At 45.1% G+C, this 71170-nt stretch overlaps 1 protein-coding gene across 3 annotated transcripts; it reads left to right on the plus strand.

Annotated features, from left to right (window-relative positions):
- Positions 1-1495: 1495 nt before the first annotated feature.
- Positions 1496-37982, plus strand: EDEM1 (ER degradation enhancing alpha-mannosidase like protein 1). Of its 3 annotated transcripts, none has more exons than XM_072941753.1 (13): positions 1496-2206; positions 7463-7535; positions 10457-10560; positions 11780-11951; positions 12951-13134; positions 14535-14709; positions 15975-16095; positions 16538-16708; positions 18475-18548; positions 19417-19513; positions 21559-21762; positions 34914-35026; positions 37783-37982. In XM_072941753.1, exons 1-13 carry the CDS (start codon positions 1698-1700, stop codon positions 37790-37792), a joined length of 2007 nt encoding a protein of 668 aa, XP_072797854.1. In that variant the 5' UTR covers positions 1496-1697; the 3' UTR covers positions 37793-37982. The 3 variants fall into 3 exon arrangements, with proteins under 3 accessions (XP_072797854.1, XP_015092547.2, XP_072797855.1); XM_072941754.1 differs by lacking the exon at positions 1496-2206 and adding an exon at positions 5216-7254 and having other exon boundaries at positions 37783-37981; XM_015237061.3 differs by lacking the exons at positions 34914-35026; positions 37783-37982 and adding an exon at positions 22492-22794 and having other exon boundaries at positions 1499-2206.
- Positions 37983-71170: the final 33188 nt, after the last annotated feature.

The following is a 71170-nucleotide window of genomic DNA, read 5'->3' on the forward strand; positions in this document are numbered from 1 at the left end:
TGGGATCAAGCACTGGTACTGGACTTCCAGCAGGGTCCCCACTTGCCTTTCACAGACGAGGAAAAGAAACTGTGTAGGCAAAAGACCCTGGCTCAGAGTCTTTTTATGCTCTTTTCAATTCCTGAGGAGGCATCTTAGAATTTTGGACAGGAAGAAGGCTCAACCAACAAAAAGGGCCTTACTATGTGCCAGCTACCTTGGTTTATAATCAAATGTTTCTTTGGGCTCCTTCTCAGTCCCAATTATACCTCCTCTCTATTGCAAAAAGTCCTCTGACCCTGACTCATCTAATGATGAATGTGCCACATGACAACCTTACCATCCTATTAATCACTTCCTTGGTCACTCAGCCAGTCTCGGTTTTGAGCCACCCATCAGGCCTTGCTTCCCAAGCTTTTCAGGGACCTGGGTATAACAGGTACATGGTCTCAACTTACGGAGAGCAAACCTTAGCGGGCATTTCCAAATGCAGCAAACAAAAAGAAAACCTCTAAACCGTTGAGGCATTACATGAAAGCAATAGCCCTTCACAGCTAGCGTTTGCAACTTACTAATTATTGGAAGTAGATACAGAGGGGTAAAGTGATTTGACCAGGAATCTATTCTACAGATCAAAGGTTAGGTCAGTGCACAGGAGAGGTGATGGAAGTGGGAGGGACAAGAGGTGACATGGTTAATAGATTTGGTAAAAACAATTTGGTGTTGGCAGCGGCAGCCTTGACTCCCCCCCCCCTTTTTTTTTTTTAAAGATCCTGTTTCTGAGACAAAGGCAGTATAACGTAGCTCAGTATTTCCTGAAATTACCAGATGCTAAGTATTGCCCAAGACCACTTATACGCACATTCTCTGGACCTTCCATTGGAGTTCGATAGGTCTAAGGCAGGACCTGGAAATGTGTGTTTTACAATCACCGTGAGCGACTGTTAAAAATTGGGATGTTTGAATAAAGAGTTCAAATAAAAAGTTAAAAAGAGTACAAGTTAGGGTGTTTTAATACAAAAAACTCAGGATACCGTTTTGTGCAGTCTTAAGCTAAAAGGTAGTACCCTACCCCACCATATAACAAATTAAAAACCCTGCCAAAGTAGCTCCTTTTATACAGAAATGTCCCCTTTCCTCCCCGTTCCTTACGTGTTTTAACTGCCTAACATAGGGCTGGAGTTGCCTGCCCCAGCTCGGCCAGAGACACGCTCTACCTGGGGCCGGGCGGGTTCGGGGCCACGTCCCTGTCCGGCGTCCGGCGGCTGCTCCCGTGCCGCGCTCCGATTGGCTGGAAGTTCCCGGTCCGGAGCCCGAGCGGCCCCTGCCCGCCACGCCAGCCCGTCCGACTCGGGACCGCCCAAGGGGCGGGACCGGACTCCGGGGCGGGGCCCGGAGGGCGGGGCGTGAGAGCGGGGCGGGGCCTCGCGGCGCGGAGGACGTCCGGGCGGCCTATGGCGCGGGAGGGCGTCCCGGGCCGCGCCCCGCGATGCCGGGCCGGGGCCGGGCCAATCCCGGCGACTTGGGCGGGCGAACGCGGGGCCTGGCTGGCCGGGCCCGAGGTGCCGTGGGTGGGGGACAATGGGCCAGTTCCTGGTGCGTCACGAGGGAGTTCCTTAAAGGGAAAGTGAGCGGGGCTACGGGGCGGACGTGGGTGCGGTGGTCGGCGGGGAAGGCCCCGCGCGCTTTAAAATAATGCCCGCGGCGCCCGCGCGACCATGCAATGGCGAGCGCTCGTCCTGGGGCTGGTGCTCCTCCGGCTTGGCCTCCACGGGGTGCTGTGGCTCGTCTTCGGGCTGGGGCCCAGCATGGGCTTCTACCAGCGCTTCCCGCTCAGCTTCGGCTTCCAGCGCCTGAGGGGCCTCGACGGCTCGGCGTCTCCCGCCTCGGGCCCTGCGGGCCGGCCCGGGGGGCCGTCGGGGCCGTCGTGGATGCAGCCGCCCGTCCCCGGGGCGGCGGCGGGGCGGCGGCGGGCTCCGCGGCGGCCCGGGCCGGGCGTATGCGGCCCGGCGCACTGGGGCTACGTGCTGGGCGGCCGGGGCCGCGGCCCGGACGAGTACGAGAAGCGCTACAGCGGCGCCTTCCCGCCGAAGCTACGCGCCCAGATGCGCGACCTGGCGCGGGGCATGTTCGTCTTCGGCTACGACAACTACATGGCGCACGCCTTCCCCGAGGACGAGCTCAACCCCATCCACTGCCGCGGCCGAGGGCCCGACCGCGGGGACCCGTGAGTAGCCCGCGCGCCCCGCGCGCTTCCTTCTGTCCTCTGCGCTCCCCACCCCCAGGGCTGCCAGGGCGTTTGGGGTCCTGGGGGCCTCTGCCGGCCCTTTGAGGTCCTGGGGGTGCGTGGAGGGGCCGGTGGCTGTCCTCTGTCTGGATTCTCCCGGAATCTCAGAATAACTGGACAGCTGTCAGCGCAGCTCTTTCACAGATGAGGGAACTGAGACCCAGAGACCAGAGGGGACAGTGGCAGTACCGAGGGTGGCTTAGGGGGCCTTCGACTCCTATCTCCAGCCCCTTCTCCAGATAAACATAAAATCAAAATGATATCCCTTGTAAACGGAGCTCAAAGCAAGCCCGTATCTCCCCTTAGCTAGCCAACTTCCAACTTTTCTATATACAGGTATAAAAATTCAGGAGTTGATCCCGGGACGGGACTTCTCGAGCCGTCCAGTGAGTCTGAGGCAGAGCCAGGGCTACACCTTTATCCTTCTTCACAGAGGCTGCTTCCTAGGCTGAGGGTGGTTAGGTTTGAGGAAGGCTGTCTGGCCCAGACGTGGGGCCCTGAGAACCCGGATGAGACTCCTTGCCCTGAAGGACCTGTCCCATAAATTCCTCGATTCTGGCGGCAGGGCTGTCAGAGAAGATCAGCCAGTCCCCTTCCACCAGCCTTGTTTGCAGAAGGTGAGCTTCAAGGGTCACTGTTGTTGACATCAGAGTCCAAGAGGACAGCATACCCAGCTAAGGACCTCCTAGCTGGAGGGAGCCGGTCGGTGTGCTTTGACAGGGACCCTGTTAGGCTGGATAGGTGACTCCCTTCCTCTGGGTCTCTCCTCTCAGGTGGGAGTGGAGGAACTGAGCTGCCACGAGGCCTGCATTTTCCTCCACCTGGCGAAGAGCAGCAAAGTCCAGTCCCTAGGTTCTAAAAAGGAAGCCTGTACACTAAAGGGGCTGAAGAGTTTTAAAAAAGGTCTGATAATCCACAAATTCACGTCTTAAATTGCAGTTGGGAAGCATGATTTTTAGTGAAGCAACAGGCATATCCCAGGTTAACTTAAAAGGACTGGGCCTTCCTAAAATCGTAGGAAACCGATGAGTTATTTTTCTTGTTTCGCTGTATCAGGCTTTATACATATTAATGTATTTTCTGTCTCAAATTTTTTGGGGGGAGAATTTTTATTAAATTTTGAAAAGAATTACTGGGCCTTTCCAGATTGTAGGAAATTGAGTTGTTTCACTTAATTAGTTTAACTATACCAGACTTTATACCCATATGTTTTCTTTTGAACTCAATTTTTTGAGGGAAAAAACCATTAAAATTAAAAAAAAAGCCTGAAATCCCACCAGACAGTTATTTTTATTTTATCTTTCTTGCCAGCTCCTGCCCATATGCCTCCACATTCTTAACATAGTTGAAATCAAAGTGTGTGTACATATTTTGGATCTTAATTGTGTTTCCTCACCCATGGTCATGGTATTTCAAGAAGGGAGGGAACACTTTGAGTAAGTGCCCTTCCTTCTTCTCCCTCACCGACTTTTTCTCAGATTTCCTTTGATGGTGTAGACCTAAGAAAAACAGCTTAATGAGACTTGTGGTAACACCCACGATGGTCTGGAGAGTGAGTTGGCATTTTAAGGCTTTCCCTAATGAACCTTAAGAACCCTCTGGAAAATTGGAACCCCTCTCCAGAAGGGTGAGGTGGCCTTGGTTAGCTTGCTAGTCCCCATAGTCGTTCCTGGCGGCACAGGCCTTTGCTTCAGAATGACGTCTGCTGATGAGTGGTTTGGTTTGACTGTTCACTGACAGTCTGGGTAAGCTGAGGTCAGGTTGCTTTGGGACAGACCTGTTGCTGTTGGAAAGATGGAGTTAGAAACATTGAGGGGATGCCATGTGGGAAGGGCTGTGCCCAGAGGGTAAGAGTAAACCTTCTGGTGGGTAAACCTTGGTGTCTTTGAGGAGGTGAAGGAGCTCTGAGATTTTGGTGGCCCTGAGCAGACCCTCACACTAGCCACTTAAAAAGCGTGGAAAGGTTAATTTTTCTTCAGCCTCTTCCTTTAACATAACTCCTCTCAGACTTTAGTGTTTTCAAGAAAAGTTTAGAACCAGAGCTTTGTTACTGTGGCTCTGAAACAAGAGGGCACATTTACATCCCCGAAATAAATAACTGGTAATAAAAATCTTGCAGGTATTTATTTTAACCAAATGTATCCTCAAAATTGTTGTCGAGTGTATTCTAATGATTTATTTTAAAAAGTAGGGTAGCTGTTAGAATATTATGTAGAAAGTACAGGAACAAAATAGGAATGCTAAACATATGTGTCTTCCTTTTTAGTCACATTTACTTGAGGCTTACCTTGCCTGCTTGGTTTGACGGGAGGTGGAGTGAGGAGTGTTTACATGAAGTAAATAAAACCTGAGCCCTTTTTAAAAATAGTAGGTCTTTCTGTCCAGCTACAGGTCACTGTGCAAAGTCAGTTCCTCTCACATCCCCAGTTTGGGCTGGAGGATCCAAATTCAAAAGTTTCTCCAAGTCAATTTGGTTATTAAAATTTTGCAATCTCGTGAATCATAATGTTCGTTCAGGCCTTGGGCACATGACCCTTCTTTGCTTTCTCCTTAGCCACACTGCTATTCAAACAAAAAAAAGCAAATCTCAAATTAACAGATCAAACAGATACTGGCCCCTAAATGAACTCATTCCTAGGCACGCCTAGTTGAAGGTGGCCTCCTCCGTCCTCCCCTTTCTTTCTGAAACCCTGGCCTCCTTCAGAGTCAGGAGCAGGTCTTTTTCCATGACGCCACTGAACTGTTTGAAGATGATTGTCTTTAATTTCCTCGGTTCTCCTTTTGGTTCCTTTCCTTGGAGCTGCTGTTCCACATTTTAACGTCGTGTGCGAATCGGGTACTGCTGTGTGTTCACCTTCCTTTACTTTGTCTTGTCTCCCCAGATTATCAATCCCTTGAACACAAGGACTGTTTCTTATGTTACCTCTGTGCCTATACAGTACCAGGTAGATTTCTGAGCAGCTGTCACAGGTTAAGTATATGTGGGATTTTTTTTTCGCACATACATTTAATTTTGAACATGTCTTATTAGCATTATGTTTGCTGCATAATCAAAAATTTTCCATCAAGACCGTAGATGTCTCCACCTTCTCTGTTTTGGAGTGATAAGAACCTTCAGGTCAGTCTGGCCATGGATCAAGGAGATCTACGCGGGCAAATACAGTCTCACCTGCATAATTTGGGGCCATCAGGCCAAGAGGGTTTTATGGAGTCTACTTTTTCCTTCCTTCCTCTCCCCATTTTTCTTTTTTCTATTTTGGCATATTTTTGGAAGAGTATATAACAATTATCTGGTAGCAAAGAATTAAAAGTCTTTTCACGAACACCTTAAATCTTTGGCTCTGTCTGACCGAGTGAAGTGAAGGAACCACGACAGTTATTACAGATACGCTTTTTCCCGCGGCATCTCTTGTAATTGTTCATTGTTGGTGACTGCTTGGACATTCTGTTGAGAAGTATTTTAAAACCGGATCCATTTTAATTGTAGCCCCAAAGGAAAAGCACAATAAAACATAGGATGGAGGGCAGTGACCCACATTAGTCACCCCTTCCAGGGGCCAGTGCTGGTGGAGGTAAATACGTAAGCCCAGCAGAAGGTTCCTGAGTTGGCCGAATTGCGCACGAGGATCTCCCGGTCTGCTTTGACCCTCTCCTGCAACTCTCAACACTCCTCCTCTCCTTTCTGGCTGGCACTACCCTTGAAGTGCTTATTTTAACCCACAGCTCTCACCTTTAGAGGACCTTCTGCAATCGTATAAATGTGTTTAGGGAGAGTCGACGCCAAGAAGAAGCAGGTACAGGCTTGCAGCCGTGCGCTGCGCTGGCTTCCTGGCTTGTGGGAGACCAGATAGCCCTGGTTCCTATACAGCCCCTCTGCACAGCTTGTTCCAAACAATGAATCTAAAGTTTTGCTATACATTCTTTGTCCTCGTTTAAGTGGCATAACCAGCATACAGCAAAGGCTCATGTAAAGTCAGGAGTGAAACATTGGAGCTGTTTATGCCGGCTTCACGTAGGGCCCATTTCCCCGCCTGAGCACCTAGGAGGCCTTTCAGAGAGCAGAGCAAGACGTGAAGAACACAGGAGAGGCCGCCCGCAGGGAAGTGAGGTGGGGCTCAACAGAGAGACCCAGGGAGTATGTGAAGTGGTCCCGGGGTTTGAGGGAAGACATCATAATATTGGCGAGTCCATTGCTGAAGATTAAACTAGGGCTCTGTCACTGTGGTCTTTCATTAAACGTAATCTTTAAACGGTTATCCTCTTTCTTTCCTTACTTGCATCTTTTTCATTTCTCCTCTTTGAAATCTTTTCAAGCCCCTGCAGTTGCTTTCTGGATCTGTGGGAATGGGACGGGATAGAACTGAGCTGCCTAGAACCTGTCACGCTGTACTGTATTTCTGTCACGGCTTCTCCATCCCTGTCTTTCCCAGCTGTGTTAGTGTCATCTTTGTCGTTTCTAATGTTATAAAGAACTGTCATTGGCCCTCATTGCAGTCCTAAGGTTCGTGTCTTGGGATTGTTTCAAAATGGGAAATTGGTGTTGATTGTGGGTAGGGGGTGTGTGGCAGAAACATTAATGCAGCTCCTGTTGGGAGCAGTCCTGCTTTGGTGTGTGGTACAAGCCATCTCCTCCTGAGAACTGATGAAGGTAGAGTTCTCTGGGGGAGAGATTAGTGAAGAAATGTTATAAAGAAGTTGATCTGTTCCCCCAGACACAGGACAGATGAGTGATACTGAAACTGAAAGTGAGGTCTTTATTTGCTTCTTTTTGTGTGTAATCTGCTGGAGTCTCTGATTTCTGTATTAAAGTCTTCTTTGCAGGTCATATGACAAGACCTCTCCTTTTTCATTCCTGATGATTTCAAAATCAGAGCTTTCTGAAGCTGGACAGAGAGATCATTTGCAATGATAAAACTGTATCTCAGAGAGGGCAACAACTCTTGTTCCCCGTCTTCTGACGTTCTGTTCCGTGCTCTTTCCACCACGGTGTAAGTGTGTGTGTCTCTGCTGTTCTGTGACACTATAGAAACTGTCACCTGTGCGGTAGAAGGACCATTGCCGTCCTGATCCACCCACAGCAGTCCCTGAGTAAATAACAGTTTCCAGCAATTTTAGTTTCTGATGAGTGTTTAGTTTTATTGTCTTCTTTCTCTTCTAAAGTACCTTTGTTTAATTCAGATTTTATTTCTTTTTCAGTTCAAATCTGAACATCAATGATGTCCTAGGGAATTACTCATTGACTCTTGTTGATGCGTTGGATACACTTGCAGTAAGTGTTCAGCCTTATTATTAATTTTTTTTAACTAATTAAGATAAGATATTTTGGAGTTAATTATCCTTCGTTTCCCTCAGGGATGAGAATTCCAGGAAACCCGGTACTCAAACTGTATTCATAGCTCTGATCGCTGTTGTTTATTTTAATGAGCTTAATGCTGAGAGCAAGAAAAGCACTGAAGGTTAGATGAGGGGGAGGTGATTACCCTTAAGAAAATGGAGAAGAAAGTAGGATTGTTTTGGGGAAAACTTTTTCTCCCAGTTTCCCACTCTTTTGTTCCTTGAAGAAACAGTTTACAGTTACTGGAGTTACGATTTCAGAAGTCAAAGACGAGATCTCAGGATCTCAAGATCTTCAGGGGACAGGATCCCCTGAAATGCTACCCAGCTCCTGGCTCCCCAAGAGTGAGTCTCAGCCCTGGCCCCAGCCCCTGTGCAGAGACTTTCTCTCTAAACACGCCACTTTTGTTTGCTTTCCATGTTTTGTGGACACTACCCCCTGTGGGTTTGGGCTCCCAGCTCGAGGGCTGCCTGCACCTCCTCATCCCTAGGTTTCCCTTGAGGGAGCTGGAGGCCTTTGCACAGCCTTGCAGACGGCACCGTGGCCCGGTACTTACTTAGTGCGCTGCGCCTGCGTCACCACCTTCTGCTGTAGAACACAGCGGGGGACTGTATTTCATCCTAGCGTTCACAAATTTCCCATGTAAACATGATTTTACTACCTCTTTGCTCCACTTAGTTGTCCAGCAAGCCTTTACCACTGGAAAATTCTTACTGTGGTCGATTCTGGATCCTGCATTTGAACTTGCTTTAGAAAGAGTTTAAAGCTGTCAGGAGTTGGGTAATGCTCGCTAAGTTTGCATTACAGCTGGCCAGGATCTTGCTACTTCTAGAACTACAGGAACTTGGGCAGAGCTTGAGAGGTCGTGCTCCATCCTCCTAGGCTCACGGTCTGTTAGGAAACCCGGGGTTTCACTCTGCCAGGCTGAAGCTGCAGAGCCATTGAGTCGCCCAGTATCTCCTTCTGAAGTTGTTGCCACTCCACCTCAGCCCCCTGCCATCGCTGATCTAACTGTGCCCGGACAAGTATGTTCATCCTCATTAGAGTTAACTTGTTGAATTATCCCAGAGGCAGACTCAGCCTGCAAGTCCTGCTTCCAAAAAAAGTCCCAAGACTCATATATGGCTTACAAAAGCCCACCTTTTCTCCCCGAGCTCTCGCTTTTTGCCTCACTGTGTCTTTCTATCCCCCTGCCATGCGCATTAAATACAGAGACATCATCTCTATTACTCAGCTCACTCTCTCCACGCCTACTGGTGTCTGAAACATAGTAGGAGTGCAAATATGTGTTAAGAAAATGAATTTCTACCAACCTGGCATTCCCCAGTCCAGATTCCTAGGGTATGCTCCCTGAAAGAATTCCTTCCTCAAATGAACTTGAAAAATTCTCTAAGTCTGTCCCTCTGTTGGAGAGCTGCAGTGCCCACCAGCATTTTAAAGACTCTGAGAAGGCCTTTAGTGAAGAAACCTATTTAACCCCAATATCCAGTCCAGCTTTTCTTGATGCCGAATGAATGAATTCATAGACTTGTTACTCTGTTACTCTGTTCTGTGGCTAAAATGGTAAGTTACAATATGTAATCGAGAGTCGTTGGCTTCCTTCGCCACCCTCTGCGTGATCTGAGATCATGTCAGCATCTGCAGCTGCTCACAGATACTGCTGCTGCTGAACATCTGTAAGGAAACAAGCCAGCCTCTGTGGGTTTCATTGTAGAATATCCGGTCTTTAATGCACACTTCAGGCTTATTTTTCAGGTGTCACTTCTGTTGAGGTTTTCCTTTCCTTTTGCTAACATTTTAAACGAACTGTAACAGATGTACTTTGGAAACCATCCGTCTCTAGCAATCCCTCCACCATTTGATGCAACTTTCAGCATGATTGCATAATCCTTTAGAAGGAAAGAACTGAAAGCCAGAAAAGAAACGTCTGTACTTGCCCTGCATGTTACAGCAGAATAACAGTGAGGGGCGGGGCAGGGAAGGAAAACAGATGCGCTAGACCAATACATACTAGGAAATAGGACATACTGGAAGTAGTGTCTGAATGAAATTACTTGTTCTTCCTTGTTTTTCTGTGTATGTCCTTATGATGTCATTTTGGTCCCAGGATTGTTCTAAAATTTTGAACAGCATGAAAGCATTTCAGTTCAAGTTCATCTATAAAATTGTATGCCCATTTGGCACTTCATATAAGAGAGGGAAGCTTGGAATAATGCCATATCCACGCACCCAGAATAGGAATCCTAATTCTTAATCACTTTTTAAAAAGGATGGAGAGCTGGTTATGTGTATGTTTTGTTTGAATTGCATGTCACTGGCTTTACGCTCTGCTCCAAAAGATAATACCACTCTTTCTCAGAGCGTTCAGACGTCTGGATAACAAGCAACAAGTCACTGACCCAGATGTTGCAGTTTCCTGGGAGCCAAGCGCCCCAGCTGTCGAATTATTTGAGGAGCAGAGGGAAAGCTATGTTTTTTGTTTCTTCAGTTTTTGGATTTATTTTTTCCCCATTTCAGGAACTGCAGGCACCATATGTCCTGCATGCTAAATGTCAGTCTGAAGTTTGGGGGAGAGAGGAGTGGGTCACCGAGGGTGCTCATTGCTCGTGATTTTATGAGGAGTGACTGTCACAGTTTTGCCATTCAGAGGTAGGATTCTTGAGTTGGTGGAAATGGGCTTGTCGTCTGTCCCAGAAAATATCCTGAGACAACTGCTTTTGTACCTTGAATGGTTCTGCTCCCACGAGTAGGAAACCAGATGCACAGACGTTTAAATGAAGTGGCCCGTCTCCTGACATCATCTTCTTCAGTTTCATTTCAGGCTGTTGTAATGGTTTCTGTTCCTCTTTTTAAAGATAATGGGAAATTCGTCCGAGTTCCAGAAAGCCGTCAAATTAGTGATTGACACAGTTTCATTTGACAAAGATTCCACCGTCCAAGTGTTTGAGGCCACGATAAGGTAAAATAGTCCATAGAACGGGTTGAAGGCTGCTTCTGTGTGTGTGTAAGGGGGAAAATTCTTGCGAGGGGCCACCAGCCACAAGGTGCAGACCTGCGGGCCTGGTGTCCCCTTTTCATCTGCTTTTGGATTTGTGAAAACTGAAACAATTGACATTTCAAAGTAATTACATTTGGGACTGAATAGAAAGACACACTTAGGCTTTAATGAAGGTTTAAGATTGAGTCCCTTTAAAGGAATTTTTCATGATTTCTCTTTGTGTCTAGTCTCATTTCCTTCACTCTGTCCTGGGAAAACCCCTGCATGTTTCTGATGACATTGGTTTCCCATCTCACCCCCGCATTCCCCCCCCACCCCCCGACATGAGACCCCTGCAGACCATTTGGGTCTGTTTGCACCATGTGTGTCTTTCTTGCTCTCCCCTGCTCCAGTGTACTGGGCTCGTGTTTTATATCTTGCCTTCTTAGTTTAATATATCATGACAATTTTCCTATTCCATTTAAACTTTCTGAAAACTGTATTACTGCATAACATTCCAGATGTAACATTTATTTGAAATTGAAGTTAGGAAAGCATTTGTTCTGAAAAATGTCACAGTCCACTTCACATCATTGGAGTGGGACGTAGATTCATGGCTGTTGGGGAAGGGAGGTCTAAGCTGGTCGCCCCTCCCTCTGAGTGGGTCATTTTCTCCTCGTCTCCTCCTCTTCCTCACCTTGACTCTTGACCAGAAGTTGGAGAGCTTCACGTTGCTCAGCCACCAGAATACAAAAGTTGGTCAATATTTGCTGTCTTGCCCCTTTCTGTTTCTCATATGGGTTCGTTTTTTCCCCAAGCGAGAGAAATCAAGAGTAGTTTGTTAATGCTGAAGGGTGATACTTATTCTGAGAGTGATCAGGGTCCTCCCCTGTGATGAGATGATGCAGATCACCAGGCATAGTTATATTGAAGTGGGATTATTCCCAGGAGCCTCGGATGAGTGGTTTGCTGTCTCCCTTTCGGTAATGTGGTTAGTTAAGAATTGATCATTTACCATTAGGGCTGGAAAGGACGTCAGGGGGTCATGAAGTCCAGTTCCTCTGATTTCAGGCAGTTCCAAGTCCATAAGGAACTGAAGCCTTTTTCCGCTCTGTTCAGAATGGTTCTGTCATTCTGAGCTGGAGTGTGCACATTTCCAACCGGCATGATTTTATTACTTTTTTGTTCTTCCTGTCATTAGGGTCCTGGGAAGCCTTCTTTCTGCCCACAGAATAATTACTGACTCCAAGCAGCCCTTTGGTGACATGACGATTAAGGATTATGATAATGAGCTGTTGCACATGGCTCATGACCTGGCCGTGCGGCTCCTCCCTGCCTTTGAAAACACCAAGACCGGGATCCCCTACCCTCGGGTAGGTAGACTGCGTTGATGGCTCGTGGTCTGAGTTAAAACTCTTTGCTGATGAATTTATTTGCAGGGAGGAGTGGGGCTGATGTGGAAGAGGAAAGCCATGTCCTTGTGAGAATTTGGCCCTAAATAGGATGTAAAGAGTTTTTAATGCATTCAGTGTTTACTGAGCACCTACTGTGTGCCAGGCATCCAGTGACATATTTGACGTAATCCCTCCCCTTAAGAAGGCTGTGTTCCTGTGCTCAGTGTTCTTAAGTCCACTGGTGTGTGGGATTTGTATCCCCTGCTACAAAACAGTGGGGAACTTGTCTTTGTTTCTGACCTGGGTCCATCTACCCACCTGTGCCCTGTGGGGGCTCAGCGACGCCTTTGAATGTTTCACGTGGATCTTTCATGTAAAGCCTGCACAGGCCAGCAGGTCAGCTGCTGGTTCACATGTAGGGTCCGGTATGAGAGCCTATCTTTGTGGCATCTGATTTGCTGAGGCCAGAACTCCTCTGGGAACTGAGTCAGGCTCTAGGTAACCAGTGGAACCAGACCACACAGCCTCCAGGATGAAGGAGGCAGTCACGTTCTTGCCATGTGCCCTTTGCCTCCCAGTCTGAGTCCTGTGTGTGTTCGCTGAGGGCAGGAATGCATTCACAGTGGCTCACTTAGCATGTCCCGCTGATTCCGCAGCTTGCCTGTGTCCCTGGTGCCCAGCCTGGTGCTGGGTAACCACGAAGAAAACCTGCTGGGAAGAGGTGGATTAGCGCATAGCATTGCCATGATTCCCCCAGGACTCGCTCGTATTAATAACACTGGGCTCTGGTGTTGCTGTTGTCTTGTTTGTGTCTTTTAAACTTAACCCGCATTCCTCTCAGATGTAAAGGGGGGAGGCGGTGACTCAGGCCACAGTGAGCTTGGCTCGTTAGTGGAGTGCGGTGGCTACAGCCCACCCTTCCATCCCCGTGGGGGCCTTGAGTTTTGCCACAGAGCCTTTGTCTCTTCCTGTCCCCAGGTGAATCTAAAGACAGGCGTTCCTCCCGACAGCAATAATGAGACGTGCACGGCCGGAGCTGGCTCCCTCCTGGTGGAATTTGGGATTCTGAGCCGACTGCTGGGGGATTCTACGTTTGAGTGGGTGGCCAGGCGAGCAGTGAAAGCTCTTTGGAACCTGCGGAGCAACGACACAGGACTGTTAGGTGTGGGCCACCTGTCAGGCCCTCGGGACTGCATCCATCGCTCCCTTCCTTTTCTCTGGGGCCCTCCCTCCTCTCCACCCCTCTTTCTTGTACCGTTGACTCTGAAAATTAACAACTCAGAGAGAAAGGCCCTCAGCATCTGCTGTGTCTAATTTCTTTGTGCCTTTTTGCTTAGAGTGAGGCTGTAAGGTTCGATGGGGCAGCATGATGTTTTTGCTGTTTGCGGCTCCCCTCTGATTTGAATCCCTTGGCATTTTCCACTTGAAAATCATTGTTAATGAGAATGTTATGAAAAGCTGCCTAAGAGGCAGGCTGTACTGCTTCAGTGTGAGGTTCACATCATAGGAATTTAGAGTTACTGGTAGAGTGGCTTTCTCCTAAAAAATCTCGGCCCATGGTGGTAGGTTCAAAGCTCCGATTATACCTGTATTAGGTGGGTTTTTTTCTCTTTTTTCCTTGAGATTTTTGGCCAAGATGTTATTAAAAAATTATTATGGAAAATTTCAAACACATAGAAGTAGGAGAAAGTATAACAAATAATGAACCCCTGTGCATTCATCATTTATCTTCAGTAATTATCAGTATTTTGCTAACTCAAGATACAATTTGTAATAGGTTGTTGCCTCTTGTAACTGTTTGTCTTATGTTGAGAAATATTTTCTTCTTGTCATTGAGAAGGAACTGGATTGATGGTCCTGGAGCTATAGTGTCATTGCAAGAAGTAATTTTTGATTATTCCTGAAGTTCTTAAATTTATTTGTGAATTTCTTGTATTTAACAACTGTGCAGATAAAAAAGTTGTCCAGATTGTCAGCCCATCATTAAATGATTGACCAGTGTCACCCCAAATTGTCAACTTAAAAATTTCCCATGAGCCCTTTCAGCCTGGCATGGGCCGCTGTTATGCACTGACATGATAACATAAATATTTTTATTTTGCCTTACATTTGGCAAGTCATTCAGGTGTTTTCAAGTTGGTAGCTTGTTTTCATTGTTACTGTCTTTAAAATCTACGTGATAGTCTGTTAACTCTTCTAATGTTGGACATTTGGATTATTGGGGGTGTTTTTTACTCTTTTACAAATAATGTAAATTATATAATTTATAACTCTCTAATGAACAACACTCTTTTGGCTTTTGAAAAATCCATTTTCAATCTGGAAAAGCAAAATAACAAACCTGTTTTCCTTTACATGAAGTGTTTTCCCCATTTTTGTGTCAGTGGCTAAACACTGTATATGCAGAGAGCTCTCCTGGCCATCCCTGCTCCTGGTAGGGCTGATAAAGGAGCGAGGGCCACACATTCATCCCCTGTTTCCTGCGAGGGGCTGAGGGGCAGTGGGGCTGAGGTGGGAGCCTCCCCTACCTGGGTACCCTGACGGACTGTGCTTCTTTCACAGGTAACGTCGTGAACATTCAGACGGGCCGGTGGGTTGGAAAGCAGAGCGGCTTGGGTGCCGGGCTGGACTCTTTCTACGAATACCTCCTGAAATCTTATATTCTCTTCGGAGAAAAAGAAGACCTAGAAATGTTTAATGCTGCATATCAAAGTATTCAGAACTACTTAAGAAGAGGGTATGTCTCCCCAGCATCGCTTTTACTGCCCTGTGAAGAAGAGAGAATGCATTCTGAGATGATCATGCTTTTCTCAGCCTAAATTCACAGGGTCTCTTCCTGCCTCCGAGTTGCCTGTCATTTGGGGGTGAAGAGGTGTGTTAGCTATCTGCTGCTGCAAAATCAATTACCCTGAAGCCCAGTGGCTTGAAACAACACATGTTATCGCATCCGGTTTCTGAGGGTCAGGAAGCTTGGAGCAGCTGGGCTGGTCCTGGGGACCCCTTCCAGGCTTCAGTCCCTCACTGGCTGTGGCTGGAGGTCTCAGTTCCTTGCCCCATGGGCCTCCTTGTAGGAAAGCTCCTGGCAGCCAGCTTCCCCAGAATGAGTGATCTGACAGAAAGAGACAGTGCAGAATGGAAGCCATGTGCTTTCGTGCGCTCATCTCAGCACGACACCCCCCCACTTCTGCGGACCCTGCTGGTTGCACAGACCGAGCCTGACGTGATGTGGGAGGGGACCCACCAGGGTGCGGCAGTCAGGAGGCAGGGGTCACTGGGGGCCACCTGGAGACTGGCTGCCACAAGTGACAAGCAGCAAGTGACGGCAAGAAGAGAGGTGCCTTCCGAAGCTGCAGCGGCTTCCCCCCTGATGTCGCCTCTCTCTCTCCGGGCCTTCCCTGTGTACTTGGGTATATTACATGGCCCTTGCAGGTGACAGCTACTGAGTTGGCTACAGGGTGGGATTTTCTTGGACCCATTTCCCCCCTGCCTTTTGTAGGAACCACTCGTGCAAGTGCTGCATTGTAGTAGGAGGCAAACGAGCTGGAGTTCAGCCCTTTTGGCTTTTTAAAGCCCCGAACGAAGCTGAGTAGTGATCCCTGAGCGTCTTCCTCTGATGTGTTCCTCCAGCTTTATTAGAGAAGAGACTCTTTTGCAGAAATAACCAGGCTTCCCCACTCAGGTCACACCCCACCCAAGCTAAATGCCAGATTACGTGGAAGTATTCTCAAACCTGAATGTCAAAGTGCTTTCTGCAAAGTGCAGTGAAATCCTGACGTGTTACCCCGGCTGAGTTTAGAACTTTTATTCTGTGGTGGGTGTCATCTGATGCCAGAGTCTCGTATCAACAAGTAGAGGCAGTCCCTCTCCAAAGGTTTAAAGAACGTGTTAGGAGAAAAGGTTAATGTTGATTCCATTTAAGTGAAACTGCCCGGGGCTGCTGCAGGGGCACGGCTGGAGCTGTTTCTGTTTCTCCCCCTTTGGCCCCTCTGCCTGGACCCGCAGCCGGGAAGCCTGTAACGAGGGAGAGGGGGACCCGCCACTCTACGTCAATGTGAACATGTTCAGTGGGCAGCTCATGAACACGTGGATCGACTCCCTGCAGGCCTTCTTCCCCGGACTGCAGGTACTTCACGGTCGTGTTTGCTAAGAAAATGCCATTATTGGAAAGCTTTTTTTCCCCTCTTTCTTGCCTTTTTATGATATCAGAACATTCTCTGACTCCTTCAGATTTGGGATGTTAATAGCGCAATGCGCCTCCATTGTTTGGAAATTACTCCATAGCACATAAGTGCAAAGCCATGCTTGGAAAGTAACGGTGTGTGGTTTTCCAATGCCCCGTCTCTCAGTTGTCTGTCTGTTCACGAGTGCAGTTCGTGTGAATTTGGCGTTGATGGCCAGATTCGGGGGAGGGGGCATCTGCCCGGGGTGCTGCTTTTGGGTGGGTTTTGTCTCCACGCTCACAGGTCAGGTAACCAGTGGGTAGAGGCGGGGCGTCCAGGGCCTTGCTGTCACCTCCGGCCACTCTGAGACGTGCCTTAGCCTGGTGGCCTGCGTCTGCTCCTCAGGTTCTGATAGGAGACGTGGAGGATGCCATCTGCCTGCATGCCTTCTACTACGCCATCTGGAAGCGCTATGGGGCCCTCCCTGAGAGGTTCAACTGGCAGCTGCAGGCCCCCGACGTGCTCTTCTACCCGCTGAGACCAGAGCTGGTGGAGTCTACGTATCTCCTCTACCAGGTACTGGAGGTTGTTAAACAGTGGTTCGGATTTAAATGCTGGAAAGTCCTGTAGCAACTGGTTCATTGCGATCACTTGCTGACTGGTGTAGAATTGTGTTGTTTCTCAGTAACCCTGTTAGACTTACATTCGGTCCATGGTCTTGTTAGTGTTTAGTGCGAGCCCTCGTTCCACAGGGCAGGGAAGGTGTCGGCGGTCACGTATGTGTTTAGCCTGCACTCTGCAAGGTTGAAACGTATCCTGTTTTTCCGGCTTGTTTTTCACATTTTAAACAATTTAGGAGGATGGTTTGGCACTCATTGTTTTCCGAATTTATTTGACCAAAGACCTCTTTTCTGGGATGCGTTTCAGTGCTCATGTACTATGGAACCCTGGTGTATGTGAGTTATTCAGACAAAAAAAATTATTTTTCTTAATTGGAAAGGGAATCATCTGGGATTCATCCGAATGTCTATTTTTGTTTAATCTTAAAAAAAAAATACAGTGTTCATCTTTGGTGAAATTACTTGAGTGCCAGAGGAAATGTCACTTTAACTGTGAAAAGTCTTCTCCCCCACGGGTTAAGGCAGATACGCCTACTGTGTGCACGCCATATGTGTACACGCACCGAGAGCTGTCCGCCGTTCGCAGACACGGCAGCCCGAGCTGCTCGCTGCCCGCGGGGCCGGCCGGCCGTGCCGTTCAGTAGACCTGGAACGAACACGTGCAGTGGGCAGGCTCTCACCAGGAGGTCTTGTTATGAGCTCCAGTAGTAGGATTAATACTTTGGTTTATTCAGTATTTTTTTTTTATACCAAATCCTTGCCATTTGCTTCTGATAAGGGAGAAATCCTATGAAACTGGTCACTGACCTCATGTGTGAAGAGAGACCCTCTCGGGAGCGGGAAGAGAGCCCCTGGGTTTGCCTCTGAACTCAGCGCAGAGCCAGGCCACTCACACCCCGAGGGCGGCATACCGTTGCTGTCTGAGTTCTGCCTTTGGGTTTATGCCCTTTTATTTCTGTCACTGCTTCTTTCCTATTTGAGCTTCCACCTCACGTTGACTATTTTCTTAGAATCTGGAGAAATCCTCAGCTTTCCAGCCTTGAAGCTGCTCCCTGCGCTTAGTGCAGAGACAGCTAACCTCATGGTCGTTTTTCTTTTTGCTGCTGCAGGTTGGCCCTGAGAATGAATTACAGCTCATCCCCAACTTTCAAACTATTTTGGGGGTAAAAGTCTCATCATCCCAGAGTTTTTCTTCCCCTGACGAAACCATCTGATTTGTGAGCATGTGCAAGAGGCAACCCAGGGACTGAGCTCGTGGGCGATGGGGTGATGAGAGTGAGTGTGTGGAGGCGGCTTCCTGTACCCAGGGGGGCAGCTTGCTACCGAGCCCGCCCTCACCGCGCTCCAGGCCGGGTGGGGCCAAGCCCTGTCCCTGCAGCTCATATTCTAGAGAGCTCTGAGGCAAGAGGGAGACTGGGTTTGGGACTGTCCATAAGGCATCGTTTCATTTCTGACCCTGATGGGGCTCAGGAGAGACAAAGGCAGCAGCTTGCTCTTCCTGGGAGCAGATCTTCTCAGCCCCGTTAAAGTCCACCAGACTGGGGTGCGCTTTGACGTGACCCAACACAACACCCGAGTCCTAACACTCGTGACCCTTCAAGGCGAAGGCAGCTGGCCATGTGTCTTCCTTTGGCCAGTGACTCCCTCGTTGGGAAATGCATGCGGTCACCCGGCGCGCCTCCCAGGCCCTCACTGGGTCACTTCCTCTTGTGTTCTCTCTAGGCAACCAAGAATCCCTTCTACCTCCACGTGGGAATGGACATTCTGCAGAGTCTGGAAAAGTACACAAAAGTCAAGTTAGTTTTCTAAATTCCTTACTTTTTCCGTTGGCCACTTTTGATTTGTTTTGTGTTGTTCTGGGGAAATGTTCTCTCTTTTGCATTTTAATTTCTAGAATAGCTCATTAATGTTGATTTTGTAGGGAAATTGCTTACTTTTTGTGTAGTGGAACCTGTCCATTATAGTGAGAATTTTTAAAAAAAACTTTATTCCTGTAAGGTTCCAGCAGACTGTATGGGTTCTTTTAAAGCTAATGGTCTTCCTTGTTATACAAATGAAAAGTTATACACTGAAAAGTGTAGGGAGTATAGGAAATGTAGAGGTAGAATGTTACCATCATAATCTCCACGTGCAGAGATAACCATAAGCAGCATTTAAGTATACAGTCTTACACTCCTTTTTTACATATATATATAAAATGTATGTGTGTATGTATATATGAAAAAACTCAGTATTTCGATTTTGTGACCTGCTTTTTTCACCTAGCAGTAATACCATAAGTATTTTCTTACAAAATACTGTTTTAGACTGTCTGTATGATAAGTCAGTCTACAAGTATTGGGACATAAGATTTAAATCAGTCCCTTTGATGTTACCAGTCATCTTCTTGGTGTCCTGTTAAGCTTTTAGCAAACACTCTCTACCGCCCCCAGGCCCCCACCCACTTCCCCTACAAATAACCTGATGATTTGGCAGCCAAGCCACTTTTTTTAATGAATTTGTAGACAGTGTAGGCTACAAAGGATTGCGCTTAAACCTTACAGTTTGTTTTTCATGTGGTGTTTGGTAACTTGATTATTCTGTTAACAGACTACTTCTGCTTCTTAAGTCAATAAGCAGGTGGGAAGGAGCAGAGGCGGGACTAACTGGAAGATTGTTTTGTAGGTGTGGGTACGCTACGCTGCATCACGTCATCGACAAATCCAAAGAGGACCGGATGGAGAGCTTCTTTCTCAGTGAGACCTGTAAATACTTGTATCTGGTATGTGTGCTGTAAGGGTAACCCAAGAAGTGTTTGGTCCCGCTGAAAGCAAGCCTCCCTTCTGCCTCCCACGTACCACCCGTCACCGGGCGCTGCTCCATGCTGGGTGTTGTGCTGGCCTGGGGACTCAGCACTGTCAGAGCAAAAGCACGTCGCTGTCTTCCGCTGTGGTTTCTAGCCTCGTGGAGGAGGTGTTGTCAAGTAAACAAACAGACACATTTAGGATTACCAGTCCTGTGGAGTTACCAGAGGCCCCGCCTCAGTGTGGTGGCTGGAAGGCTTCTCTGAGGCAGAGAGCAGTGTCTGCGGCTCTCACTTCCCTTGACATCTGTGCTCTTGGCTGAGACCTGCTGCCCAGTGGCTGTCTATCCATACACACGTCCTAACGTGTCTGGAGAGAGACTAGCTTTTTGGACCTGGAAGAAACTGCAGGGATCATCCAGCCAGTGTTCATTCTTCCCTTCATGAGAACTGGCATCTCCGAGCGAGGTGACTTGCCTGGGTTCTCGGGGTGACTCCATGCAGAGTCGAGGCCAAAGCCCTGGTCCCGACTCCTTGTCCAGTGCTATTTCCACTTCAGTGCTCTGCCACGGGCACACGTGGTGGCTGTCCCAGTGCCATGTCCTCCCCTCTCTCACTGCCCAGTGTGGCGACACAAAAACGGATACCTTCTCAAGGTACAAAGGGTCAGGATATGGGCTGAGAGCCAAAGATAGCCATCAGCAGTGATAGAAGAGGGAAGATATAGTTCAGTGGAAGATTGTGTGCTAAGCATGCGTGAGGTCCTGGGTTCAGTCCCCGGGACCTCCACTAATAGGAAGAAAAAAAAAAACTACCTAATTACCTATTACCACCCCCGCACCTTCCACCGCCAAAAAAAAAAAATCTTAAAAACAATAGTGATAGGTTGTTTTATCTAGTTCATTGGTTCCCAAGCCCGGGGGCAGCTGGTTCAGAATCACCCTGTCAAGATTATAGCCACATTGAATCAGGATCTTTACAAGCAGGCTCAGGAATCTGTAGTTTTGATTAGTGGTTCAAATGATTCTGTACAAAGGTGGGATTTGGAAGCACCGGTCCAGTCCTTTACGACGACGCGGCTGGCGGCGTCACTCCTGACAGCAGGCGGCAGAGGCGGCGTGCCCGCCAGCTGTCCCGGGGCCTCGCCGGTGAGGGGCCGCAGACCCGCAGCCGGATCCCGTGCTGTGCCGAGGGCTCCCGCGCCGCGTGCCGGTCAGGTCGGCTGGGGCCGGCTGCCGAGAGCCTGCGGGCGTCCCGTCCGCAGCCGTTGTCTGGGACGTTCCCTGGGATGTTCCCGGGGCAAGTTCTGGAGTGAAAGAATGAGACCCCAGGTGTTCCGGGGGAAGAACTCAGGGTCCGGGGCGGGGTCGGGGGTGTCTGGGGAGGGGGTAGTGGCGGGGAACCAGGGCCAACACTCTTCTCCCAATAGCTGTGCAAACACAGACAAGCTGCTCTGAGTTTTTCCCCACCTGTAACATACTTGCGGTGGTTGTGAGGTTTCTTCCATCCCTAAGGGTTCTGTTTCTGAGTTCTGCCTCCTTCATCGTTGACTGAACCCCTGCCTTCTCCCCACGCTGGCCTGTCCCTGTGGGTTATGTGTTCCTTCCTGGTGTCCCCTCCACGTCCTCCTTCACCCCCTGCACGTCCTCTGTCGAAGAAAAGGGCTGCCTTGGGTGCCCTCGGCCCCTTTCCCTCCAGCATTCCACAGCTTAGGGCCCGGTGTGTGCGAGGTGGTGGTAGCTCTGGACTCCAGCACCGGAACTCTCCGGAGAGCGTGGGGGCGTCACCCAGGGCTATTACCGACTGGTGGCGCATGGGTCTTGGCCCCTGGCTTTCTGCAACTCTAGGTCAGGGTGGGGTCAGGGAAGTTCAGTCATCAGTTTAAACAACAGGTTTATCCTGCCCCACAGCCTGGGGGGGGGGGCCTGAGAGCTGAGCTGACTCTTCTCCCTGAGTGGTCTGGGAGGACGCACCCCTGTGAGTTAGTTCCAATTGTATGTTTTTTTCTTTTTCTTTTCCACTAGCTCTTTGATGAGGAGAATCCGGTACACAAATCTGGAACCAGATACATGTTTACAACTGAGGGGCACATTGTATCCGTAGATGAGCATCTCCGGGAATCACCCTGGAAGGAGTTCTTTTCAGAAGAGGGAGGGCAGGACCAAGTGGGAAAGTCAGAGCACCGGCCTAAACCTCACGAGCTCAGAGTCATCAACTCCAGCTCCAACGTAAGTCGCTTTCTCCAGGGGTGGTTTGCCTGTGGGGAAAAGACTGCCAATCACGTTGTGACCCAGGGTTCCTGACGGAAAAGTCACGGCACACTCCGGCTGGGCAGTTTGAGACGGTTTTCAGTGAGAGGCTGTGTCTGTAGGTGCCGTCAGGGTGTAAGGAAACCACGGGGGCAGTGGCCCATTGTCACTCCTGGCTGAAGAGGCCAGCGGAGAGAGTGGTCACAGGAACACAGCCTCTGGGGCCAGGGCGGCACGGAGGAGGGTGGAGAGTGGACCCGGAAGAGAGCCACAGGACCACCCACCAGCCGGAGAGGGAAGAAGGGCAGGCATCAGCCATGATGGCCTTTAGTGAGATGCAGGAAGCACTGGCTTCCTCCAGAGCGGGGCTCCATGCGCATGCCTGCGTCATCCCCGTAAGCAGTGGGGACGGTTAGGGAACAGAAATCCAGGAGCCTCTCATAGCAGCCCCGGGTAGCTGTATTGATTTGCATCAAACAGGGTGGTTTGGACGTGCGGAGGGGGACGTGGGCACTGCGTCAGGTGACGAGTCAGGTGACGAGTCAGGCGGCGGTATCTCACAGTGGATGCCGTTGCTCTGCTTAGAAGAAGCCTCAGTTTCCGAGTCCTGCCACCTACCCCCAGATGAGGTCATCCAGTCCCATCTCCTGAGGAATTAACCCGTGGGTTTTTAATTCAAAATTCAAATTGTCCCTCCTTTTTCCTAAGTGCAATCGCGTTCCTGACGAGAGGAGATACTCTCTGCCCTTAAAGAGCATCTATATGCGCCAGATCGACCAGATGGTCGGCTTGATCTGATCCGCGCTCCCCTGTGTGGCCTCATCTGAAACGGACGTGATCCACTGGAACCCAGGCCCGGCGGAGACCCGGGCCGAAGCAGGAGAGAATGGGAGTCTGGGTGTCCGTGACGGCGTAGGGAGTTCTCTCCGGCTCCTCACCCACAGCTAGTGGGTTCTTGCACACTTAAGTGTTTCTCTTCTGTTCAATAAAGCGCCCAGGTTGTCTTAAGGATATAGCTTGAAGTGAGAAGGTAGATGGAAGTTGGCTTCTTACGCTATGCTGATGTCACGAAGCCCTGCGGCTGGGCCGTCTCTGGCGGGATCTTCAGAGCTTCCGTCTGTGGATCCATCGGGTGTTGCCTGTGCGGGCCCTCACCGCGAAAGCAGCACGGCTGCCTCTCCATCAGAGGCTCACGGAAGGGCCTAGGTCCACCTGACCTCCCTGTTTATTGCGTTTCATCATCCTCTCTCTCTCTCTCTCTCTGGATAGCTAGGCTCTCCCAGTCACCACCCGTGATTGTCGATCCAGTGGGGAACAGTCAGCCACTTACTCATTTTCACTACAGGTAATCGTCACAGTGTTACAAACGATTTGCTTACGAGTAACAGTCTTATCAGAAATCTAACAGTCACTCTCTTCAGTTGTCAGGCCACGATTCAGGAACTTAACAGGTGGATCTTTTGGATGCCGCCTTACGGTTCTGGTGGACCTCCCTGAGGAACGCCCATAGTTCCAGAACCAGGTGCCTTTTAGGGAGAGGAAAGTACCTACAACTGTCTGAGCTTCCAGCTGTCTCACATTTACTAACCAAGGGTTCTCGATTCTGACCGTGTTCGGGTTAGAATTCTGTTTTGTTTGTTTCCTCTGTCTAGTGCCAACTAGCTAAGTCAGGGAGAAAGAAATGTCAGGTGACTTTCTGGCCTCCTTGAGCCGTTGCTGTGTGTAACACAGGCTTTAGATTAGTGCCTTCTACTATTTTGGTTTGGGCCACTGGATGTCACAGCTGCTGCTATGATTTTAACAGGCTTGTTTTTTATTACTACCTAGTGGGACCACAGTGAAAGGGGGTGGGAATGGGTATCAATTAGGAAGATTCTGGAAATTCTTGGCCAGTCCTGTCTTTCAGCCTGATATTTTAAGCAAGTATATATAAGGAAGAAGTTGTGCCAAAACTCCTTTCTTTTTTGTTATTATTTCCTTAGCCAGAACAGAACTTTGTCTCCTTGGACTTGACTGATAGCTCGTAGAAAGCAGGGCTGGGTTTGAGCCCCTCTCCTGGCTTCCCTGTGACATCAGAGGTTGAGCTGAATCTCAGTAGAAAGGGCAGGCGGTCTAATAAAAACCCCCACCTTCACCTGTAGCGTTGCCGTCGCTACCGGCGGACTTCAGATGATTTTGTTATAGTCTTTTTAAAGGAGGAAGGGAGTGCTGCGTAAGCCATTGTGTTTTCAATCAAAGAGGAGAAGTTTTATTTCTTCTTGAAAATTTGTGTTACTGTTTTTTAAATATAGTCTACTTCTTTGAGGTTTTTAGGAAAAGGATTTTCAGTAATAAATGTCACCTCTGTCTTAAATATTTACTATGCAAATTGCTTTAAAGTTAAAAAAAATCAAATGCTTCCATTTTATGTTTTCTTCATTTCAGAAACATTCTGTTTATCAACCTTGTCTAGTCTACTGAAGAGAGAATTTTGAGAATATTATATATGTTTTAAGTGTTTTCATTGACTCACTAAAGCCAAAAGGTCCCATTTTAAACACACACACACACACACACACACACGCGTGCCCTGTACCTTTTCTCTGAGGTGGGACTGTATATGTGAGCCATTTGGGAGAGTGGGGCACCTCAGGGAAGAAAACGGGCCCTCCGTGCATCTGTTTTTCTTTCTTCGTTCCCTGCCTTAGCTTCCCGCTCACACTCCCAACATCCCCTCCCCTCTGGGCTCGGGCGCCCCATCCCCCGCACACTCTGGAACAGGGATCTGGGCCTGAGTGCTGCAGAGGCCCCTTGGGCACAGGCTGCGGTGAGACGTGTTCTGTATCAAGTCCCAGAGCCTCGACTTCCCGGCACTGGACTTGTACCAGTTGTGAGTCCCAAGGTGAGCGGCTCACCCTAATCCTGGTGGTTGAGCTTCCAGACCACCCGGTCTAGAGTTGAATGCTTTGTAATCAGTGATTTGTGCAATGATGTGCCAGAATGCTATCTTGTGCTAGTCAAAGAGAAGGTTCTTTGAGCCACATTAAAAACTGGCTTCCTTTTTGAAGATCAGAAAGTCAACAAGTATAATATATTCTGCAGGGTGTTGGCTGTTCCTTCTGTTCTTTGTTGTGAGATATCAGGGAGGGGAGGGCAGAGGAGAGGAGTGTCGGGGCGGTGCCCTTGCTCAGTAATTTGCCCTGGGAACACCCTGGTTCTGAACAGTGTCTTCCTTTGGAACAGCTGTGAGCCTGCACCATCCTCGCATCCCCACGTGTAGCTAGTGTCTAGCCTCTGCTTTGGTTGACACAATGAAAATGGTTTTGCAAAACCTTTGTGGAAAGCTAGTTTATAGTTAGGCTTGGTAGAGTCTAAATCTCCCACCACAAGGTTCTAAACCATTACAGGGCAGGCTTTGCTAGCTGAGATGGTGTGACTGAGAAACTCCATTTCCCGGAGGTGTAGGTGACAGAGGGTGTGTTGGTGAGCTCTCTGGTTGTGCTGGCCTTTGTGAAAAACCAGCTTCCATTTTTCACATCTTTCCTTCAGAACTTTCAAATCTGCCACAACTTGCTCCGGGCACCTGAACCGCTGGGTTCTGAGGCTGTCCTGGGTCATTGGGCGTGCACACGGTCTTCTGTGTATTTATGTGCCAGGTCGGTGCCTTTGCAGGTGAAAATAGCCCATAGCTCCCTGGCAGGGAAGCGCGGCTGTGCAGTCTGGGGGTCTCAGCTTGATAAGCCCGTTTCCTTCCCCTCTGCCCCCCACCAAAGAAAAAGACCCCACTTAGCTATTTTCTTAGCTCAGTTTACTGAATGATTGCAAACTGTAATCCTTCGCTTCGGATTTTATAGACATTCCTTTTTTCCAGAGGTCTTTCTCTTTGGCCGTTTTCAAATTCAGTGCTGTGTAACAGGTCGGGCTGGATGATTGCCCTAGCCCCAGAGCAGCTGAGCAGGGACCTTAGGGGAAAAAAAAATCTTGATCTCTCTTTCCTTTTCCATTCCCAGACATCTAGCTCCTCCTTTAGTGCCTCTTCCCTGCAGGGCAGGGACCTTGTGAGAGTGAGGAGATGGGGCTGCTGGGCTGTGTGTCCCCAGGTGTTTCAGGGCTCAGGGTTATGTTTCCACTTGAATTTGGTTGTGAATCTGGCGAAAATGTAAAGTACCTGTGGACCTTCCTGATCTAATACCCCCCCTTCCCTCTTCCTGAAAGGCAGAGAAATAATATTTTTAAAGGTATTTTGTTTTAGTTTTAAATAGCAAAACACAGGCTACATTTTTATTTATTATGCACAAGAAAGATAAATCTGTTTTTACAAAGAAAAAAATCTAGAGTTGAAAACTCTGGGAAAACCTATTGAAATTTACAAGTGCTTCTCTCTGTCATGTGCAATATGCTTTGCAAGTATAGATGATATTTTATGTTTAATCTGTAAATAAGAAATGTATTTAAATTAAAAGGGAGCTTTTTGTAAAAGGACCAAATGTTCTTTTATAAATGTACTAAGAAGTATCTTGCTTTTTGAAATTTATTCGGATTTTTATGAGTAATTTTTATTAAATGATTCTTGTTTTTTGAGTTGTCACTTTGTTTCTCCTTTCTGTGTTCACATACACACACTGTGTACAAGACAGACGAGGGAAACTATAAAACTGGATGAATGAAGTCTTTATTTTGCTTTCTCACAGCTAAGCCCACTCCGTTTTTGCCTGACACACTTTAGTTTCACCCTCGTTCCTGTGCGAGTCAGAGCCACTTTTGATAACCTTTGTCCCATCCCTACCCTCCGCTCCACTTCCAGTGCTCCCAGGCACTGACTCGTTCTGCATACTCGTTGCCATTTATCCGAATCTTTAGAGTCTGAAAGCAGTTCTCCGTGTTTCCTTAAGCAAGGCAATTCCTTTCTCCTAACCTCTCATGTGTTAAGATGGGTAAAGGCACCACGTGGTCGATATGAGATGCTCTGGTCCAACGGAAGCACGAGCCAGGACGGTTTCAGAGGGACAGCTCTGCGCCTACCCCCACCTGAGTCATGACTGCTGATTCTGCCCCTGTGGCATCCTGGCTTCCCAGCTCTGTGTCATCGCAATTTTGATGGGCCTTATAAAAACTGTGAATTGCAACAGGGCAAAGGGCAGTCTCGAGATTGGAAGCACCTGCTGATCTCAGAACACGCGCCCTCGTTAGGCAGGGTGCTTGTGTGTGTATGAAGTCCCGTGGGTTTTTCGTCCTCCTGACGAGTCTGAGCAGGCCCAGTGCGGCAGGGGGAAGAGCTGCGGAGCCCAGAGCCGTCGGCGAGCTGCGGACGGGGTGGACTGGAGCATGCCGTGTGGACGCTGGTGGGGAGCGTCGGAGTGAGGTAGGGGCTCTGGATCCACCCTGCTGGGGGTTCGTCCCGGCTCTACCACTGATGAGCTTTGTGCCAAGGTACACGACTTACACCCTCTCCTTGGGCTCGGTTTTCCCACCCATTACAGGGGATGCTGGCAGTCTGTGTGCGGAGGGTGGGTTGAGTGAATTAATGTGTGTAAAGTGCTTAGAATGGCACCTGGCACATAGCAGGCTCTGCATGTGTTTCTTACAATCAGGGCCACGTCGGATTTGATACTCGGAATAAGACCTACGGTCTTTAAACAGGGGGTCCGAGGAGGGGTAAGAACTGGGACTGGCCTGGAGAGACCTGGGCCAGAACCTTTCCCCCCAGATCAGAATAATCTGTGCCTTTGTGGCAGGGGATGTGGGAGGAAGGCAGCCAGGCCACTCTGGGGGTCGGCACTGCCTCCATCCAACAGAGATGCCCTCTTTGAAGAGCTTGGTCCTCAAACAGCCACCTTTCCAGGGCAGGGATTTCTTGCCTCATGGGGGATATTGAGGAAGCTCTGTTCTGAGAGGAGCAGGGCTGGGGGCGGGGGGCAGCTTCAGTACCAGGCTAATCAAAGCCTTGGAGACAACTGTCTGCTTATCTGAAAAGCTTCACACCTGCTTAGCTAGAGGACCATTGCTAGAAAACCCATCTGGGCCACCCTAAATTGATTTTTTTCGTAAGTAGGGACATTTTAAAACAACACTGAACGTTACTCTTAAATGTATCGAAATCTAAAAACCATTGCAATTTGTTGCCTACCGTCATCTACTTAAAAGTACATTCAAATAAGTTCTTTATTCCTTTTCCATCACAAAATAGTATCCTGATTTAATATATTTCAGTCCTTTAACGTCTTGCTGTCCACCCAAACTGCCACAGAAATAGATGTATATAGTTTTCAGATAGAAGGTTTAACAAGTTTTCCATGATCGTAAAGCTCTATGTATTAAAAACTTTCTTCAGGATTGGGCTAACATTACAGTTAGTATATAAATAGTAGAAATGTGTATGCTAATATTTAAAAGGCAAAATTTTGTTGGAAAGCTTTCATTTTATTAAATAAGTTTTTTCCCTCTCTAATTGAATTGTATATACTTGGATGAACTCTTATTGCCAGAGTGAGATGGATTTCAGTATCAATTATCATCCTGTTTTTCATTTTTATAGATGTAACCTCATTCACGTAAATAAGTGGATAGGAAAACAAAGTCTTTATAGATATTACATATAAATATCTGTAGATGTACCTTAATTCTTTGACCTTCTGAGAAATATGCCTAAAATTACCCAACAATTTATGATCAGAACTTATTTTTATGAATCCATTTGCTGACAAATTAATTGGGCTCTCTATTTTGTTGCAAGCAAAGAATTAGAGACCATTGATTTGCAGAAGGATTTGTTGTTCAGTTATTAGAGTCTTTCACTTTGCAATTTCTGGTATATATTCCAGAAAGGCCTTTCAAGATTTATCAAATGATTGTTCATTGTACCTGTTATTTTTCAATTTAGAAGCACCTTGTGTAACCCAAAATATTCAGAAAGTGCTGGGAAATTTAAAAAATATAATTAACTGCAATATACCTGATAATACATTTTAAAAAATACTTACCTTTCTCTTATGACCTCCCTTAAATATGTTTGCATCAAAACCTTGGAGCTGTAGACTTAACTCATTCAATTTAGAAAACACATCCATCATTTAACCTAATTGGCAAAGCTGGCCCTTGTTTTCAAGCCAATTGGTCCTATCAGGCTTATTTGCTAAGCAGAAGAGTCTGACTTCATTGTTCAGTCCTAATAAATGTGGTAATGCATGTCCCACGATAGCCATCTCCCTTCTGAGTCCTGGGACAGAGAGATGTTGGCAGGAAGTTGTGCTTTCATTTGCTGCAGGAAGGGAACGAGGCATTCAGCCTCTGTGTCCTCATGGAGACAAACTCTGGTGAGAGGCATTGTTTGCCAATAAGAGAGGAAGGGAAAAGGCAAGTTGTTACGTGAAAAATATTCCACATGGGCCCTTGGATGCCCCAGAATAAAAATACACCGCGGCTGTGCACCCAGAGTGGTGAGATTCTGGGTTTGTGAGGGGCACGCCGTCTGGTTAAGTAGAAGAGGAGATTGTAGGGGATGAGAACTGGCAGATCAGAGGTCCGGTCTCGTGCCGATTCATTTTAGATAAAAGGACAAATGCGTATTTTTACTTTGAGGATCAGGAAGTTGCTTCTGTTAAAGCCATTGGTTCTCAGACTTCAGAGTGCCTCTGATTTACTTGGAGTATCTGTGAAAACACAGATCACTGGGCTGCACCCCACAATGTATGACACAGTAGGTCTGGGGTGAGTCCTGGGACTCGGCGTTGCTAACAGTTTGCAGGTGAAGCTGATGCTGCCAATCTGGGGACCACAGTTTGAGAGCCCTGCATAAAGCTTTCCCTGCAGTTGGGACCCTTAGAAGATCTTCCAGTATGAAGGACCTTCCACTTTTCCGTGTCTGGCGGGGGTTGACTTGAATTTTAGAGGGACCTCTTCAAGAAAAATAATGTAAAGTGATGACAGTGAATGTAAAAGTGAGTATGTGTTTAGGAAGAGAAAAGAAATCATAGCAAATCACAAGTGTTAGAAAAAGGTAACAAATACCACAATAACAAAACCCATAAAATACAATATTTTAGCTAAAATGACCCAATTCACCTCTGTTGTGCCTACATTTTTTGGCGACATACCCTTTGATTACTCTATTTATATTAATATGTACACACTTTGTGGCTCACATTTGTATGCCCCTTTTCTAACACATACTCTCAACCCTCTGGTTACAGAACCTCAGCTTCCTGGCAGCTAGAGCAAAGAGGGAAAGTAGTTGAGTTCTTGGCCTTCCCTTACCTAGCCAAGCCAAGCTTACCTCTGTAATGGCAAACAAGTGGTTCTGCTGTGGATTTATGTAAGGGATATGTTGCTAGATTCCTGACTGCATTTTAAAAAAACTACTAAGATGGCAATCACCGGGATCTATTGCTTACATTTTTTTTATTGGCATAACAACATTTATTAGATTACAAATTGGATTTTAAATTATTTTTTATTTTTTATTTTTATTGAAGTATAGTTGGTTTACATTGTTGTCTTAGTTTCAGGTATATAGCAAAGTGATTCTATTATATATATTCTTTTTTAGATTCTTTTCCGTTATAGCTTACTACATGATATTGAATATATTTCCCTGTGCTGTGCAGTAGGTCCTTGTTGCTTTTCTCTTTTGCATATAGTGGTGTGTATATGTTAATCCCAAACTCTTGATTTATCCCTCCCCCATCCCCGCTTTCCTCTTTGGTAACCATAAATTTGTTTTCTGTGTCTGTGAGCCTACTTCTGTTTTATTTTTTTTCCGTCATGCATCATCTCATTGAACACTTAGACTAAGCCAGTGAGAGAGGTTCAGTCATTGCTCCCTTTCTGCGCTTGAGGAAACAGGTTCGGAGAAGTGGGGCAGCAGCCTGAGGGCAACCAGCCCGTAGGTGGCGTCAGTGCTCAGGCCGTAAACACTGGTTGTCTCATACCAGTCACCTTCCTGGATCCACGGATGTGGAGCCCATGGCTACAGAGGAACGGCTGAACCGCGGTGTTTCATATAAAGGACTTGAGCATCTGTAGATTTTGGTATCCATGCAGTCCTGTAACCAGTACCCCCCCAGATACTGAGGGACAACTGTATATCCATGGGGGCAGTATCTTGGATTGGCTTCTGTAAGTTGATTAATACTGAACAGTGGTTTACAGTCTTTTCAATAAGCTTATAAAAGTCTTCAAATAACACATTACATATGATTGAATTTATAAAACCGATGACCCCACAAACACAGAACTCATAGCTCTGGGGAAGTAGAGGTGGGAACAGGGAGTCTCTGTCCTTGGCACCTCCACCCTAATGTCCCACCTCCCAGGCCAGTCTTACAAGACCCAGGGGTCCCCTGGAAACCAACATAGCTGCTCGCTCTGCCCTCTTCACTAGTAGGGTGGTTTTATTTCTCAGGGTTTTAATATATTCCGTGGTCTGTATCCCAGCCCTCCCACCCGCCCAGGAATGGCCTCAGCCTCAACCACCAGTCTTGGTTGCCTGTCTTTCCTCAGTAGGAGGGTTTGAATTACCATGATTTGAATTACCAACATAATTGCCTCGGCAACTTGTAAGCGTGGTTTTGGGGGCAGGGACAAGAGGGAGACATGGAAGCACGTGTTTCTGCCACTCAGGTGCCCCCGGGAAAGTGATGTCTCCGTTTACCCAGGAGTAGCAGTAGCACTGCTGTCAGAAATACATGCCGTCAGGACTCAGCTACTCAATAGCGAAATGCAGAGCCGACTACTGCACATCCGTGAGGTGGGCAAACATCAGTGATTCCAAGTGTGGGAAGGATGTGAGTGTGGGGACAGCTCTGCACCGCTGGTGGGAATGCAAAACTGCAAAACCACTCTGGGGAAGAGTTTGGCCCCACCCAGCAGAGTTGGACACGCTTGCACACTCTGGCTGCCATGGAGTTGTTCAAGGGGGTGGCCCCGGCATTTCCACTCCCAAGCAGGCCATTTTCAGCAGGAGTCAGCAAACTACGGGACCATGGTCTGAATCCCGCCTGCCTTCTGTTTTTGTTTTGTTTTATTAAAATTTCAGTGCAGCGCAGTCGTGTTATTTGTCAACATCTGGTCGTGGTTGCTTTCCTGATACAGTGGCAGCTGCGAGAGACAGAGACCGTCTGGTTCGCAAGGTCCCAAATATTTACTAGCTGGCCATTTATGGAAAACATTTGCCAACCTCCGGTCTAGGGCACGGGGAATCAGGCGACATATGAGACTGTTCATAGCAGTGTTGTTTGCCAAAGCAAAAAACTGGAAAACTACCCAAATGTTCATCAGAAGTAGTCGATTTGTACAATGGGATGGTCCATTTATATGCAGTTCAAAAGCAATCCAAACTAAATGTATTGCTTAGAGATAGAAACAGATGTGGAAAACCATCAAGGAAAAGAGAGGTTAGCACAGAGTCGTGCCTGGAGAGGATGAGCTTGGAGAGGACACAAGTGGTCCTGGCAGTGTTCATTCTGAGCTTGGTTTGTTCTTAGTTGCATGAATGCTCGCTTTATTTTTATTCTTTCTATGGTCCACTTATTTTAGATGTTCTTCAGAGTTCATGCCAAATTTCATAGTATATGATTCATTTTGTGTGAAATCGGTTCCCCAAATCCAGAAATACAAGTCATAATTCAGTGTGTTCTGGGACAGCATAAAAAATGGCAAAATGTTCATCAAATATAAGGGGAAATAAAACAATGTGCCTCATCCTGTGGAGAAACCTACCAAGTATTTTGGGCCCCCTGCAAGCCTTTGAGATGGGTTACCCCCATGCCAGCTTTAGTCTTTCCTTGCCTTTCATGAACATGAACCAGGGCAAGGGGTGACTGGATTGCAGTTCATTTTGGAGTCGACATCCAGGAGGGAGTTTTTCAAGTAGCGTGGTCCCACCGTGACAGTGATATTTACAGTGAAATACCACAATGCCAGTGAAACTCGCTGGAACGCTGAATTTCAGACAATGTCTTCCGAACACCTGCTTCAGACTTTCCTGGGTGACAGAGGAGGGCGGAGTGGGAAGGTGGGTGCCCAGTAGAAGGAGTGAGTTTTCCTGTCCCCAAGGAAAGGCTCTCAGGTTTTAGGCATGCCCCTTCAGAAACCATCCACTCTGAATCAGGCCATCTTTCCACCAATTGGCTTCAGAAGCTCCTGTGTGATTCAGTGTCTATCAAGTGTTGTACATACTGCTAACTTCCACAAGAGACCACTATTGCTTCACTGTTTCCCATGGTGCCTTTAAAAATTATAGTTTTAACCACCAGGGGTGTAGAAAAATAGCCTTTTCATGTTTGAAACATGGCGTGCAAAAATGTAATTTCATGGTCCTTTGGAATCTTGTATCGAATTCTCGGCGTGTGCTGCTTGCTCATTGAAACATGAGCGATAGAGACAATGATGATGAGGACTTTGGGCATCTCTTTAGGGTCTTCTTCCCAAGATGAAGCTCTGTCATAGTTATCATTGACTTAAGACTCACAGTCTTGACTGTGTCTTGGGGCTGCGGTTTTCCAGAGGGTAACACTGGGAAGACAGCACAAATTGCAGAGTGAGGGGGGTAGATTTCAGAACAAGGGGAGAGTGAAAAAGGGGAAATGCAGACCTGTTTTTTGTGGAGGTGCACCAGGCCTTCCTCAGTCTGCTGGTGGGTGGTTTAATATTCATCTCGTGACGATGCTTTCAGCTGGATCCGATACTGGGCAGGGACATTGTTCTAGAGAAAGCTTGGGAAGGGGTCTCTCAGTGCTCACAGAGCACTGCACACTTGAGGGGTTCCTAGACAACTGCTTCCGTGAGCTGTCCTTTCTCACAGCCTCTCACCATGAGCCTCACTCTGGATGTTAGAAGCTTTTGGAACTTGACCTCCCACAGCCTTCTACTTGTTACTGCCCTGAGTGTTTCCATGATCCGCTCTGACTGACAGAGAGCAATACTGGGAGTCAACATTGTGGGCTGGAATCTGGCTCGTTATTAGCCAGGCAAGTTAGTAAACCTCTCTGAGGCTCAGTTTCCTCCTCTGTAAAATGGGGCTAATTATACCCATGTTGCTGGGTTTTGCAGGGATTTGTGTAACTGTGTGTAAAGAGCCTGGCGCGTGGTGGGTGCATCTGCTGAGCAGATCTTCCCCCTTTTCCCTCCCTTTCCCTCGATCAGCTGCCTCTGTGGTTGAGGGCCCTGGTTCCAAGAGAACTCAGAGAATGCTTGTGATCGACCTAATTACATTCAGGTGCAGCCCAGCGGTCCTTGGAGCAGCGGGTCTCACAATTAAATAATCTTCTGTTCATCAGCCATTAAAAAATATATCTAAAATAATGCCATTTGCATCAACATGGATGGACCTGGAGATCGTCATTCTAAGTGAAATAAGCCAGAAAGAGAAAGAAAAATATTATATGAAATTGCTCTTATGTGGAATCTTAAAAAAAAAAAAAAGACAAAAATGAACTTACAAAACAGAAGCAGACTCACAGACATAAAAAAGAAACATGAGGGGAGAATATAGCTTGAGTGGTAGAGAGCAGGCTTAGCGTACACAAGGTCCTGGGTTCAATCCCCAGTACCGCCTCTAAAATTAAGTTAGTAAACCTAGCTACCTCCCTCCCCACAAAAACAAAAAAATTAAAAAGAAAGAAAACAAACTTATGGTTACCGGGGGTGGGGAAGAGGATTGGAAAGGATAAATTGGGAGTTACAGATTTGCAGATACTAAATACTATGTATAAAATAGGTAAACAGTAAGTTTCTACTGTATCACACAAGGAACTATATTCAATATCTTGTAGTAACTTACAATGGAAAAGAATGCACTTAATATGAAAATGAGTACATGTATGTACATGTATGACCGAAACATTATGCTGCACACCAGAAATTGACACAACATTGTAAAGTGACTAGACTTCAATTAAAAAAAAAATGTGCAATTCGGAGATGCCCGGCCAGGTCCGATCTCTGGGAGCATTGCCCTCAGGAGAGCACGGCTGGCCACTGGCCCTCCCGCCCCCTCCACACCTGGGGCGTGGCTGAGTCATCAAGACCGTCCTCACCAATGGGGGTGGGCATCCTCCAATCAGGTGCAGGCCTGATTAAGATCAAAAGGCAGAGAAAGGGCAAATTCGTTCTCTGCTGAGTAAAGTCGTCCATCTTCCCCTGCCCTCGGACAGAAGGACTCCTGGCTCTCAGGCCTTCAGACGTGGACTGGAACTACACCGTCAGCTTTCCTGGGCCTCCAGCTTGCAGTTGACAGATCATGGGACATCTCGGCCTCCACATCCAGGTGATGCCAGTCCCTCACGAAACATCTCTTTATATATCTTAAACAACATACAAACAAACAAACAAAAAAACCTGATGATTACGCAACAATTCCTGGGGGGCCCTGAGTCAGAATCTGCTTTCTAACAGTCTCTCCAGGGGGTTTTGAGGCTGGTGATCAGACGATCCCAGGTTCAGAACCACAACTCTGGGAGTTTGCTGCCGGGGTGGGTCATGGGGGGCACCATGTCCCGCACCTCAAGGCTGACCTTCACGGACTCATATGTTCAAATTCACAAACCTGGCTTTTTTCGGCCGCTCCCTGCTGTTCCATCTGGTGGACCCAGGCACTCAGTGGCTGCCGGCCACTGTTAGAAATAATATTAGAAGATGCTGCCTTTGGTGGCAGGAAAGCTTAGTTCTCAAAATGTGGTTCGTGAAGTAGCAGCAGCAGTGCAAACTTAAAGTGCGAATTCGTGGGTCCTACGGAGCATTTGCGGGAGAGGACCCCTGGGGTGGGCTGTAAGGAGCCTTGGGGTTCTGCAGTCGAGGGACAGGCAGTCTGTCCTCCTGGGAGGGCCAGTGGGACATCTTCCCAATCTGCACCTGTTCTGTTCCTGCTGGAGGCGTGGGAGCTGGGGCTTGCTCTCAGCTCTCCTGAGTGTGGAGGAGCTGAGCATTTATTAGGCACCTGCTGGGTGTGCTGACCATTTATTCTCCGTTCTCACATGCCCCATCACCTAAACCCTACATTATTTCTAGCTGAGAGGCCAGTTTGGTGTTTCTGATTCATTCATTCTTTTATTGAACAAATATTTGACAGCTATTGTGGGCCACATACTCTTCTGAGTACTCGGGATAGACTCATAAGATTGTGCCTTTGCAGAAAGAAATGAACTTATGCACTAATGTCAAAACATGGCAGGAGTGAGGAGGGCGACGTATGGAGAAAATGGAGGAGAGGAGGAGGGGCTGTTTGTTTTCTCTTAGTTGGTATACAGGCCAATATTTTGCACTTTAATCCTTCTTCAGGGAAGAGCATCTTGATACTCCAAAAGTTTCCAGACTCCTTACCCACAGTTTTTGGGGTTGGCACGTGACCCAGGTCTGGCCAGAGTGTTCACCTCTCTGCCCCCAACGGTGAATGCTTCAGCAGTGGGCTCTGAGCCGTGCTAACAAGACTCAGTCCTGGGGCTTTTCCTAGAAACTAGTAGGGAGAGAAATAAATAACAAACCTCTTTTAAGAACCACTGAAGTTACTAGCTGTGAGGATTTTAGGCTTGGGGTTTGGGGGAGCTGCCAGGCAGGATGAGCTTTCCTGAGAAATGAAGCCCACCCAGAGGAAGTGGAGCTGAGAGGAGGCAAGAGTTCTGATCACATTGTTTGAACCACTAGATCCAGCCATGCCTGAAGGTGTACTCCTACACTTTTCAGTTCTGTGGGCTAGTATTTTACTTTTTTGGCTAGAACCTCTTTCAGTCCCTTGAGTCTCAAACGGCCATAATCTCAAAGTCAGAAAACAACATTCAGTTCCTGGTTCTGCCACTTTTTTTTTTTAATTGAAGTACAGTCACAATGTGTCAATCTCTGGTGCACAGCACAGTGTCCCAGTCATGTATATACATACAGATATTTGTTTTCATATTTTTTTCGTTAAAGTTTATTACAAGATATTGAACATAGTTCCCTGTGCTATACAAAAGAAACTTTTTGAAAAATCTATTTTTATATATAGTGGCTAACATTTGTAAATTTCAAACTCCCAAATTTATCCCCTCCCACCCCCTTTCCCCGGTAACCATAAGATTGTCTACTAGGTCTGTGAGTATTTTTCTGTTTTGTAGATGAGTTTGTAGTGTCCTTTTTTTTTTTATAAATATTCTACATAAGAGTGATATTATATGCTATTTTTCTTTCTCTTTCTGGCTTACTTCTCTTAGAATGACAATCTCTAGGTCCATCTGTGTTGCTGCAAATGGCATTATTTTATTCTTTTTATGGCAGAGTAGTATTTCACTTTATAAATATAACACAACTTTATCCAGTCATCTGTCGATGGACATTTAGGTTGTTTCCATGTCTTGAACATGTGCTGCCATGAACAATGGGGTGCATTTATCTTTTTGCCTTAGAGATCTCTCTGGATATATGCCCAGGACTGGGATTGCTAGATCATAGGGTAAGTCTATTTTTAGTTTTTTGAGGAATCTCCATACTGTTTTCTATAATGGCTGCACCAAACTACATTCCCACCAACAGTGTAGGAGGGTTCTCCTTTCTCCACAGCCTCTCCAGCATTTATCGTTTGTGGACTTTTGAATGATGGGCATCTGACTGGTGTGAGGTGATACCTCATTGTAGTTTTGATTTGCATTCCTCTGATAATTAGTGATACTGAGCATTTTTTCATATGTCTATTGGCCGTTCGTATGTCTCCATTGGAGAAATGCTTGTTTCAGTCTTCTGCCTGTTTTTGGATTGGGTTGTTTGTTTTTGTGTTATTAAGTTGTATGAGTCGTTTGTATATTCTGGAAATTAAGCCTCTGTCAGTTGCATCATTTTGGTCTGCTACTTTCAGACTAGTTGAGTCTTTACCTGTTTTGTTACAAGGGCTGGTGGGGAGGATTCAGCCAGGACAGAGAATTTGCCAGGCGGCTGGCACAGCATTTGGCCCATAGTAGCAGTTCAGTAAGGGGCAACTGGATTGCAGAGAATAATTAGCTGTCAAGCTTATTTCTCTTTACCTTAGCTTAACTGTGTTCATATTTTGCGTTTCAGAAACATATGACTGAGTTCCCAATGACGGGATGAGCGGCTGTTCTATTTTTCATCTCTATTCTGACAGTCCAGATGGTACAGTGCGGTCCCTCCCACTCCTCCCCCTCCCGCTGCCCAAAGAAGCACAAGCATGGCGAGGAGAGACATTTTTCTTTTTCTCAATGAAATACAATTACATGGAATTCATGGCATTGATGACACTCATTCTCCCAAATTACACTGATTCCTGGTGCTAGGTTGAGAGCTCTGTAATAAAGTGCTGATAAGGATGTTCTCTTTCTAACCCAAATTGTATGCAGATCGATGACACCTTCTAAGGGCAGTAATTTCTCTTTTTCTAAGAATTATGAAAAATCACTCATCCTGAGGCTAATTTACATTGCATGTGTTTTTCACACATCTATCAATTTCAAAATAGATTTCAATGAGGGAAAAAGTAAAATTCTCTCAGCCCGGACATCGAGATGATTTGATTTGCATAATATGCAAAAGAGGGCTGAGAGAGTTGATGGGGGAGCAGCAGGCTTGGCTGGGTGTACACGTGCTGCGAGCTGGTGGAGGTAGGAGGCACTTCCTCCCGCTGAGAACAGTAGCGCCGGATCAGCCCTGACAGCCTGGGGAGCGGGTCACAGGGAGGGGGGGTGCTGGAAAAGCAGTCTGGAGTCTGCCCAGGGAACAGAAAGGGCGCATTTCTGTATTTCGGCCTTTTGAAAGTTGGGGCTCTGCCCGCACCATCACCATGGTTACCATGCATCTCGGGCGTGATGAAATTTTAATACCATGGATAGACTATATACCTGTTTAGGTACTATATGTATATCTGTGCCTTATGCATGCAAAAATACGATTTTTTTTTTTTTTTTTTGCTTCCAAGGACCTTTTTGCTCTCTCGGTGATATTGTCCCCATTAAGTCTTCATGATCTAGTGCTGATTTTGTGTGTACCAGGCACTCTTCTGAGTGCTTATATCAGAGAATTTAATCCTCACAATAACCCTATCAGCTCTCCTCATTTCATAGAGAAATGACTTGTCCAAGGTCACAGAGCTGGTCTCAAGTTAACCAAAACTGAATGGATTAAGGAAAAAGTTTCCACTCAAGATTCCCTGCACTCTGACACCAAAGACAAGGAGTTTTGGTCAATGAAAAGTTGGTGACCTGTGGAAGCCACCTCTAGTTTTGATAATTTGCTAGAAGGACTCATAGAATTCACTACTGGCCAGTACTCATGGTCACAGTTTACTACAGGAAGAGGATGCAGATGAATGAGCCAAAGGATTTGACGTATAAGACAGAGTCTAGAAGAGTTTGAAACATGAAACTTTTACTGTCCTGGGGGTGCCTTCCCCTCCTGGCACCAAGGTGTGACAATATGCAAAGAGTATTGCCAACCAGGGAATGCTTACCCAAGCTTTGGGGTCTGGAGCTTTTCCTGGGGCATGACTGATTGTCTATTGATTGCCCGTGTGCTTGCGCTCAGTCTCCAGGTCAGCTGATCCAACTTGAGCAAGGCCTCCCCCGAACCCAGAATCCCAGGGTTGGTCTTTTGTGCAGACCCAGCCTCCATCCCATGACTGTTAGGTGTGGCCAGCCCCACTCTGAGATCTGATGTGGCCAGTCCCTGCCTTAAAGAAAGACACTTCTGTCAGGTAGGACATCAGTTACCTGTAGAAGCTGAGGACGAATCCCAGAGCCCTCTGTGGGCAAAGGCAAATATTTTACTGCACTAGGGCTGGGAATTGAAGACAGTTTGGCCTCTTGGGGAAGAGGAAGGGCCTACCATTTGAGCACTGTAATCATTACAGTCACACCAAGGGGACAGGCATGTTCTGACTACACATATGAGGAAACTGAGGGTGGTTTGTGGGCCCCCAAAATCCTGACCCCTGGATCCTGTGCATGTTGCCTTCACTGGCAAAACGGGCTTTGGAGATGTGATGAAGTTGAGGAGCTTGTGACGGGGGTAGTTTCCTGGATTGTCTGAGTGGTCCCTGGATGTGACCCCAAGTGTCCTTGTAAGGGAGAGGCAGAGGGAGAGTTGACCTCAGAGAGGTGACGTGAGCAGAGACGACAGTGATGAGCCTTGCAGATGGAGGAAGGGCTCACGAGCCAAGAACTAGGAGCAGATACTGGGGTCTGAAAAAGGCTCCTCTGAAAGCCTCTGGAGGAACCAGCCCAGCTTTGGCTGCATGTGACTGATGCTGGACTTCAGGCCTCCAGAACCGTAAGAGCACATGTGTGTGTTGTTGTAAGTTTCCAAGGCGCCGGTGTCCGTCACAGCAGCCGTGAGGAAGGAATATGGAGGCACTGCCCGCGTGCCTGGGGTCCTGGGCTAGTCAGCAGCTGCTCTGCATTTTCAACACAGGCATCCCTGGCTCCAGGCCTCATTCTCACTTCTGTAGTCCGGACATGGCCTGTTCAAGGCTCGCAGGGTTGGCACAAAACTCCTGCGTTCAGGTCGCTTATTGCTAATTGCTCATGCCTCTCTTACACTGATCTGCGTGTGAGGATTGGCACCCTGGTCTACGCAGTGCTCCCGGTGGCCACGAGGCACAGCCGGCCGAGAATGGTCTGGGATCAATCCCTTAACCTCCCTCCTGGAGGAGAGCAGCCCCGTTCTTGAGCAAATCTCTTCCTTTAAAAAAAACAAAGCTGAGTGTATGACGCCAATTCACTTAAAAACAACAAATTCTCCTTAGAGAATCCCTTCTTGCTTTCCCCTCCATAACCCCTCTTGCTAGGATATTTGGCTTTGACCACTTGCAATCCGTCCTTGGCATACATCCCGGAGGACCAGCCCTTTCAACTCTGCCAGGCACCTTGTACCTTTTGTCACTCTCCGAGGTCAGTACCCCTAGAAGCAGAATTTGAGACATATTCTTGGATATGTGTGATTTCTTGAGAGAGAGATGATGTAAGGGAGTGAAAGAAGAGGACAGTTAAAGGGAAGGAGCAGAGCAAGTTTGGAGACTCTTTCCTGGTGTCTTCCCCAAAGTTTAAAAAAGACACTTCTGGCCTTGGCTGAAGACTGGTTCGGGGGATGTTCTCAAGGTAGAGACCCAAGTCTCCCCTGGCTGCTTTGTGCTTCTCTAGTATGTGTGACCTGCAGTCTTGGTGGTTATACAGGCAATCTTTCCAAATGTTTAATTCTTTCTTCCCTGTTTGCATTTGCTTCTCCCTTGTTCCCACTGGTGTCTGGCTCCGTGGAAACCCTTGGGTCGTTCAAATCTGCTCTGTTCCCTTGGCATCCTTGCTGAGGGAGAAGGGAAAGTCCAGGTGAGCTGCTGGCTGTCAGAGGTGAAGCAGGCTGCTTCTCCAGGGGCCCCAGGGGTCTCCAGCTCCTGGTATTCACAGCTCCATGTAGTTCCCTCCCCTTGTGCATTGGCTGGACCTAGGCGTCGCTCTGTCTAAGCTCCCAGGGATCCTGGGTGTAATCTTGGTAAAGCTGAGGGCTGGAGAAATTAAATCACTTGACCAAACTCACATAGTGGCTATTTTATATTCATGAAAATGACATAAAATTAAACATCCCACTTTCTTTGTAGTACCATCCACATTATGCATGCCTCGTAGGCGCACAGGGTACCTTACTGGATGGCAGATTATAGAACATTTCCACTGTCAAGGAAAGTGATGCTGGACAGCGCTCATGTAGAATCCAGGTCTCCTGAAGTTCATTGCCTAAAGCACGACTGGATTCCTTGCTCAGTTTGGAGACGGACTGTTTAGGGGCTGAGGTCAGCAGCTGTAGACTGTGCTTGACTGGCAGGTGCTCCCCAGCTCTTGGAACAGAGCTGAGTCCAGAACAGCACTGTTACTCCTGCCCTCTTCACTGGAAGGTAGTGCCTCAGACGTAGGAAGCAGCCATGACGAAGATGCTCATGTGAATTTAATCACAGAGCCGCTGGGGCTGCGTGGAGACCCGGAGGGACCAAGCATGGACCCTTCTTCACGCACAACCAGCACTCAAGGGTTTTCCCAGCCTCTGAATATATTGGCATGCAGCTGGAACTGCCCATTTCTGAATTAGATACAAGATGTCAGAAGAATAATAAAGTTACTCTGGGCGAGTACATATTATCTGTAACGAAATAAAGTGGGGATTGCAGCAACTACAACTCAATCTTCCATCTCAGAGGTTTATTAACTCTGATCCCACTAGAATCAGTAGCAAGATCTGGGAGTGTAATAAAATGGACTCATTTTTTTTTCACATTTTTTTCCCTCAAGTGCTGCAGGTGTGAAAAAGAATGATATTAAAAACACAAGCATTTGTTTACATTTCCCCTGCTAATTTATGACTGATTTTTGTGGTGATTTTTGTAACAGTCCTGTTGTTTTGGAATAGCAGCTTCCAACTTAGTTTAGTTTAGAGTCAGGGTAGCAAATCCATGGCCTATGTCTTTGTTCCCCTATCCCTTGCAGACATCATGAATCAATCACGGAACTCTTTCCCTGTGATTTCAGACATGGCCTTCAGAGTCCTTTTCTCCCCAGCAGTCCTAGCAGGGGAGAGAGAATAGGTTAGAAACCTAGTTGCTATCCTTGGATTAGAGACAGGCATCGTATCTGAAGCGGGGCAAGGAAAATGTTCAGTTCTCAGAATATCAGTAGAAAATCAGTCAGAGCTGTTTACTTCTGTGAAACAGGGGAGCATTCTTGCTATTTGGGGGGCTGTTAAGGCGGAATAGTTTATCCCAGTCTACCTGGAAGTGGCTAAATGGAGTAGCATCACGAAGAATAATGGGAGCCCTCAGCACAGTGGAGAAAATATTTCTCAGCACTTACTAAGGCTTTTGTTGTTATTGTTCCTGGAGAACTCATTTATTCAGTATTTTTACAGTCAGAGTCCTATTGATGAGACCTAGGGCTGTCTCAGCCAAATTTGGCAGAAAGCATGTTGGGGGTCTCAGATCTGGTTCTGACTCCACTGGCTTTCTTGTCTACCATCTGGCAGGTGTCCCACTCAACCAGGCAAACTAATTGAGGTGTAAGGAATGATTTCTGGAACTTGGGGAAACTGATGAGTGAATGAAGACATGAATATAGCCTGATATTTCCCAAAATGGGTTCCATGGAACCATTCTCCAAGTGTCAAGAGGAGTTATAGGTTAGAATAGTTGTATGGTCCACCATGTTTTGAAAATGCTGGGTTAACTGTAGTGAAACAAGCTTCTTTAATGTAGGGCTTCTCTGAACTCTTATGTGTCACTGCATCTTGTGACTCGTCCACAGCGTGATTCAATATGCAGCATCTTCCAAACTTACTTGATCACAGGATCCTTCTTTTTTTTTTTTTTCCAAGTCTATGAAACGTCTCATAAGACTAGTGTTCTAAGAAACACATTCTGGGAAGGACCACGCTGGTTCCAACTCCTCATTTTATAGATTATGAGAAATGAGTTCCAAAGAGGTTGGCATGACTTGCTCGAGGTTCTGCAGGGTGGTGGTTAGGCTGGGATTCAAACTTGTCTGAGGCCAGCGATTGGGCCACTACCTCACGTCACCTCTTGGAGAGTTGGAAGTATTTGACCTCATCCTTCTACAAGACACCTTGGGTTAATGCCATCCCTTCCAAGCAGACTATTAGTTCATATTACAAGCAGGGCTGGTAAAGTCTCAGGCATGTGCTACCAGGTCCATCGGGTGCATGGTTTGTGCCAGCAGAGGCTCTGCGTGGGAGGTTGTGCTGTCCTTGCTGATGTCATTATGAAAAATGAGCACCATTACTCTTGCCTCTAAGTAGCACTGCACAACCTCTCCAAGTGATCCAAAGCTTTTTCGTGGATCCTGGCTACTCTACTTCTTGGCAACAATTGTGAGTCTTAAATTATGAGTCCCCCAAAGGTACAGAGGCAATTTGGGACATCATCTTGGGCCTTATTAAGTCATTGCAGATGCTTGATTAAACTGTATACATATGTCATGGGAGCCCCTCAGAAAGATCCCTGACCTAGACCTTGAGACCCCTGACGACACTGTGTAATCAATGGAATTCATGTGTGATCAATGGAATGAATGGACTGTATCTGGTTTCCAACAGTCTTTTCGTGGCGTCTTCTAAGCTTTCTGTGTCTTTGCCCAGAGATGGGCTGCATATCTATCTGCACAAAGCAAGAGAATTCTTAATGTTTGCAAACCCTCTGCTGGACACACCTTCCTTTAAAAACCATGGTTGCTTGCTATGTCTACTCTTAGACATGTTCTTAGACATATTAGGGAGACACTCGTGCTTTATATTACAAAAAACGCCCAGGAGAGTTGTGATTGGATAGCACCACAGCCTCAGAATTTCTTTCCAGGGAAAAACACTAAAAGGCATCAGGCTACCCTCTCCTTGGGGAAGAATAGCCCAATTGTACCTGCAAGCTTTTCTGTCTCGCCCCATTGCCGAGTGGACTCTGCAAGCCCTGGGGTCCAGTGATGTTCAGACTATTGAGGAAACCAAACTATCCCAGAGGATAGGAACGCTGGGAAAATCTGGTTAAAGCTTAGCATGGCTTCTGACAGGCAATGACGAGAGAGTGAAGCCCTTTTTTTGCTGCTTGCTGATTCTTAATGTCTTGCAATTTCTGCCTCATTGTGATCAAATGGGCTTGAAGTATTGTCTGGGACAGAGAGGGAAGCAGCCCGGGGCTGGTGATTTCAGGACAACGCACTTGGCCTCGCTTGCACTGCTCTGTTCGCCAGGCTTTGATAGAATTTGTTGGCTCTCACCAGGTTCACAGGTCAGGTGGTATTTTGTTCTCTGGTTCCAGGTACTCTGACTGTGGAACAAGTTACTGCCACATATGGTGGCTTATGCTCATGGATTCACTGATCAGGAAGGCAGACAAGGTATGGTCCCCTCCCCCACCACCATGGCACGTCAGGTAGTCTAGGATGTCGGGGTCTCAGATGGGGAGACTCAAAGGCTGGCAATGATGCAACTGTAAGGGGCTGGACTCTCCTGAGGTTCCCCTCCTGCGCATGTGTGGTCCCTGGATTCGGATGACTCAGAGAGTCTGTGCCTGGCGTGGCTTCCTCACAGCATGGTGGCCTCACGGTACTTAGATTTGAGGCGGAAGCTGCCCCACCAGTTATGCCTCTACCACCAAGGCCATCGGTATCAACTCTGCTCTACTCTGTTGGTTGGAGCAGCTGCGGCCCTGCCTGGTTTCCAGGTTAGGGAGTCACATTGCAGGCCATCTTCAGCAAATGCAGTCCCCCACCTCTCTTAGCAGTCTAGTGGGAGAGAGGCCAGGCTCAAGAAGGGCTCGCCCCTTCCAATGCATGAACTAGACAAATACCCATGGTACCTGCTGGTGCTCGGAATTTCCTGGAGTGATGTGCCTTCTGTAACAGGGAGATCTCCTCAGGGAGTTGTGAATCTTGAGCCGATTAGCATATTCGCTAGCATGTAATACTTTTTCCTAAATGATGACTCACTGAGGCGGTTGTTAACCTCTATGTGGCCTTTATATAAATTAGAAAAAAATGTCCTCTGGTCATATGGAGGGGCAAGCAGAGCACAGTCCCGCTCGCTTTGAAAGAGCCCCTTTGCGGTGCACAAGCACTGTTATTGACATGGTCCTGGTGATGTCATGGATGTAGCTGGTTTTACCCTTAGGAAACAGTCAAAGCATTTGGCCGTCTCCATGCCCGGGGTCCTCCTGGGTGCCTTCTCCAGGGTCCGTTCCGAGCTGCCCTTTTCACTGGCCCTGTGTTCCTGCCCTTTGTAAAGCTCTCAGCTGTTCTATGAAATGCTCCGGTCTCTTGGAGTTCAATCAATTTCTTAATCATGTAACAACAGCAGGAGCTATTGGAGGTTAGAAGTTCAAGATCAAGGCATCAGCATGGTCGGGGTCTGGTGGGAGCCGTCTTCCAGGTTCATAGCTGTGCCTTCTCACTGGGTCCTCACATGGCAGAAGAGGTGGGAGAGCTGCCTGAGGTCTCTTTTCTAAGGGCACTAATCCCATTCGTGAGGGCTCCACCCTCATGTCCTAATCAACACCCAAAGACCCCGCAATACTATCACCTCGGGGGGTAAGATTTCAACATATGAATTTTGGGAGGGTGCAAAATTGGGTTCCCAGTGTTGGGTCACCACAGTCACCTGGAAAGTTTATTTGAAATGTAGGTTCCTGAGCCCAACCCCTCCACGAGGTTCAGGAAAGCTGGGGTAAGAGGGAATAAGGTAAAGGAATTGAATGGTCAGTAAGTGTTAATGTTTAATTACCTCTTCTTATAAAAGGAAAAAGTGTAACAGAATCAGACTTGTGAGCCATGCTATGAATGATGGAGTGTGTGTGTGCGTATGCAAATCACAGGCACACACACACACACACACAAACACACAAGCAGCACAAAGCGTGAAAAGTGAACCTTGGTTAATAAAGATTTTTTCCTCTATGAATTTATGCTGGTGCTGCTGCTGATAAATCATGTGCCTTGAGCAAATGTGAAATCTCAAAGATGAGCCTGCAGTGAGCTGGGATCAAAAATGTCCGTAGGGAAAATGGAGGGAAACAAAGATTTTATTTTCCAGTAGCTAAACCTCAACTGTGCTTTCTAGAGCGAAGTTGTAGCTTCAAACTAATGAAAACACTTCTGCACTGACATTAGGCAGAGAGAGCTTCAACCGGTGAAATGAATTCTGCCCAAAGAAATGATAGACATTTATAAAGAAAGAAGCCATGATGTGGGGGAAAAGTAGCATTTGCTTCATTGAGTTCAAAGTTCGTGAGGTTAAAAATTCTTTCAGATTTTTCTTGAGGATTTTCTCTCCAAAAAAGACCAATTCACAAACAAGAGAATTACTTACAACAGGTTACTGAAAAAAAAAGAAACCCCAACTTTTTGAATACAGTAAAAACCATTGAATTGTGTACTTTAAATGGAGGAGTTGTATGGTATATGAATTAAATCTTGAAAAAGCTTTTACAAATAAATTTTAAAAAATCAAGAGAACCAAATTCCATTATCACTGAGCTTACTGTAAGAATTGAGTCATTTTCACTGGAAATTGATAAATCTTCTGGCAATTTATCTTCTAAGTATGACCTTGTTGAAGAATTTATAATGGAAATAGTGATACAATTTCAAAAAATGCAACAAGATGGATGGTACTGTTTGAAATATTATAATAGTAGATTTTTAGAAAACATTAATGGCCGAGATGAGATGTCAGATTGTTCCTTATCATTTTCCTTTTGTTATTTACATTTAATTTATTACCTGCTGCCCACGTGGGCTTGGTGGAGGTGGGGAAGGGTGGCTAGGAATGAAAAATACTGGCCAATTGGCTGCTGTTAGTTTTTCGTAAGTCTCTTTTACTGAAGTCTGTAATTTGAACACAGCTGTTCTATGAAATGCTCCGGTCTCTTGGAGTTCAATCAATTTCTTAATCATGTAACAACAGCAGGAGCTATTGGAAAAGAAACAGGGGCTCCAGGAAACTACGTGTGTTCCTTTTCATAGGGTACAAAATAGGGAATTCGGTATCTCCTTCACAAAACCTCATCTGATAACACTGCACATCTGAGTAGCTTGGGGGAGGGAAATGAATATATTTTTAACGTAGGAAAAAAGAGAGAAACGATCATCATTAGATGAACAACAAAATAGAAATCAAGATCTCAACAGCACCTGATGAGAGGTAAAGTCTACTGTTCGCATTGATCGCTCTACTCCCTTTTTACAAGTGATTTATTACCCTTTGATACTACAGTCAGTTAGCTAGCTCACTGCAGCATAAATATTTGATCTTGGTGTGATGCTTTTCACAGCTGCTTTTTGCTACAGCCGGACAGCTTTGCTTTTCCTCCATCGTTCCTTGATTAAAGCGAGGAGGCGAACATGAGGTGTGCAAAGAGAATGGAGATCACTGACCTGCGAACTATCCAAGTGAAGGAAAGCCCCAGGGATTAAAAAAAAAAAATACCAGCAGGGAGAAACTCCAAACCCATATTTCCCAGGTGCTATAGTCGGTACGTCCTTTTTTGGTTCTTGTGTCTGGTTGCTGGAGAGAATCAGGATATTAATGGGATTTATTTTGTCTCCAAATCACAGTCTTTTTGCACTTTAGTTCTTATGAAAGCGAACGGTGCAAAGTGGGAGGCGGGATTTTCAGACAGGTGGTTGTACATGTCAAAATCCAGGTCCAGTAGGGAGACTGGGGCACAGCAAACATTCAGTTGCTCCGTGGCACCATCTCCAGTGCAAGTTCTCTGGAAAAGGGCGCCACCATGAGAACTTGGCAGCCCACACTCCCCGCAACCTGGGTTGGAGAGGATGGGTCGGGTCTGGGGGAGCTGGGTGGGGCCCAGGCAGCCTCCACTAAACCCAGTGTCTTGAGTTTTGTATTCTGAGGTCTACAAATCTAGTCCAGCTTCTGTAAGAGATAACCTTCTAGATACCCTCAGGCAGGGTCTTACCCCTCTAGTGCATTCTCCTTTCCTCCAGGTTAACTTGGTTTTAACCAGGGCTCATGTGACATGGTTTAAAGTCTCACAGTCTCCCTCATCACCCACCTTTGCAGTCAATATTCCAGACTGAAATCTCAGCTTCTGCTTGGATCTGTGTGGGATGTGGCTGGGGGTGGGGAGAAAGGGGTGCAGGGAAGGGGGCGGTATATCCCTTTGTTCATCCACAAAACAGGGAGTGTAGTGCTGCTTCCCTTGTGGGATGTTGGGAAGAGGACATGAATGATGCTTGTGGAGGGCACGGCACAGTGCCTCACAGATGGCGTGAGACTGTCACTCAGAGCACGGTGACCATGACTGTGATTCTCTCTTTTAAAAATTTTTTATTTTTAATTTTTTGGGGGAGAAGATAATTAGGTTTACTTATTTATTTTAATAATTATTCTTTTTAACGGAGTTACTGGGGATTGAACTCAGGACCTTGTGCATGCTAAGCACACACTCTGCCACTGATTCTCTTTAAGGGAGTCATTTGACATCCATCATGGTGGCTGCTGGCCTTCCCCTGCACCCGGAAGCCTTGTCTCTCTGTTCCTACTGGTCTAGTCCACTGCTCTGCACTGACCTTGGGTTTTCAAAACAAGGCTGCACCACAGCTGCAGGCTGATGCGACTCAGTGTTAGCATTGCCACTTGCCCCGGTGGTTTACCTGAGCTCTCCAAGCCTCGGTTATTTCCCAGAAACGCTTCCTTCCTTGCAGAGTTGTAGGGTCAGATGAGATGACGTGACAGGGGCTGGCCTGGGGCAGCTTCGTCCGTGGTCAATGGTGATTGACATTTTCCCCACCTTGAGTCCTCCTTCTGCCTTTCTCCCATCCTTTTCTTGCTTTATATATTCTCATTCGCCTTGTGTCTCAGCTCAAATGTCGCCTTCTCAAGAAGGCTTTCTTTGATCACCCTATCCACAGAGATACCTTCCTGTTACTCACACCACCATTTTGACCATAATGATTTCTTTACGGTGGGTACATACTTTTTTTTAATCTCTCTTCCCTGACATGGAATGCTCAACCTTGTACAGCTTTAAGTAAACTCCCAGGTGCCAGGGTCTGTGTTTCGGTGACTGCAGGGCTGAATCCATGCTCATGAAATGGGACCCCCGGCACAGAGCCTTCTGTGTGTAGGCAGGATTCTGAAATTCTATCCCCACAGCCGAAGTCCGCTCCCCTACCAGGACACTGCCTCTGAGTCTCGTCCTTACCCCTTTCTCACCCATCCACCTGCTTTCCTGCTGAAAATGGCTAATGTTTGTTTAGCACGTATCATGTGCCAACCACCTGCGCAAGGCTTTACATGTGTTCTCGTCTAAATCATCACAATCGCCCTTTGTGAGCGAACCATGAATTCCTGGTTTACAGAATTCCTCCTTACAGTTCATTCTAACAGCGTGAGGCTCTAACTGGATCTGGAAGAGCGAGAGCAGGAAGCCGGGAGAAAGCGAACGTGGGAGAGAATGGAAATGCAAGACGGGCGTCTCCATAGGCTGGCAGCGGGGGTAAAACTCATCAGACGCCAGTCAGGAAAGCACAAGTCACCAATTCCAAATCCAGGAAGCTCACCCTGTTTCAGGAGCCACAGTTCCCAGGGAGCAGAATCAAGGACAAGTGGCCAGTCCCGACAGCAGACGCAGGCGAGTGTCCTCCCTGTGCCCCACGTGGCATGAGATCCCGGTCATTTCCTGCTGGGGCACCTACAGTCAGGTCCCCGTGGCGTGCACCAGCCAAGGATTGTGGTGAAAATGGGTTGGAATGGAGAAGGCAGGTAGCAGGCATGAACGATTCTGCCTGGAGGAGAGGTGGCATTCAGCCACAGAGGCAACCACAGATACGACACATACTTTCAAAGGCATCTTCACCAGGGCTGTTCTTTGAAAACGGGACAGAAACCTTTCAAATGTCAAGAGATAGGGTTTTTGCCAAGGCAACAGAATGCTGAGGACTGCAAGTAAAGATTCTTATTACCAAAAGATGCTAAATTCTGGAGTCGGGTTTAATTACACCTGAGGTATGTCTGACTTGGGGTGTGTGCGTGAAGCTCTGCCTGTCTCTCGGGGGCTCTTACCATCTCATGGGCCTATGGTTTCATTCTTCGCACCCTGGGGCTCCGTGGGCATCTCTCCAATCCGCCAGTGCCCTCGGGGAGGCAGTTACTGGCACTCAACCGTTAATAAAAGTTGCCCCCTGGGTCTCTGATGATTTGCAGTCAAATTCCTGGCTGTGGCTAATAGTCAGGTTGAATCAGACATTAATCATTTGCCAGGGTGGGGTGGGGGCCGACTTCAGATATCCTTGCGGCCAAGTCTGTACAACACGGATATGTTTGTTAGAGAAACATGACTATTGAAAGCGTTTTCCCCTGTGCACGTAGGAGCTGAGGACAGCGGGGAGCATGGCTGCATTTCAGGCTGCAATGTGTGGTCTCTCTTGATGGATTTGTTCTTCTCAGCTGCTGGCAATATATTTAAGCTGCATTTGATATGCTCCGTCTCCTAACCTCTCTGGCTGTTCTCCATTTGTTTTTGCTAGCTTTTTCTGAATATTTTATAACCACGTATTTACCAGTGCCCCTGGAGCTCATCAGGAACTCCATCCGTGGAGTTCTTTCTCTGGATAGCTGTTCATCAAGCCACGCTGTGCTCAGTAGCAGGTCAAAGCCATGTTTCCTCAGCTCAAACCCTCCAGGGCTGTCCCACCTCATTCTTTGGAAATCCAATGGCCTGACCAAGGCATACCAAGCCTTGTATTTTCTGGCCTCTGGCTAGCTCTTAGATTTTATCTTCTCGAGATTGCATTTGCTTACTTCACTCCAGCTCTCCTGACCTCCTTGCTATTTCTATGAGTTTCCTGTGTCTGCATAGTGAATTATTGCAATTGTAGCAACTCAAAACATACCCCCCTCCCTTGTGTGTTATTAGGTTACAGTTTTGAAGATCAGAAGTATGGTCAGGTTCAGCATGTTTTCTGCTTAGGCTAAAATCAGCTTGTCTGCTGGGTTCTTGTGTGGGAGCTCTGGGAAAAAGTTATTCCCAGATTCATTAGAGTTATTGGCAGAATTCAATTCCTTGTGATTGTAGGACTGAGGTCCCCGCTTCCTTGCTGGCTGTCGAGTAAGAAGCACTCTTAGCCCCTGCAGGCCACCCAAATTTCTTGCCACCTGATCCCCTCCATCTCCCAGCCAGCAAGGGTGCCTTGGATCCCTCTCATGCTTTGAATCTCTTTGACTTCCCCTTCTGCATCCAGCCAGAGAAAACTCTTTGCTTTCAGGAGATTACTGTGATTAGGTTAGGCCCACCTGGGTAATCTTCCTAAAGAAAGATCGACAGATGAGTAAGCTTAATTACAGCAAATTTCTTTTAACATACATAGTCATGGAAGTAATGCAGGGGAGGGAGGAGATCATAGGGCCCCTCTTAGAATTCTGCCTCCCATGCTGTTCCTCATACTGCCATCAGCCTCACCTCAGAACCTTTGCACCTGCTGTTCCCTCTGTATGGTATTCCTCCCCAGAGAGTCGCATGGCTTGCACAAGTGACATGTTACGTATTTACACATTTACTTGTTATCTCTCTTCCCTCACTGGCACAGGGGCTCCCTAAAGATGGGGACTTCGCTTGCTTTATTCAGGGCTGCAACCTCAGCTCCTAAAATAACTCCTGGCACTCAGCACATGCTCTACATGCATAAATAAATAAATGCATAAATAAGTCTTCAGCTTTCTCAACCCCTTTTCTCCTCTTCCTTCTCTTTCCCACTAAGATGTCTCTAAATTTTAGAATTCCCATAAAATGATGATTAGAAATGATTTTTTCCCTCTCTGAATATGAACATGGACAGTGAAAGCAATCAGGAGCCTCTGCTTTTCCACTTGTTCTACGTAAGCACAGAGATGAAAGAGGAAGGCCCTTTTATCTCTGTTTACCAGTGTATCTTACTTTTTACTCATATGTCACCTCTTTGTCTGGCATGTTCCTTATACATTCCCATCTTTATGCCCCAGCTGGGAGTTGGAAAGGTCTTGAAGATGTCTGTGGGTCTGGCCTCTTACCTCCGTTGGAAAATTCTAACACTTCTGGGTCAGGCTCTGCCTTTTAACTTGAGGGTCTATGACAGCCCAGGGTCTGGGTCACTTGAGGGCACATGGGGCCACTCAGATTTCTTCTAGCAGAGGCTCTGGGAGGTAGAGGATGACCAGTAGCTCGGTCATAAAAAATGTCTATGGCTAGAGACCTTTGCCATTTGAAGAAGTGAGTTGCTTGAACTTCTTTTAGATATTGCAGATAAGTTGTTTACATGCCTGGCTGTGCCGCAGAAGAACTCAGTGAGATGAGTTAAAATATAGATGTCCCTTGCCACTTCGATGTCCAAGTTAAACCAAGAGTTGTTTGGTTCCACTCACAGCAGGCATGTCACCATATGCTCCAACCTTTGTTTAATGAACGAAACATCATTGGTTCCCAGGTTTCTGCTGGTATCAGTCAATAAGATTGTTTCTCTTCCCAAGGCGCTACAAGGTGATAAACAGAGATGTACAGTAAGTGCTAACAAGCAGGAGCAACTACTATTTTTGTACTTTAATGAGGTACCAGACAAGAAAGGCCGTTAATTTCTACCTAATGATCTGATGCAGTCCTTGGAGACAGGCGACTGGGTTGCATGGCTTTTATTGAGCAAGGCTCTCAGTGTTGTCTGACCACGTGTCTATCAAAAAGCCACTGACTGGATTCTGGGGCTGCAGAAAAACATGGTCACACAGTTATTTTATACCATTCAATTTCTAAACTATGGGGAGAGAATAGGAAAGAACAACTCTGTATTTTTAAAGAGAAATCCAAGGGTGAAGCCAATTTTGTGGAGCTTGGACATGAGCAATAAAGATGCAAGTATGTGATAGGTTTCTTGCACAGTTGTCTAGGGAAATCCCTCCATCACTTTTCTGAGTAGTTGTGCATTGTGGAAAAATGTGGATAAGTACTGTAATTTCCTTAGTGCCATCAGTTGTGCCAGGCATTAAAAGATACTTATTGATTATCCATATGTAATAAGAACATAGTGGATAACTCTGGATGAATGAACTTTTAAGGAATTGTGGTCACACTGCCTCCCCTCATTACATGTGCAGACATTACTAATCGATCACTGCACCTTTCTCATCACGTCCAGACATGTCTTCAAAGTTCTTCTCAACCCAGCACTTCAGGCAGAACTGCAGCTTGATTGGAGCTGTCATGGAAGGTGAAGTCTTTTGCTATTCTTGATGTCGATCATAAGAAAAAGTTATCTTTTTCTTCTCTCCTTGCTGTTTTTTGTTTGTTTTTTACCTTATGGAACAACTGAAGGATGAACAGCCTGGGCCTTGTGTTTCCAGCTGAATCACTAAATGGCTCATTGCTGATTATGCTGCTTTGAAAAGTGGGGCTGTTTTAGAAGTTCCACTGGGGGATTTGACAGGATTGCCGAGGCAAGTCTTCATTTGATTTTTTTTTTTTTTGAGCCTTTTACTCCACTCTAGACATTGATGAGAGCCAATTCTTGGAACAGATGGAAAATTGTGTATTTCAGGAGAGGAAGTAAATGGATTGTACCAAGTAAGAATCCAGTCCTTTAGAGGCAAGGATTTCTCTGATGGCAAGTGAACAGCAAGCGACCCTGAATGCTCTGGTCTGTGTACTTGGTTTCTTCCTTCCCTGTATCTTGAAGCTGCCAGCAAAGACAGACAAAGGACCACCTAGAACAGATTAAGTGGTAGGAAAGGATATGTAGGTGATAGTTTGCAAATTTGAGATGTGACATGTTTTCCTAAAAAAGCATTCTTCATAGAATGAGAAGATACGCCAAAGGGGTGACACGTGATTATTGGCATCCTCAGGACTACTTGAATTCGTTTTGCAACTGACACAACACAAAAGGCATCAGAGCTTTTTGAACCAAAGAAGCAATTTCAAAATTCAATAATGCAGGGAAAGGAAAACAAATAGACCTTGTCTGTTAGTACACAATGGCGCTAGAAATATACAACTGCAATTTCATGGCTGATCTGTGCTGTAATTTACCCCTGATGGTTCCCTCACTGAAATTTTAATTCTTGAGACTCTACATTTGGCCCCAAATGATCTACATGTGAAAACCATGACATAGCCTCTCTCAGTAAGGAAAAGAAAGACAAGGTGGTGGGCGTACTCTTCATAATCGCCTCTGTGGTGTAGCTGAGAAGAGAAAAGCCTCTAGAGGGCTTGAGTTTTGGCTGTGCAGCCTTGAGCAAGTTATGGGACTTCTCTGAATCTTAGTTTTGTTACTAAGTCCAAACTCGTTCTGCTCGCAGTAAGACAGGTCAATAGATTGGAAGACAAAGTGTTGGGGTAAGGAACAATAACCTTATTCAGAAAGCCAGCTGACTGAGAAGATGACAAACTAATGTCTTGGAGAATCATCTTCCCGAAGTCAGAATTCAGGCTCCTTTTATGCTAAAAAGGGGAAGGGTATGGTTGGTTGTTGCAACCTTCTTGGTATCGGACTCCTTTGTTCTTGCAGCTGTCCATGTAGGTCAGGTCATGGTGTCTCTGTAAACCTCCAACAAGACAAATGTTATTTTCTGTTCTGCAATTTTTTAACCTTTATATGAATGGGAAAGTGCTATACCTTTAAATGTCAGAGCCTTGAGAATGGGCTGTCCTTATATTTCAGGCTGCAGGCAACATTCTTTTAGGAAAGATGCAGGACCAGCAGGACTAAGCACAGGAAACAGAGCACAGGGTTACAGCTAAAGGAACAGATATAATATGGAGTCAGATTTGTTCTTCCCTATTCTTCTTCTATAAATGGAGTAATCATATGTGTCTTAGAGTTGTTGAGAGAAGGGAAAGTACGTGAATGCATGTGGATTGCCCAGCGCAGAGCCTGATACTTTGAAAGAGCTCAATAAGTTTTATTTGCTATTTTTTATGGTTTTTGAATGGCAATGTTCTTTCTGGTTTAGATATTATTTAGAAAAAATTATCTGGGATTGTAGAATAGAAAAGCTTCCAAAAATCATTTTCCTGTGTTTAGATTTTAAGCTCCTTTTTTCATACTTCTTTGATTGATAACAAAAATGGCCCAATTGTGCCTCCCTCTTTCTATCCATACCCTTTGCCATGTGACTGAAGCTCTTCCCATCACAAAGGGGCTCTATTTGCCTTCCCCTTGTTTCTGAATTTGTCATGTGACTTTCTTTGGCCAATGAGATGTTAGCAGACGTGATACAAAGAAAGATTCAACAAAGCCATTGAGTGCTTCTGCTGGCTCCAAGTCATTTCACAACAAAATCCCAAGTAGTCACCACAGTCCTACTAGGATTCCTTTGAAGGTCAGTTCTAGTTAGTGCAAGTCTCATGAAGTTCAGCACAGCAGTGAGTCATTTCTTTCAAATCATCTCATGCCATCTTTGCAGCCTGTTCTAGGGTTCAAGGCCAAGAGCATCATCAAGAAGTGTTACCGGGTGAAGAGACAGGAATGGCAGTTCATATATTGTAAAATAAACCTAAATCACAAGTCAAATGGAGTTCCTTTGGTCTTTGTGCAAAATTGTACTATTTTCTTGGGAAAATGGTTTTACCTTATCAGAAGAAAATTTATACATTCTATAGTTTAAAAAGAAGTATACATTTGCCATCACCATGAAAATGCCCAGATCCGTCTGCTGGAGGTTGAGAGACACTTGAAGGTGAGCCAGTCATTCCAGCCAAGAGCATCCGACTTCCTGTCAGCTCCCAGGACTGTAATCAAGTCCAGCCAGGAACAGCAAAGTCACTTAGCTGACCACTCTGAATTCATGAAGAATAAGTAATAATTGTCACATGCCCCTGAGGTCCTGTGGTTGGTTGTGGTGTAGCATTATGAAACAATGATATAGGTTACACTTCTGTTATAGCTCAGTTTCCCTTGGGTTGCAATTATGGCTCATCTCTCAGGCTCTCCAGGAACTCACTGAGACTAGGGATGGCATCTTATTTACCCTGTATCCCAGGGCCCGGCACCGTACCTACTGGGTAATTAATATTTGCCACCTGAAGTTCTGGCTTTAATAGGACTTTCTTCCACCAATTGGTGCTTTTGTCCCTACATTTGAATGTCTACTATTCCAAGCGCTGCTGGGTGCTAGGGGTACCCATGTGAGCAAAACCAACGTTAAAAGAATGCCATGAATTAGAAATGAAAACTGTGTCTATGTACTTGCTCTCAAAACGTAATACATGAATTGATGAATAAAACAATCACTTATCAAGTTCCTGCTATGTGTCAGGCCTGGTACCCTCAAAGGAGGGCAGCTGAGATGAAAGAAATGATGGGGAGGAGGGTAGTAATGGGAGAAAAGATGTATTAGGAAGTTAGTTGAATGGGAGGGTTTGGGCTAGGAGTAGTGAGAGAATGTATTGAAATGTAATTCTGGCTGGTTTTGATGGATAGGCTGAGGGAATTGGATTAGGGATGAGAGCTGGAATATTTACCTGGGCCAGGCAAGTAATGTACATAAGTGAAGTAGACCAGATAGGAAGGGGGTTAGAGTGGTGGGGACCCACCATACCAGCTGGAGAGCAGGTGTCTGTCTACAGACCTTGTCCAGGTCTAGCTAAGTGGGTCTTACAATTTCACATGCATGAGGATGACCTGAACGCCTTGTCTCTGGGGCTGTAGTTTTGGGATGGCGAGGGTGGGCTGAGATTATGTATTTCTAACAAGCCCCCAGGGGATGCCACACTGCTGGTCCCCCCATCCACCCTCTGAGAAGGAAGCATCTAGTTGATTGTTGCCACGTGACTGTGTAGGTCCAGGTTTGCCAGCTCATTGAAACTTTTCAAAAAAAAAAAAAACACCGAATGTTTTATCTGAAATACCCTGATTTGTCATTGTAGTAACTAGTATTTGCAGAGATCCTTACAAAATGGGAAACCTCTTTTTGACTCCTTCATGGAATTATGCAGATGAATTCTGATTCCAAACACGAGGACCTCACCCTGTTGATTTCACCACACTTTGGACTTTGCATTTCATGGGTTTGCGCCTGTGGCTCTATGTTTTGCGTTTCTCTAGGTAGATTTTAAGCTTCTTAGGGACATGGTATTTTTCCATCTGCTAGAATATGTGGCAGAATGTTTCAAGCCCTGTAGGAGGTCAGTAGATACTAGTAAACTAACTAATGGAGATAAATGATGTATTTCATAAAGCTGGAATGGATTTTCATATATTATCAGTTGGAGTTTTATTTTGGAGCGGGCAAGCAGAGAGAGTTGCTTAATTTTATTAATCACCCTCATTTTTTAGAAAGCATATTAATAGCTTTGGAAAGTCTTGGTCTGCATGGGAAAAGCTGAATATACCGAGATGGTTATGATGGCATTGTAACTGGGGCTGTGGGGGAGGAAGGACAGTGCTGTCATGCTAAGTAGTTTAAAAAAAAAATACCCAAAAAAGTCAAAACTCAGTGAAAAGCTCAATATTCTTAATGATTTATGAGCCAATCCTGAAGGACAAAAGTGCAGTTTTTCTTACAAAATCTGATGGGATTGAAGATGACACAGTGGAGCAGAATTCATGGAGGCGAACACATCTCACTTCTGGATTCTGAATGTCTTTGGAGAGTCTAACTTGGGCAGATGCCGTTGTGAATTCATCAGACCCTGAAGGGTTACTTCTGAGAACCATCCACCCTCCATGGCAGGCACAGCACCCCTCTACCCAAGCGTGGCACGCTGGCGTTTACTAACTGCTTTGTTAGCTAAATCGACCCTCATAGCCGGTCTGGTAGGTCAGCATGGGAGATAATGTTGAGAAAATTGTCCAAAACTTGGAAACAGGCAAAAGGAGGATGATTTTCTTTTACTACAGCCCAAGCATTGTCTAGCAAATCCTCCAAGTATTATCCAGGTCTGACAAGGGTGTAGGCTGTCTATTGACTACGCCAGAGGTCAGAAAAGTTCCGTAAGCACCGTATAGTCAGTATTTTAGGCTTTGCAGAACATACAGCTCTTCTCCTTTTCTTCTTTCTTCATCCCTCCTTCTCTCTTTTCCTTTTTCTTCTTGTCTCTTTTCTTATTTCTTTCCTTTCCTTTCCTTCCTTCCTTCCTTTCTTTCCTCCTTTCCTTCTTTCCTTCCTTTCCTCCTTTCCTCCTTTCCTTCTTTCTTCCTTCCTTCCTTCCTTCCTTCCTTCCTCCCTTCCTTCCTCTCTTTAAGAGATCTTTAAAAAAAAAAAAAAAGCTTACCCTGCGGGCTGTCCAAAACCAGTCTGTGGGTTGGACTTCACCCATGGGCAATATGGTTTGTCTTGCCAGCTCCTGAAATAGGCTATTTCACAAGTCTGTAAGAATAGAAGTTAACTTGTTAAAAAGAATAAAAAAAACTAGCATTGGAAGTGATTCTTGTCTGAGAAGAATGTAAATAATCGCTCTCCACAGGGATGCAAATCAGTTTTGCCCCGGAGAGATGCAGTTGATTTCTGTGTGGTAGAAGGTAGCCCCCAATATTACCATTTATTGCCTTGCAGGGTATTAACCAGTTTTGTGTGTATGAACAAGTTTACTGTGGCATTCTTTTGGCCGACTAAATATATCTCTGTTCCTCATGCTTTCCTTTGAACCAGTCATAGTATCTCACTGGCTCTCTCATTTAATGAGTAATTGAATACAATTTTTAACACATGTTCATTTTATATTTGCGTGAGGGTCGAATTTTCAGCTGTTTGGAAGTTATCCGGTAGCAGTAATATTATTCTCTTTTAACAGATCAGAAAACTGATTTTACAAGGGGTTAAAGGATTTGCTCAGGTTAAACCCGTACCTGGCTCAAATGGGACTTGCACATGTCTTTGGATTCTTAGGAAAGAAGAGGCTGGCTCTGACTTACCTGGAGAAATTAATTTTCCTCATCCTGGGAAAAGAAAATATTTCTAATTAAATTTTAAAGGGCTTTTATTTCTAGAAGAGTAAGGTTTGCATTTCTAAAAGGCTTTGCCTCTCAAGATCGGTCATGGAGAAGGAACCTTCTGATAGCGGCCATGAATGATCAGGGCATCCATAAACGGCAGGACACGTGGGATGGCAGCCAGTTCCTCAAAAGCCTGTTTCCTACATAAACCATGAGAAACAAGGAGGTCCTAGATTTTGTTACTCAAGACAAAATCCTCTAGTATCTGTCAAAGTTGATCTGCATACTATCTAAGCTGAATTCTGACTACCGTGTCGTAAGGTAAGCAATTTGGATCACTTAATTTCTGTATTCTCTGAGGTCTTTTAAAAAGACCTGGCTCCATATATGCCAGTAAAAACTCTCCCTTCACATAATTATCTATGATTTCTTTGAAATAGTCGTCTGGTTGGCTCTTTATTGTACTGCTCTAGCCATTAACAAACTTGTGATTTCAATTTACAGCAAATGACAGTGCTCCAAAAGGCAGGTACATTGAGAATCAGAGATGGCTGGCTCTGCCTGGAACAAGTAAATTCAATGCAGGAAATGATTCAGTCTGTCCCTTCTGTGCAGATGCTAGGATGCTGATTGGTTTAAGGTTATCAATGATGTGCCTATCTTCAATCTTCTTTTATTCTAACCTCCGATGTAGCGTGAGAGTACTGTCTATGACCTTCAAAGGCAAAGTGGGTATGGGCCAACAGTGTTGGACATCAGGAAACCAGAGCTGACAGGACCATCTTAATAGGTAGGACTGTGTATGTGTTGGGGCCCATTCATGTTGGCTACTGCACATGTCAGCTTTAAGATGTTTTAAAGTCAAACTTTGGGCACATCTGATGTTTGAGTTGGCAGGTATTGATAGACACGGAAACTATGATGGATTTATTGGTCTAGACCATCTTCTGAGGCATCTTGCTGGGTCCAGATGTCACTTACCTGGGAGTGTTGGGTTCTCCTCTCTGGCGACCGCCACACAGCCAGACTCCTTCAATTTTCCAGCTCCTCTTTCTACTTCTGAGGTGGAAGGAAACATCCACCACAGTGTGTGAGCTCTATCTTCTTGAGGTGTATTGATGGAGCCAGATGATCCAGTCCAGAGGAGCAGAGAGTTGATTACTTAAGGAGAGAATGCTGGTTATGCAAGGGGCAACATAGTTAATTTTCTCTCCTTATTTCCTCCTATGAACTGCTTAAAGCATGGTTTATCCACAGAGCCTGTCTGAGGATGTCCTTCCTGGCTGAGTGTCAAGCAACCTGCTAAATCTTTTGATGGCTCATGGTGAGGCAGGGACCCGGTGTGATAACGCATTACTTTGCATTGTTTTCATCCTTCCCTGTGTGACCCTTTGGCCTCAATCTCAGGGTCCTGGACTTGTACCTGCAAGTAAGCATCAGCACTTAATCCTTGCCTCAGGCTCTGCTTCCTAGTGAACTCAGGTGAAGACAAGAGTTCCCTCTTACACATGCCTGCTGTTCTTTCTCAGGACTTGAGGCTTTCTTGGCCGTTTTGATTTAAAGCAACAAAAAAGAGAAAACAAACGCAACACTACAAATATGATACTCCTTTGTATTGATTAGAACTGAACTCAGTTACGAGTAATGACAATAACAGTAGCAACAAAATACACATGAAAAATAAAGTGGCTTAAACAAGATAGAAACTTATTTCTTTTCCATATAAGACTCTGGAGTTATGCAGGGCAGGCTAGCGGAGTGGTTCTCCTCCGTGAAGTTCTTACGGATGCAGCCTACTCCCGGCTCACTGTGCGCCCTCCTTTAGGGCATGGCTTTCAGACTTATTCTCCAGGGCAACATTTGCTTCCTAGGTAGCAGTTTGAAACAAAAAAGAAAAATGGCCAGCATTGTGCACAACTGTTTTTTGAGAAAATTTCTGGAAGCTGCCACGGGACGTTTCTGTTTAGATTCCACTGGCCAGAATCTAGTTCTACAACCTGAAATCTAGAAGCCACAACTTGTTGCAAGAAAGGCTGGGAAATGTTATCTTTATTCTGGGTGGCCAGGTGCTAAGAATTCTATGTCTTTCGAAGAAAGAGAAAAGGACAACTAGAAGTTTGTCACATTCTGTATCAGTTCTGTTCTGTTTTCCTCACTCCCTAGGGTGTACTTGACAGTGGTGGAGATTCTCAGAAGGTGGTGTACGGATCCAAGTTAAGATAAATTTGTTTTTCATGTTCTGGTGAATTGCATGTTGAAATATGTGTATGTGTGTGTATGTGTGCATGTGTGTGTGTGTAGGTCTTCCCCCACCTCCAAAAGAATGAAATACATATTTTTCTGTGTTGCAGCATTGTGAACTATTATTGTACTGCTTCTTTACTACTTGCCTTTTCCTCCTCCCCTCCTTCATACCTTTTTAAATTGCATACAGATATACAAACAATGCCATGCATAAGTCAATGGCTACTTTTATTTTAAAAGAAAAGAAAGAGAAAAGCATATTAAGGCTTAATTCTTGTTAGTGTATATATTTGATTAGCTGTTGCCACGATGGTATTGCATGATGGATCACTCCACACTCCGTGGCTTAATCAATAATAATATCACACAACGATATTACGCATAATGATATTACCACAAATTTATCAGCTTAAACAATACACATTTATTATCTCATAGTTTCTTGGCCCAGGAATCTGGGCCCAGCTTAGATGAGTCCTCCGCTTCAGGGTTTCTCATGAGGCTGCCATCAAAGTGTTGGCCAGGGCTGAGGTCTCATCTGAAAGATTGACTGGGGAAAGATCCACTTCAGGCTCACATGATTATTGACTGGATTCCGTTCCTTGTAGCCTTTTGAACTGAGGGCCTCATTCCTGGTTGTTGACCAGAGGCTGCCCTCATTTCTTCGTCCAACATGCAGTCTGCTTCCCCCAAAGCATGCAAGTGGAGAAGGCAGTAGAAAGAGTCTCCCAGCAAGATGGAAGTTACAGTCATATGTAATGTAATCACAGTGGTGACCTCCCATCACCCGTGCTGTATTCTGTTGGTTAGAAGCAAGTCACAGGCCTGCCCACACTCAAGCGAAGGGACTTACATGGGGGTATGAACACCAGGGTGTGGGGATCATTTGGGCTCATTTTAAAGTCAGTCCACCACAAGTAATTTATTTTCACGGATCTGTGGTTGGGTGGTGTTGGAGGCCCTGTTTCACATGGAAGCCTGTAAAATTTGATCTGCATACGTGTGTCTCATCTTTGGGGACTGTGGGCCAGCTAGGAATTTTCTTCCCATGCCGATGGTAGATTCCCAAGAGAACAAGCTGAACTATGTGTGTGCATTTCAAATCTCTGCTTGCATTGCATTTGCTCATATCTCATTGTCAAAAGTAAGACACGTGGCTGAGCCTAAAGTCAACGGGTAGAAAAATGCAGCCTGACCTTAGGGATATGTATACAAAGTTTGAGTCTACAAGGAGGGTGAAGAACTGGGTCCAAGAATTCAATTTACAACAGAGTGAAAACACAGAGGCAGTATGCCTTTTGTGGAAGTGGCCTTGTAAATCATTCTACACATCGCTAGTGACATTGTTTTGACTGCATGAATTATTTGAGACAGAGTAATTTATTTGTGTTCATGCTTGGTTGGAAAGTGGTGGTTGGGGATAGGTACTGGCACACTACTTACCCTGCTGGCATACAGAGGTCCACAGAATAGGTATCAAATCTAACCTACTGTGTGCTTCTGCGGAGCTTGCAAACTAAGAGTGGTTTGTACACTTTTAAATGGTGGAAAAATAATCAAAAGAATATTTCATGATACATGACAGTTATGTGAAATTCAAATTTCTATGTCCATAAATAAAGTTTTCTTTGAACACAGCCAAGCTCATTTATTTGCATATTGTCTTTTGCTGCTTCCATGCTACAGTGACTCTGTTCCATAGTTGCAACAGAGATTATATGACCTGACAAGCCTCAAATATTTACTAGCTGGTCCTTTACAGAAAAAAGTTTTCTGGCTCCTGTGCAAATCTACAAAAGTACCACATATATATGTAAAAATGCATTTGCATATGTATATATATTTGCATATATATCTATAAAACATGAGCTAGTTAGTGCTTACTTAGAATTTAGAGGCATGAGAGAAATTGGAGCTCATCTTTCAAGTACGACTCATTTTAGAGATGTAGAAACAGGCTCAGATAGCTAACATAACTTGCTGAAGTCATACATTACGTTAGTGGCAAAACTGAGGGAAAAAACTGTATGTTTCCTAATTCAAAAAATGTTTCTTCTGCAATCTACTATCACCCCGAGTTTTTTCCTAATGCCATTTATAAAAATTAATTTAAAATAAGATTGGCCACAGGGTCGAATCATCTCATGTACATTTGCTACTCCATTTATTTTCATTAATATTGTGATCTTTTTTGATGAATGTGACTAACGTTCCTCACATGACTGGGAAATGTATTAATTATGGGGTTAATTAATGTTGATGTTTAAACTCAGAATGAGATTCTATTAATCAAATGCATCTGTTTGATGGGGTGCTTAATTAATAAGGTTCTGAAAACTTCTGATAAATTCCACTCCATGCTAATGAACCCCATGCATCAGCTTATTAAGCCTCAACTGTTGCTACCTTTTCCCCCTGCACTACGAAGCCACGTCTAATTTGTTCACATAGTTCCCATAGCCAATAATAAGGCCGTTCATTTTTACACCATGTAATCAGACTCAGGAATATCCACTTCCTCTAATTCAGTGCAGCACCTGCATAATGCATGTTATGGAAGAAGTTGCTTAGCTAGACACTTGTTAAGTACCAGAAGGGAAAAAAAAATCAAATTGGCATTAATGAAGTGTGGGAGTAATGTAAAGCTAAAAAGGGTGTTTACGAAAAGAGTCATTAAACCTTACATTTAAAAATGCTTGCTGTAAAGTAGGATGGGGAGAGAAATTACAACTTTTAAACAGCACTGATTCCTTCTTCTGCATTCTTTAAAGATAAATATCTATTTCTTTATTGGGACTTAAGTTACATACAGTAAAATTTACAGATCTTAAACATACAGTTTGAAGAGTTTTGAGAAATGGTGTGCCTGGATAACCATGGCTCCCATCAAGATACTGCAGAATATTTGCTCTTGTTTTCTTCCAAACAATCTCCCCAAGAGAGGCAACCACTTGCTGATTTTTATCACCAGAGTTCAGTTTTTCCTGTTCTTAAACTTCATATAAATGACATCTACAGAACGTAAATTATTTATTCTGACTTCCTGGATTCAACATGTTTTTGAGATTCATCTCTATTGTATTAGTATTTCTCTTCCTTTCTCTCTCTCTCTTTTTTTCCTGAGTAGTAATTCATCAGTGCCTATGTTGAAAATCAATTAACTGTATAAGTGTAGCTCTATTTATGAATTCTATGTTCTGTTCCACTAATCCATTTGAACATTTTAAAATTATTATGTAAGTTTCAGGTACCCAGCATTATAGTTCAATACCTGTGTGCACGACAGAGCAATCACAAGTCTAGTTCCCATCCATCACGATACTTTGATTTATCTTTAAGTCAGTACCATATGATTTTTATGATTGCAGATTAAGTTTTTCTTGAAATTGGGAAACACAGGTCTTCCAACACTTTTTCATCTTTTTCAAGGTTGTTTTGGATATTCTAGTTCCTTCTATGTACATTTTAGACTTAGCTTATCAATTTATACAAAGACTTGGGATATTTGTAAGATGTCAGTGAATCTTAGATTTGGAAAGAATTGAAATCTTATAGCGTTTTCCAATCCATGAATATGGTATGTTTCCCCATTAATTTGGGTCTTTTAAAATTTCTCCCAGCAAGTTTTTGAAGTTTTCAGTATGGAGATCTTGAATATTTTTTTGTTAAATTTACTTTATGTAAATTTGTGTATGTGCTGCTACTTGCATCCGTTTTGGCAATATAATATGTCAGGTAGCAGAAGTAATCTTTGGGTTACTCTACTCATGAATCAGATTCCATGGAGGATTTCTGATTCCTGGCTTAGTAATACACCCACTCATTTTTTTTTAGCAGTAGGTTGGGGATCTTGACTGACAATCTTTATAAGACTGTGTCCAGAAAGGGGAGGGATGGTGCAAGATTCAAGGGGTACAATAGGATCTCTGTCACCCAGAGAATGGGAAGTATATTCTTGGAGGCAAACACAACAAATATCTACCACCAGTTATTGTGTTAAGAATTTTACATTATTTCATTTAGCCTTTCCGATATCCATATGAGGCATATGATACTTCCATTTTACTGTAATAGGCACAGTTTTGAGGATTTATAAACTTTTGCCTAAGACTTCTTAAAGCTGTTCTACTAAGAATCATTTGCATGTAAGCATTTAATGCACCCAATATAAATTGTTCCTTTCTGTTCATTAAAGTTGATCTCACAGTGGTGGTACTTGGCAACACTACGTAGTTTGTTTTCCCATTATATAAGTAAAGTAAACTAATATTATCTTTCTTTCTTTTTTTTAAACAAAGTCAAATGAGCTCTCTGAATGACATATCTGGATTTTGGAAATAAGGTGCTTCACTGGTGCTCTGGTTCTGCCATGCCCACTCATGCTCCTTTGAGTCTGATGCTTCACCTCCTTGGGTCTTAGCTTCTTCATCTAAAATGAAAGAGTTGGACTAGATCAGGTATGGTAGGTAGAATTCTAAAGAAGTTCCCCCAGGATTTCTGTCCCCTGGCTATCAAATCAACTATAAATCTAGGAATTGCTGTAAATGGACTTTGCAGATTAAAGTTACTCATCAGATGCCTTTAAAATAGGAAGAGTTTCCTGGATTATCTGAGTGGACCCAGTGTAATCACAGGAGCCCTTAAAAACAGAAGAGGAAGGCAGAAGAGAGATGAAGCAGAAAGGGGGGTCAGGGAGATTTGAAGCATGAGAAGGACTGGACTTGTCATTGCTGGGTTTCCAGGTGGAGGAAGAGGGTCTTTCCAGTAAGAAAACAAGGATCTCAGTCCTAAATCCATGTGGAACTGAGTTTTGCTGACGATGGCTGCAGCTCTATCTCCAGAGCCTCTGAAAAGTCATGCAGTTCTGCTCTGCACTGATTTTTGGTCATGAGCAGAGAACCAGCGGAGTTGTGCTGTATCCAGATTTCTAGCTGCGAGATAATTAATAGGTATTGTTTTAAGCCATTAAAATTGTGGTAATCTGTTATGGCAGCAATAAAAAACTAGTCCCTCAGGGTTACAAATTCATAGTCTCCAATGGCCAAGAAAAACTATAAATGGGTTTATGTGTATTAGTTGATCTGGGTATAAAATGATGGATAGTAATTGACACTTTGCCACAGTGTTTGGGGAGGCAAGGGGGAATGGTGGGGACTGTGGTGTACTTGAGGGTTCTATCTAAAAGGGACCATTACTATTCAGATCCAGCATATTTTAGGAAGGTGAGCTCTGGGTTGCAAGATGTGATTATTCATTATCGGCCAGAAATTCAGATTTTAAAGTGGAATTTTCCTGATTTTAGACAATTGACAGCTAACACTATTTATAAATAAAAACAGAACATGTTTGGGAAACATGTGTAAAACTGACAGATACTAGTTCGTGAGTTTTTGACAAGATACTCTAAGCTTCTTTGATCTTGTCAATAGGGAGAAGCATAATGTGAGGTTTATAATTAAAAACGAGAGAGTCAGTTGTGAATTACTGCTGGACGGTTATTTAAGTATTAAATTCCATCTCTGAAATGGGGCTAATCATTCCAATTTCATAATGATGTGAGGGTTAATGGAGAAAACACACATAAAACCTTGCATGGAAATCGTCTGTCTATAACAATTATTTTTATCTCACTGGCTCAATGGTGAGTGCAGGTTAGAATTGGCTACCACAGTCACCAGATGCAGTAGGCCTTGATTAAATACTATTTCGACTCAGCTGCACAGAAAGACACAGGACAGGAAATGCAGACTCCACATCATCTTTATCTTACCAGGAGGTCCAGCAGCTCCCCAAGGACAAAGCATCCTTTGGCCCCTCACCCACAAGGGCGTTCAGGCTTATGCAGAATAAGAACCTTGTATGTGGGGGGCACTGACAGAGAGCAGCTCAGGCCTCAGTTTGCCACTAGGCTTCTATATACTCCTTGCCATGTAAACCCTTGGTCTTTGTGCCAACTCACAGCTCTACACACCAGGCTTTCAGAGCAAAGAAAGCCAACGCTCATTTATTCCACATTTATCTCAACTCTAGTTTCCAAAGATCTCAGACTCAGACCTTCATTGTCCCAGGCAGGCCTACGTCAGTGCAGAATAGATATAAACGACTTACTCATAGCTTGGCAATCCTATTAAGACAGTGTGTTAGCTTCCTTTGGTCTCCCTAACAAATGACTACAAACTTGGTGGTTTAAAAGCAACAAAAATTCATGCTCTCACAGTCCTGGAGGCCAGAAGTCCAAAATTGAGGTGTCAGCAGGGTCAGACTCCCTCTGAAGTCTCTGCGGGAAAATCCTTCCTTGCTTCCAGCTTCTGGCGACTCTGGGCATTCCTGGGTTTGTGGCTGCGTATCTCCAGTCTCTGCTCCATCTTTACCAGACCTTCTCTGTGTGTCTGCCTTTCCTTCTTCTGACTATGGTTAGGACATTTGTTGTTGGGTTTAGGGTTCATTCACCTAATCTAGGATGACTGCATCTTGAGACCCTTAATTTAATTACATCTGCAAAGATTTTTTGCTCAGATAAAGTCATAGTCACAGGTTTCAGGGCTCAAGTTGTAGACATTTTTGGTAGGTAGTGAGTATATTATTACCCCCATTTTACAGACATGTGCTCTTTGTAGTCAAGGACACAGGTGCACAGGCAGACAACTCATGCCACTGAGTCAGGAGGAAGCAAAATGGCTCAGACACAGATTGAATCATGATGTTGGCTCTTCAGCATTGTCTTTTGCTCTCAGGAGAAAACTGGACTCTATAAGGAAGACTTCCGTTGAAAAGAAGAAGTGTGTCATTAAATTTTCCCTTAGAATGTACCATGACAGCAATTCATCTGGGTTTAATATGTGAGGGATTGAGTGCCTATCCAGTTGGCCTCTCTGGGAAAGCTGGTTTGATTTTTGGTTTAAGAGCCAGGCTCCAGGAAGCATGACTTTGAACTTCTCAATTGTCGGTAAGGCAGTCAGCTTATAATTGCTATCATCACTGACTATCATTTTTCCCAGGAGCTGAAAAGGACTGTAAACATGCTGGCTTGCTCAGGTGATTGGTGGGTCCATCCCTGCTGGAGCAAGAAATCTCTCAAATCCATCTTCTCTAGCCTACATCTAGGGAAATCAGATTATAGACTCCTGTATCCACCAATGTCAGTGGGCTGGGAATTACATGATGGCCCCTCACACAGCCTCAGAGTCAGGAGAAAGCAACAGAATGTTGGTTTATTACCTTCTTCCTTAAAAAACGAATGATTAGCATCTCACACGAAAACTCAATTGACAGCTAGTCACCAGATGCGCCTTTGTCTCATGCTAATGTGCTAGTCTGGTGTGCATCTATGATTTTAATTCCTTTTCAGTATGTGGTGTAATGTAATTCTCTCTCAGCCTCAATTTTATGAAATAATGGGGCAGAAGGAGATGTAGTGAGTTCATTAAGTCCTTCCTCCACCTTAAGGTACACTTAATTTTCACTCTTTTTAACTCTCAAAGTGATTTCGCTCTGATTGCCTAGGTAATTCAGGCAAAACACTTTCTCTGTTGCTTTCACTATCTAGATCTGCCGGTGACTGCCTGTTTAAGGAAAGGCAATAAGTTTAACAATTCCATTAAATGTAACACCTTATAAAACATATAAGACATTGGAAGCATCAATTTAATAACAGGAACTAATGTTTTATGGCACTTCACAGTTTATAAAGCACTTTTTACTTATTATCTTATTTTAGCTTTGGGAGATTGGTGATGTTATATCCATTTTAAAGATGGGGTGAGTGAACATCAGAGTAGTTGGATATTTAATAGATATTAACATCTGTAGTGGCAGAGCCAGTGAAGACGAGGGCTGGGACTTCAACCTAATTCCTCCTCCTTTCTTTCTACAAAGAATTGTTAATTCCTCTTGAGAATTCTTTAATCCATGTGTTACTCAGAAGGGTATTTTTAAATCTCCAAGTGTTTGGAGATTTTCAGCTATCTTTCCATTACTGCTTTTTAGTTTAATTTCATACGATCTAGGAACATACTTTGTATGATTTCTGTTCTCTTAAGTATGGTAAGATGTGTATTATGGCTTAGATTGTGGTCTGTTTTCATGTATGTTTTATGCAACCTTGAGGAAAATGTGTATTCTGTTCAAAAGAGTATTCTATAAATATTACTTAGATCAAGTTGAATAATAATGCTGTTTAGGTCAACTATATATTTTTTTTAACCTATTTTACTGTCTGCCCACCAAAAGAGGAGTGTTGTAATCTTTAAGAATAATAGTGAATTTGTCTGTTTCTTCCTTCAGTTCTAAGAGTTTTTCCTCATGTATTTTGCTCCTCTGTGGTTGGGTGCATACACATTTAAAATTTTTATGTCTTCTTGGAGAATCGACCTTTTAATCATTATATAATACTCTTTTTTATCCCTTGTAATTTTTTTGTTCTAAAGTCTGCTTTGCTTAAAGTTAATATAGTTACTCCAGCTTTCTTTTGATTTTTAGGAACATGGCATGTCTTTCTCCATCCTTTTATTTTTATAAGTTTTAATGTTTATGGTGGGTTTCTTGGTGGATAACAGATAGTGGGTCTTGTTTTCTTTTTTAAAATTTACTGTGAAAATCTATGTCTTTTAATTGACATATTTAGACCACTTACATATATGTGCTTATTGATTTTGTAACTGTTTTTCATTTATTCTTTATTTTTCCTCCTCTTTTTTGCCTACTTTGGTTTTAATAAAGCATTTTATTTAATTTTATTTCATCCCCTTTTTTAGAACATCAACTATATACTTCCTTTAAAATTATTTAGTGGCTGCCCTAAAGTTTACAATATCCATTTGGAACTTACCCAAGTTCAGTTAACACTATGCCACTTAATATATAGTGCAGGACCTTACAAGAGGATGTCCCCAGTTCCTTCCTTTTATTTCTTGAGATTTTGCTGTCATCTATTCCATTTATCCATATGTTTCATTTATCCATATGTTATAATACCCAGTACATTTTTGCTATTATTATTTGAAGCAAAAAGTTGTATTTTTATAGCAATAAAGAATAAGAAAAAGAGAATATTTTATTTACATTCATTTATTTCTTCTCTGATATTCTTTGTTTCTTTATTTAAAAATAATCTGGTCTGCTTAGTGATAAATTCCCTTAGTTTCTTTTGGCCTCAGAAAGTCTTTGTTTTTTATTCTCTCTTGAAGGATAATTTTACTGAACATGGAATTTTACTGAATGTGGAATCCTCAGTTGGTGCTTTCTCTTTTTACTCCTTTTTTTTCCTTGCATGCTTTCTGATAACGAGTCTGCTATAATTCTTGTCTTTGTTCTTTTCTAGGTAAGATTTTTCCTCTGATTTTTTCCAAGATTTTCTCCCTTGTCTTTTTTTTTTCTTCTTCTGTTCAAATATGGTCTGTCTAGGGTTTTTGTTGTTGCTGTTTTTGTTTTCGTTTTTAGTAATTATTCTGCTTGGTGTTACCTGAGCTTTCTGAAAATATAGTTCAGTGTGCATTATTAATTTTGGAAAGTTCTCAGATATTATTGCTTTAAATATTTCTTCTGTTCTCTCTTTTTCCCTCCTTCTGGTACTCTGATTATCGTTAAGTTATGCCTTTTGAAATTGTCCCATAGTTTTTGCATTTTCTGTTCTGCTTTTTTTTTTCCTTTTTAATCTTTGAATTTCAGATTGGGACGTTTCTGTTGACCGATATTCCAGCTCACTGAGTCTTTCCTCACCTTTGCTGAGTTTACTGATGAGCCTACCAGAAGCATTCTTTATTATCGTTTTTGATATCTAGCATTTCCTT

This window comes from Vicugna pacos, chromosome 17 (genome assembly GCF_048564905.1).
Source record: "Vicugna pacos chromosome 17, VicPac4, whole genome shotgun sequence".
Lineage (NCBI taxonomy): Eukaryota > Metazoa > Chordata > Mammalia > Artiodactyla > Camelidae > Vicugna > Vicugna pacos.

What these genes read in the sequence shown, in the direction of transcription:
- EDEM1 (XM_072941753.1), top strand. Translation starts at nt 1,698, where the DNA reads ATGCAATGGCGAGCGCTCGTCCTGGGGCTGGTGCTCCTCCGGCTTGGC. An exon ending in GAAAAGTACACAAAAGTCAA is followed by an intron (nt 18,549 to 19,416) that starts GTTAGTTTTCTA and finishes ATTGTTTTGTAG; the next exon opens with GTGTGGGTACGCTACGCTGC. An exon ending in CCTGTAAATACTTGTATCTG is followed by an intron (nt 19,514 to 21,558) that starts GTATGTGTGCTG and finishes CTTTTCCACTAG; the next exon opens with CTCTTTGATGAGGAGAATCC.